This window comes from Nuphar pumila, chromosome 5 (genome assembly GCF_984573655.1).
Source record: "Nuphar pumila chromosome 5, dmNupPumi1.hap1.1, whole genome shotgun sequence".
NCBI lineage: Eukaryota > Viridiplantae > Streptophyta > Magnoliopsida > Nymphaeales > Nymphaeaceae > Nuphar > Nuphar pumila.
The window spans coordinates 25,954,641-26,026,729 of NC_143253.1; the positions used below are offsets into that span (position 1 = coordinate 25,954,641).

The 72,089-nt window shown below is 34.9% G+C and overlaps 1 protein-coding gene and 1 long non-coding RNA gene across 3 annotated transcripts; both read right to left on the minus strand.

The window, feature by feature from the left end:
- Window positions 1–10,732: 10,732 nt before the first annotated feature.
- Window positions 10,733–24,257, minus strand: LOC149837178 (uncharacterized). Its single transcript, XR_016432083.1, has 4 exons — window positions 24,121–24,257; window positions 23,895–23,999; window positions 22,975–23,063; window positions 10,733–11,281 (listed from the first exon to the last, which is right to left on the minus strand). It is a non-coding gene; the product is annotated as an uncharacterized LOC149837178 (long non-coding RNA).
- An 8,291-nt stretch (window positions 24,258–32,548) lies between these two features.
- On the minus strand, window positions 32,549–53,938 carry LOC149837179 (putative protein S-acyltransferase 17). 2 transcript variants are annotated; one of them, XM_090005871.1, is made up of 10 exons: window positions 53,495–53,938; window positions 52,201–52,294; window positions 50,521–50,615; window positions 50,246–50,413; window positions 50,089–50,161; window positions 49,953–50,005; window positions 34,758–34,849; window positions 34,618–34,670; window positions 33,356–33,481; window positions 32,549–33,270 (listed from the first exon to the last, which is right to left on the minus strand). In XM_090005871.1, exons 1-10 carry the CDS (start codon window positions 53,641–53,643, stop codon window positions 32,986–32,988), a joined length of 1,188 nt encoding a protein of 395 aa, XP_089861997.1. In that variant the 5' UTR covers window positions 53,644–53,938; the 3' UTR covers window positions 32,549–32,985. The 2 variants fall into 2 exon arrangements, with proteins under 2 accessions (XP_089861997.1, XP_089861998.1); XM_090005872.1 differs by having other exon boundaries at window positions 52,152–52,294; window positions 53,495–53,937.
- Between the last annotated feature and the right edge of the window lie 18,151 nt (window positions 53,939–72,089).

Consider the following 72,089-nt stretch of genomic DNA (forward strand, 5'->3'; position numbering starts at 1 on the left):
TGAACTATCAGAGGTAGAATATAAACACATAGAGACCATTAAGTGTGTCATGTCATTGGTGATTACCTCTTCTTTGACAAATTATTTTTTATGCCTTTGACTTCATCATGGTTTTTACCCAAATGGCATGCAAAGAACTTGATCACCAAATTGTGTGCATAAAAAAGAGGAAAGCGGGTGGGAAATGATACAGGATATGGAGAGACAATCGTTCTTGATACATCATTGTATAGATGGAGGAATTCCAAGAACTTCAAATTAGGAAAAAGAATTCAGAAGAAATGGTTGGCTTCCATGTTGAGAACATTAATAAGTTTTGGGCTATGTACAATTTCTGAAGGATGAGTTGGAGTAATCAGGCCCAACTTAGGTCGGGACACCACAGACTTATGGTCATAGCTTTTGTGATCCAGCCTTGTTTCTTGGTTGCTTGAAGTACTCGGTGACTCTTTGCTGCCCTCTTTTTTATCTTCTTAAGGTTTTCCTGTTCTGCTTCTTCCAACATAGAAAAGGCAGGAAGAAGCTTTCTGCACCATGTTGTTGATTACTAATGTATTGGTGCTGTAAACTTCTTTATCATTTGTTTTCTCATCTCTGGGTGTTTGATAGTACTGCATTCTGCCACTAGTTTTGGATCCTAATCATTAGCAATATTTAGATCAAATTGGAGAATTCACAACCCTTGGTATGAAAAAGGATCCCTTTTTCAAAAAAGAGACTATTATCAGAAGTGAAGATTGGGAGGTCACACACAATAACTAGAGTGAAGAGGTACTCATGCATATTGAGATTCTTAATGTTGGATCAGAACAAAGTATATTGTAGCTTAAGGTGTGCCACCTTCTGGACACTTCCATGCTTATGACATCTCTTTGCACAAAATTCAACACCCAAGAAGCAGAAGCAACACAGCAAGATAAAATATATGGGGTAACAAGAAAAGGTCTGATTACCATCGTTACCACTACAAATGACAATGTAACGCTGATCAACTAACTCCATTGGATGGCCATAATGAGGGCCAGGACCGGTCCTAAAACAACCACTCTGCGTGGAGATTATAAGAAACATGCAGCAACGCAATCAGATCAGACAACCCAAGAAACACAAAATAATTCGCCTGTGCCACTTCAACCTACAATGTGTCAAATCCAAACAGAGAGATCATCAGTATAAGGACCTAGATTAGAAGCAGACTTCCATCTTTTAGAAACAAAACAAACAAAATCATGCACTTCAAATTTCCTTTAAATGAGGGAGTTTAGTAATGAGGGAAGGGACAATGTTTAGCTCAGTTTAGCTCGTATAAGCTCGCTAATTAATACAAACGTTATCTTTGGTATATTTTATATAAAGAGTAGATAGTTAAAGTGTTTGACTTGCAATCAATTTAAGTTTAGAGTTCAATTCCTATTGCTTACAAGTTTAGAACTTTTTTTTTTTGGAAAATGACCATACTGTACCGATAATTTGACCCGGTTTCTTAAAAACCCTACAATTTTCAAGATTCTCTCGATGTCCAAAATCGCAACTATCCGACATCGTTATTACCCTTTGCAAATACGAATTGAGGCCTTATTGCGATAAAATTGTACCACCCATCGGCTAGGTCCAACTCCCACTTAAATCCAAAATCACAGGGTTTTTTATGCGGACCTCACGAACTCGCATAAATTTATTTGTGAATTTTCAGTGAAACTGAAACCACCAAAATTGCAAATGTCTTACACTTTTGCATATGTCAATATTTCACATAAATATATTTGCAAAACTCCACTTAAAGTGAAACCACTAAAATTGCATTTATCATACATTTTTGCATATAATTCATGATTTTACATAAATATTTTTGCGACAATCCTACTCGTTCGCAAAAATCCTTCTGTTTCACAAATGAATTGTGTATTTACGATTTTAGTTGTTTCAGTGATTATGCGAAACAATTAGATTTTTGCGAATCAGTAGGATTTTTATAAATATATTTATACGAAATTGTGAATTATATGCAAAAAAGTATGATATATACAATTTTAGTGGTTTCAGTTTAAGTGAACATATGTTTAAGCGAATTTATAAAGTATTTGCGATTTCAGTGGTTTCAGTTTTTTAAGTAGAGTTTCACATGTAACAACCCAAATAATAGTGAATGTAAGCAAATAAACATTCAAATCATTTAAACATTCAAATGATTTGAAAAAATATAAACATATAAACAATGACATTATATACAAATCATTCAATAGTGCTTTTAGTTTAAACATTTAATAGTGTTTTCAGTTTAAACATTCAAATAATTTAAACAGTGACACTATATACAAATTAATGACATTTAAATGACTTTATATAAAAAATCATTCATAGAAACATTCAAATGACTATATATAAATCAATGAGTTATAAGGTTAATCTTCGAATCTATACAAAAAAACAAAAAACAATCAAATGAATTTCTACTATTGAGGATGTTATGATTGTCACGATCGTAGCTCATCAATGACTTTATTTATATTCTGCAGAAGGCTAGCTTGAGTACGTATCATATTATCTTGAGTATATATCATATTCTTCAACATGCTGATTTCTTTAAGTGCAAGAGTCAACTCTCACTCTGATATACTTACAGTCTTTTTGTGCTTTTCTCCAACTTTCTCCTCTCCTGAAAGGCCCTCTTTGCCGATGAAGAACATGCAACCTTCTTGGTGACTGCAAAATCGTCATTGGTAGCATGTGCCATGGACGACAAGATGATGTCTTTGCCGCCCTCGCACCAGTCTTGAAATTTGAAGAGGAATACTGTGGGGTAATCCTTCATTCGATCCTTCATGGCATGTGATAGAAATTTGCTAACTATGCAAAGGTGACTGGTTGGTTGTTGCACAAACCCAAATTGTTGAACAACTCTGTTGGCCAATTGATGCTCAACTTCATTCATGTTGTGCAACCAAATATCCTTTCTCGCGATCACCTTTTGCCCCTAAAATCACATTGACATTCTCCTCTTCCTTCAACACGCCATCATAGGGGCACCCATTTATGTATATTTTCTTTATGGTTAGGCATATAGACATGCATTATTAAAAAAACTTATGAAATATCAACAACAATACTCATGTTTGCCCTAGTCATCCCACGAAGCGATGCAGCACATTCGGCACGTGACATGCGAGGACCCACCAATCTTTGATCATGTTTCTCTTTATTGCATGACCGACTCCACATTGCGACATATGAACATTCATGGGCAACGTCACATATCTGGAGTTTTTCAATGGATATGTGCTTTCATATCCAAACCTGCATAACAATGATTAACAAAGATCAATACACAATATGTATCAAAACACAATATAAGAATAACTATAAATCAAAAGTTTAGGTATAATAAAGGAATAAATACCTTTAACAACACCAACATCCCGACAATATTTTTTTTTTGCTCCTCGTGCTACTCAAACTTGCATATGGATGTGCAAGTGTAGCTCCTCTCCATTCGTATTGATCGATACAGTCTAGGTCTTCAAAAAATCTAATGTATGATGCATGAATCAACTTTCTATCAGTGTCGATGAATAAGCATGAGCAAAAGAAGTATAGCAAGAATGTTCTCACTGTCTTGTCCACCCTACTATCGCCATTTCCTCCAACACACGGTAGTTTTGCTTTCATCATCCTCACCTTACTGGTGTCATAGTAGCTTCTAAGCTATAAAAACTTGATCTTATCACCTTCAAACACATCATCATTTGCTTGCAAATAAATAACACACAAGTGCTTGAAATTTCTCTACCGATGTCCACTAACCGGCTCCCAATGACACTTCGGTCTAGTGATTTGTGTCATGTCCTCCAATGTGATGGTTATTTCAAGATCTTCAAACTAGAATGTGTTGGTTGTTGGATTTCAAAATTGCACAATGGACTCTAAGAGGGGGTGACTGATGTTTTATGGTGTGATATCCAAGAATTTGCGAAAATACATTCAATCTAACAACTCCTTCACTTTCTATATTAGTGTTAAAAACCATTGGTGTGCTTGATTCTAGTAGAATCAGTGCATATTGAATATTGGCTCTTCTGAATCCATTGACTGAGAATCCTGTAATCCAAATTAATTTTATTAAATCAGTAAATTTTAATGATTGAATGTATATATGTATAATAGCAATTTCAATTGCATTCATAGATAGTAGCAATATATATATATATATATATATATATATATATATATATATATATATATATATATATATATATATATATATATATATATCATAATTTAATCAGTGAAATCAATTAATTTTTACATGTTTTACACATACATGACAAACTAATCAATTGCATTCATTGATAGTAGCGACATTAAACTAATCAATTATTCTATATATATAGTAGTAATTTTAATTTCAAATTCAATTACATATATGGATAGTAGCAATATATGTATATATATATCCCAATTTAATCAATAAAATTAGTCAATTTCAATAAATTTCTACATGTTTCACACATACATGATAAACTAATGAATTGCATCCATAGATAATAGAAACATTAAAATAATCAATTATTAAAAGTATATATGTATAGTAGCAATTTCAATTTCAATTGCATTTATGGATAGTAGCAATACATGTTCACGAGCACCAAACCTTCTTCCCCACTGCAACCTCTTCGCCGGAGTTTGTTCTTTTTCCTTTGCATGGAGAGCAGCATCAGACTCATGAATGGTGTCGCAACAACCAGACACATGACCCTCACATCTACTTTTTGAGGAGGGTCCACATCAACCTATGCCCCTTGGTTAGGTTCCTCATCCTTACTCTCACTATTGCCACTACAGGTGGCTGCATCTCTAGCTTCATTTATCTGGGAATTGATGCTAGCAACAACCTTAGTATCAGCCAATGGGTCACCCTCCCCCCTCATTAGATGCTTCTGGCATGGGAGACAAGATTGTGCCTACAAACTGCTTAACTTTTTCTGCACATTATGCCTTATATACAAATCACTTTAAAATTTATGGTTGTTCACTGTATGACAATTCAAAATTTTCTTCCAGCTCATTGTTTGAGCGCAGTTGTATGTGATTATTGAGGGTGTATTTTCTGTGAAAAACATTAGACACCCACATTTTTGGCTTTGGATGTGGCTCCCTCTCTACCCACTATTGCACCCTAAGTCGTCCTTCCAAATTACCAGGATGACCCAGTTCATAGTTATTTATTGGCTTTTCTTGTTGTGCTACAACAATAGAAGATAATGTGGGTGTGGACCACTTCATTGTCTTTTTCTTATTGGCTATATTGTACTAATAAATTGATTCAATTTTTCTTACAATAACAAGACATGAAATATTAAACAAGCATTGCAAAAAACAAACAAACTATTTGCATTTCAAAAAGCATTTAAAAAAAATGGAACACTATGCTTACCGAAAATATTGAAAAAGCATTTCATTTAAAAAAAAAGGAACAATGTTTGATTCAGCCGTTAATACAGAAAAAGCACATCGATGGTTCGACAGTGATGAAGTATCTCCTATAAATAGTTGCCAAAAGAGAAGTAGGTTGGGGACAAAAGATAAAAAAATCCCTTGATTATGCAAAAATAATTAGGTTGGGGACCACAACAGGTTTATATATAATTCAAAAAAATATTTCACAAAAAATAAGAAATATAGCAAATTTGTTATAATTGAGAAAATATTTAAGTATAATATTTGTGATATAAGGTGATTCACAAATTACTTTATGTGAGATTGTGCAGTATATGTGAATAAGTAAGATATTTGCGATTTTAGTGGTAAGTGAAGCTTCGCAGATAAATTTATGCGACTTTGGAAAGTATATGCGAAATAGTAGGATATTTATGAATTTAGTGTAAGTCGAGTTTTGCACATAAATTTATACAATTTTATGAAAGATATGAGAAAGCATTGTATATTTGTGATTTTGGTGGTTTTAGTTTCACAGAAAATTTGTAAATAAATTTATACGAGTTCGTGAGGTCCATATAAAAAAACTTGTGATTCTGGATTTAAGTGGGAGTTGGACCTAACCGATGGACTGTACAATTTTATCACAATAAGGAATCAATTTGCAGTTACGAAGGATAAAAGGGTCCTAATGATGTTGAATTGTGATTTTGGACATCAAAAGAATATTAGAAATTATAGAAATTTTAGAAAATCTGGTCAGATTTTTTGTATAGTACAATCATTTTCCATTTTTTTTGTAAATGAGTCAGCTCAAGTTTTTCTCAATAGGTTTGATGTTCAAATTTATTTTTTCAACTATGAAAATTTTTATCATTTTCAAAATAAAATTGTTCATGCTCAACTTGTTTAGCTCGAGTTTTTCATGAGCTTAAGCACGTTCGGGTTGTCACAAGAAATGAGCCGAGTTTGAATACCCTTTGTTCGGTTTACTTGGCTTATTTACCAACCCTCTTATAAATTGTTATATATAGAGCCTATATATAAAATAGAAAATGATCGTACTGTATGACAAAAATGATGCATTTTTAAAAAATGCTTCACAATTTACCAAATTTGCAAATGGACAATTATGAAAGTTCTCACTTTTTTTATATGCTTTTACCCCTCGCAACTGCGAATTTCTTATTTTCATAGGTCACAGCACTAAAAGTGGATGGATCCACAAAATTCGTCAACAAAATCACATCAGTGGTTGCGATATTCCAAAACAAATTACAAAATTCAAAAACACTTGTGAAAATCGTGATGAGAAATTCTAAAAGAGTATCGCAAGGATATTGCGAAATTCCTTCTTCTTGCAAAATTTCATTTTATTTAAATGACACTTTGTTTCTCAACCCCTTATTTTCATTTAAATGCCTTATTTTTGCAACCCTAGGGTTCTTTTGGTCCCCAATCCTTCCAGCATCTTCCGACGATATTTTGGCGACATTCCAACGATATTCAAGCTTTGCGAAAATCCCTCATTAGTGGCGGTTCACTAGTAGTGGTAAACCCTGAACTTTATAAATGATGAGTTTTTTCGGTAAAAGCATGGGTGACACTTCATCAACAATGAGTTTTTTTTGTAAAATCATGAGCGACACTTCATTGACGTTGATTTTTTTTTTGGTAAAAGCATCAACAATGAGAAGATCGGCAACACTTCATCAACGATAAGTTTTTTCAATAAAAGCACGATGATGAAAAGATCGATGACACTTCATCGATGGTGAGTTTTTTTGATAAAAACATCGACGGTGAGATCTTATGGTATGGGTGGGATAGGAAACCACAAGTTGGCAAGTTATTGTGAGTGTTGCATTCTCATCACAGAGAACGTAAATGATGATGATATAAAAGGCATATGCTCTAACGAACTGTGATAGCCAAAAAGATGTGTTGGATGTTGATGATGTAGAGTCAACGTATCTCATGGTCATCATTGGTTTGATCACATGGTATGGGTGAGATAGGAAAAATTAGGAGAACAACATAGAATATAGAATAAATGATGGTATATTGTATTTTCTCTCTATCAAAGATACGGTGCAATTTGACATTCTTGAGGACAAAGAGATGAAAATACTTTTGCAGATACTTTATTTTTTTATCCATCAAAGAGGTAGTGAGAAACAACATTCTTGTGAAAAAATAAAATGAATGCAATATATGAGCGACTTCATTTTGTGAAAGAATTGAATGAATGCAAAATGTATGAGTGACTTTATTTTGTGAAAGAATTGAATGAATGCAAAATGTATGAGCAACTACATTTTGTAAAAGAATGAAATGAATGCAATGTATGAACGACTTCATTTTTGTAAAAGAATGGAATAAATATAATGTATGAGCGACTTCATTTTGTGAAATATGCAAATTTACTATATAAATTCACACATATATGCAAAAAAATTTCAAAAGATGTGAATTTCTTACTTATGCGATGTTTTTTTTTTAATTTCAATGTTACAGAACAGATCCACATGTTTAACAATACATAAAAACAGAACTAAAATTTATAATTAAAATTCATCCACAAACAACTACAAATTTTGTCAACCTTACATGCAAAATTACAACAAAGTTTTTAAATATAACCATGAATGAACTTTACATCCAAATGATATCTAATTTTTTATTCAATCTGTCAAAATTACATCCACATAAGGCATTCAAATGCAAATAAGGGGTTGAGGACCACAAAAACTCTAGGGTTGCAAAAAGAGGACATTCATATGCAAATAAGAGGTTGCAAAATGAAGCATCATTCATATAAAACAAAATTTCTTCGCAATTTCGCAATATTAGACTTTCGTAAGCTTTTTGTAATTTCACAATACCTCATGCAATACTCTTTTGAAATTTTGCAATGTACGAACTTCTGCAACACTTGAAGGATTTTCACAACGTGCCTTGCGATATTCGTCATGAGTTTCACAAGTGTTTTGAAAACTAGAAATATTTTTGGAATATAGCAACCTCATGCGATTTTGTTGACGAGTTTCGTGGTTTCATCCACTTTTAACGTCGTGACTCGAGAAAATTGAAAATTCGTAGTTGCGAAGGGTAAAAGCATCCAAAAAAAAGTAAAAATGTGCAAAACTGCCCATTTGGCGGATTTGGTAAATTAGGGGGCATTTTTTAAAATGCCTATTTTTTTTTGTACAGCACAGTCAATTTTTGTATATAAAACCCTACCTAACCCCTTAGGGGCATAGGGAAGCTGCAAGGGTATACTGAATAAGGTGGGCATGTGTGCCCTTGTGTCCTTTCTTGTACCTTAGTGGAAGTGACTGCCTTCATGTGTGTCAAGTCCCTGGTCCCTAAGTCCTTTGGTCCTTTTCACATTTGGCCTTGTGCACCCTAGGCAGCTCGTCCCTTGCCTTAGCCACTGCCTGGGAAGGTGTAGGCTGCTGAGCCTTTTTCTCCGGTGTAGAAGACTCAGGCTAACATATATTCAACAACGTTTTCTTTCTATTTATATACTAAGGCAGATCACCATCTTTTTGTTCAATGCAAGATTGCTGTTACTATTTGAATATATATATATATATATATATATATATATATATAGAGAGAGAGAGAGAGAGAGAGAGAGAGAGGAAACTTGTCTTATTGGTAATCTGCCGATCTGCTTAATACATGGTGGCATACTTTGATAACAAGCGTGTTTGCAAAGCCCGCTTATTTGCTTTTCAGATGGCTGTTGAGGTATATGGCAGTCGAGGAACAGACTTAATTTTAAGGCTAGTTATGCAAATAATTTTATGATGATTTAAAAGGCATTGATCATCAAATCGCCAAAAATTGATTTATGCTGGTCGATGGATTAAGTATCCATCTGCAGTTTGCTTCTTCATTTGTGGCACATTGGGTACCAATGCTCTAATGGATATTTCATTATTCCAGGGTGTTGGTCTGCTCACATGCATGCCACGGATCAAGAGCACACTTGGTGGCTTTAGATCATAAATGATGTATCTCCATTTCACCAAATTGTTGTTGAATCTTCCTGGCCTGATCAAGTTGACACAGTCAGAATACCTTACGAGCTAGAGGGCCACCGACGACCAGATTTTCCACACAAAATTAACTTTATTTCAGCACACCCAATGCATTTGCATTTCAAGTCTAGTAATTACACAGCTTACTGCTTACCAAAACTTAGTACCGTTGGAGCAGATCACATTTGGAAAGATGAGCCTTCTGACTGGTCTTCTTTTTACGTTTTTTTATGTTAAAGCAATCTTGTTTTGTTACTGGTAGGAGTCTAGCTAATCCCATCTTGCTGATCTAAAAAAAATCAGTTCTAAATGAGTTGTATGGACAGCCAAATCATTAAATTCCTACGATGTTAGCCGAGTAATATTATTGCAAATAAAAGCGAAGGCCGTGAATCTACTCACCTGTACAGAAGAAAAGGAAAAGTTTGAAATCAATAAAATAATTTGAACATTTCTCAGGTGCTCGTTTATTTAGCAGCCAAGCAGAGGGATAACCCTCCAGTGGGATTCGAACAAGACCAGCCGTTAAATAATCTTTATCTCTACTGGCTCAAAATTAAATGTTACAACTGTGATGAAACTAAAGGAAGTGACGTTCATTTTTCAAATAAATCACATCTCAACTCACATGTTCAAAACGACAGTTAAAATATCACTTTTGAGTATCTTCAAAATATGTCAATGCATCACACAAATGGCATACTTAGGTATAGCACAATTAGAATTAGGGTGAGAATTGAGTGTAGCAAAAAATATTACAGATTACAATCGTGGAATTCCTCTCGCAGCATCGTCAGATGGCATTCTCTTCTTGATTGGTTGGTGTGTAAACTCAACAAATCAAAGTGTAAGAATCTTCAGTGCAGCAAACAGGTACATACAAGCACACATGATACACATCGAATCTGCTTGAACCAATAGATTAGATAATCCTTTGCTAGTGCACGCCTTCTTTACGGTCAACAAGTGGAACTCAGTTTGTCCAGGTTCGTCGTCTGGGTTAATGGGTCAAAGAGAACATGGTGTAAGATGCTGGAACTATCATCAGGACATGGAATTGGGATTGGTGTAAGTTGCAACAACCCAAGGGATGAGCACTAGACATAAGCTGAGACTTGTACCAAATCAGTATGAATATACTCTATTACTTCTGCGTGCCCTAGTAGATCAAGAAGGCAGCCCCAAATTTGGCTATTTTACAGATTCTCATTTTTCTGATTAATAACTATAATCAAGGACAAGGATTCGAGTACATAGAATGAACTCTATCAATATCGGACATCATTTCTGTAGAAAGATCAACCTGACATGATTCGATAACTTCCTACAATTGCCATTGCTTGGTTGCCCCAAAAACAGTACTGGCAACAATAGGATGCTTCAAGAAAAATGCAGCAATCATGACTGAAAGCACTTTATCAAGAAACTACTTTTCATTCACCACAACTGAACTTCAATATGCAGCATACCAATTCCAAGTTCCAACTGAGATTAAGGCATGAATCACTCACACCAGAAACTGCACCATTTCAAAACAAATCTGGTAAAGAGAATTCTAAAGTACTGCACTAAAGCCATGTAAACATGCATTTTGTAGACAAAAAAACATTCCAACGGAAATTCAAGAGAGAGAGGTTGCTCAGTGACAATGGTTTCCTCTTGCATAGCTGCTGCATTTATACCGTAGCTTTCAGAATATCTGGCAGAGCTTCTGAGTGGATCCAGTCAGAACCCAGTCCCAACAGTCAAACTCTTAGTCAAGATCCCATTTTGACCTTAAAAACATAGTTTTTGGCCACCTACCAAAAAAAGGAAAAAATGAAGCCTGGAACATAAGCTTTACAATGAACCAAAAATCAAGAAAGTGTGCTACATGAACAGAAAATTATGAGGTCCTCCTTAAAGCATCCTAGCCCAGTCAAAGTCCCAAACAGGGTTTTTGGACAACAATCCAGGTATGCCATTCAAAATGGGCCATATATCTGAATGGAAAACCAACTGTATACACATTGAACAGCAAACTATGTTTGCCATTTGGACCACATAAGTCACCAGACAACAAATTGAGTTTGTTTTCTAGGTCCATAAGTCACTGGATAACAAACCAGATTTGCTGTCCAAACACCACGAGTCACCAGACAGTACACTGGGTTTGTCATCCAGTTGCATGTTAGCTTTAGAATGGAAAACTAGGTTTAGCGACTGACTCAAGGATGACACAAACCGTGTATGCCATCCAGTAACCAGAATGTTGAGATTTATCCCAACGTCATTATGATCCCTATCAGACCATATCAGGCATACTTCCTCTCTAGATTCATCCTAAAAAACCTATGCCTTTTTAATTAGAAAGAACCGGTCCCACATTAAGGTTTTTGGCTGCACATGCTATGTTCACATCCATAAGACTCTTAGAGACAAGTTTGCTCAAAGAGCCAGACCTTGTTGACTACGATGATGAGTATAAAGGCTATAGATGTTTTGATCATGATTCTCGTAAACTTATTGTTTCACGAGATGTTGTCTTTGATGAGAACATGATGGAAAATTGCAGCAACGATTCTAACTACACTCAGTCACATAGACTGTCTGCTTTTTGGCCTTTCTCTTATAATGCCTATGCCAGTGGAACCACCATTCCAGCACATCATTTTGACCAAATTCAGCTTACACTTGTGCCTACTGATAGACAAAGACAGCACATCAGCGATGTCCCAAACTGAACATATTCATACTTCCTCTACTTTGCCACTACATCATGTGTTTCCTCAGTTTCAGAAAGTATACAGCAGATGCAGTCAACCAATATTTGAAAGAGATGGCATGCATGATGAATCCTAGGGGTGGCAATCGGGTCGGGTTGGCGGGTCGGGTCGGCGGGTTGGCGGGTCAGCATACCTCAACACGAACCCGACCCGTTTATTAAACGGGTCGGCTGTGGCAAACACGAACCCGACCCATTTATTAAACGGGTAACCCGACACGACACGGTTAACCCGTTTAATAAACGGGTCGGGTCGGGTAAACGAGTTGGTGGTCGGGTTCGGGTAAACGGGTTGACCCACCCGCCTAAGCCGTTTATTAAACAGGTCAGCCGGGTTGGCGGGTTGGCATACCCCTAACACGAACCTGACCCGTTTAATAAACGGGTTAGACGGGTCGACCCATTTACGACACGAACCCGTTTAAGCCAAACCCGAACCCGCCTAAGAAGCGGGTTGGCAGGTCAGGTCAGATTTTGCCACCCCTAATGAATCCCCTTGAGAACCGAATTGCATACAGCCTAGTACAAATGAAAATCAGATCAACACTATTGTTGACCTTCCTATATAGATAAGGAAATCTTCGAGGGTGAAACATTCTGCAGATCGTTTTGTCACATATGAATCATTCTCCTTAGACTTCACTGTGTTTGCTGCAACACTTGAGAATGAAAAAAAAACTATCTCCTAAGGAGCAGTTAGTCAAAACCCTTGATGGGTGGAGGCCACGAATGAGGAAATCAAGGCATTACATGAATGCAACACATGGACAGTAGTTGACCGACCACTAAGAAAAAATATTGTAGGTTGTAGATGGGTATACAAAATTAAATATAAGTCTGATGGGAGCGTAGAGAGAATTAAGGCACACCTTGTTGCCAAAAGATACACCCAAGAACACGGGCTGGATTTTAATGAAACTTTAAGCCCTGTTGTTCGCATGAGTACAATAAGGGTGGTTCAGTCCCTCGAAGCCGCTCACAAATGGCCTTTATTTTAGCTAGACGTGAAGAACACCTTTCTTCAAGGGAATCTACATGAGGAAGTTTACATAGAGCATCCTCCGAGGTACCCAAAGGGCAACACCAAAGGCACGATTCTTATATTGAATAAAGTGATCTATGGGCTGAAGAAGGCAGCTAGAGCCTAGTTTAAGATCTTTATTGATGTGATTAGACATTTGTGTTTCACAAGTTACTCCGATTATTCGCTATTTGTTTATCATGATGACTATTTTGCTCATTTATGTGGATGATATAGTCATAACAGGAAGTGACATCTCTAGGATCAAAGAATTCAAAAGAGTATTACATGATCTATTTTACATGAAAGATCTAGGGTTGTTGACATATTTTCTGGGAGTTCAAGTGGACCAAAGAGATAATGCTTTTGTTGTTACTCAGTGCAAATATGTTCTTAATCTTTTTCAACGAAGTGAGATGCTGCAATGCAAACCAGCCAAAACTCCCATGGCTTAAAATGTAAAATTACAGGAAACTCAAGATGATGATTTGTGGCTTGAGCAGCCAGAAAAATTCAGAAGTATAGTGGGAGCCCTACAATACATGACTTTCACTAGACCTGATCTTGTTTATGCTATTAATCAAATTTCTCAACGCATGCATACACCTAGACAAAGCCACATGAAAGTTGTCAAGAGAATTTTACAATACATTAAAGGTACTTTGTCTGACGGTTTGGTTTACAATAGAGGAAATGAAGTCGTTTATTCATAGATCACTATTACAGCATTATCAATTGTTGATTGGGCAAGCGACCCAACCACCAGAAGGTCGGTGACTGGCTACGGGGTATACCTTAGGGCTCATCTTGTCTCTTGGTCCAGCAAAAGGCAAAGAATCGTCGCCAGATCTAGTATAGAAGTGGAGTATAGAGCTATAACAATAAAAGTTTTGTGGATTAGACATCTTTTGATAGCATTGCATCAGAGAATAGTGAAATTAGTGATCTATTGTAGCAACCGGAGTGCAGTTGTTATTTTCACTAATCATGTCCAACATGAAAAAATGAAACATGTGGAGTTAGATCAACATTTTGTTCGGAAAAAAGTTAAGGATAAAGAAATTCAACTTATGTTTGTAACCAGTGAGAGGCAAATTGTATATTTATTTACCAAACCTCTTTCAGTTAATAGGCATTGATTTTTTAAAGCAAAATTGTCCATGATTCATAACTATGCACAATTTGAGGGAGAGTGTTAAGAGTAGATGTGTACCTTAAATAGGGGTATTTTATTCTTCTAAGTTATATCAGAATATGTTTGTACATGTATATGTTCAAGGGTATTTTTGTACATCTAAAATACCTTAATATAAAAAGAGGAGAACCCTAATTATGTGGGACGTCCTCTCATTCTTGGTTGTCATTCTATTGCATCTTCTACTACAAGAAGCATGAGTTTGAAGGATTCTTCTCATATACCCCTAAAGTAGTCAATGCCAAAATGAAAATTGATGATGGAGAGCAGGTTGAGAATCCAACACCATAGAAACAGCTTATCGGAGCACTATCTTATCCCTCAATTACAAGACATGACATAGCACATGCAGTTCATCATACAGCCAGCCAATTCCAACATACTCCCACCTTTGTTCATATGGGAGTGATTTTACGTATTATTAGATATATTAAGACTTTCATTTATCGAGGCCTTTTTTTATCCTCTTCTTCATCTTTAGATTTGACTGCTTATATTGATGCTGATTGGCGAGGTGATCCTAATAGCCGACACTCAAACATGGGTTTTTGTGTTTTCTTAGGTAACTCATTGATCTCATGGCGATGTAAGAAGCAGTAGAAGGTCTCTATCCTTGACTGAAGTAGAATACCAAGCCATGACTACTACCACTATAGAGGTGGTTTGGCTAAAAAGAATGTTGATAGATATGGGCGTTCAGACTAAAGGAGCATCACGAATGTATTATGACAACAAAAGTTTTATCTACGTCGCTAGCAACCAGATCTTTCATGAACGAACCAAACATATTGAGATGAACTGTCACTTTGTACGAGAGGAGTATCTACATGGCAATATTGTTCATCTCTATGTTACTTCATAATACCAGTTGGCGAATTTCTTCACCAAGCCTCTCACTGCAAGATTTCACTTTTTCTTAGGCAAACTTTCGGTTATCCAACTGTAAGTTGGAGGGAGTGTTAAAAATGTAAATATATATAGTATAAATACATATGTATTTATATGTACATTTATGTGTAACTAGGTTAGGAAAATTAGTTTATATTTATGTGTAACTAGGTTAGGATAATTAGTTTAGTTTTTTAAACTTTTGGTCTTATTTGAACTAGTCAACAAGAGAGTCGTTGGGAGGCCCAACGGCTCTATTTAGAGTTGTGGGACCCTCCCAATGACTCTCTTGGAGCCTCTCATTCTTGTGTATAAATAGGGATTGAAACCCCTCTCAAAACCAATGCTTCTTGCATGGTTCATTATCAATAAAAATTATTATTTTTAATTCTCATGTTAGCCACTTTTGGTGGATTTTGTGTGAGCTTATTTGTGGCTTTTGGGTGTTCATTTTAGTGATTTGGTGAAACTCTTTTAAGTGTCCACTTTTGATGATTTGGTGAACATCTTTTGGAGGAACTCATTTCCTTACACTACCATCTCTAGTAATAATATTGCCTCAACCAAAATATGGAACCAATTTAGAGAACTTACCTACGTCACCAGTAACATGGCTTGCTGCACATGAATAATGTACCAGACGCCTTGCTCATTTTGCTTGAAGCTCAATCCTGCTAATGCTGCTAATAACAGTTCCTTGTCTAGCCCATTCTATAAACTACCGCTTTGACCTTTATTCTACCCTTGATTGTTGTTTTTCCTTTTGTTTTGAGCTTCCGAGTTGCATCTGGGATTATCCTTGAACCAATAGTTTGCTTGACATGCCTATGCTTCTAGCATATGTAATAGGAATGTTTTTGCCAGGATTATTGTTTGCAAGAGTTGGCACATTAGGAGTAAGCAACAAACCACAACCACCTTGAGCACCACCATGACAATGACCTATCCTCCATGGGCCGATCCTTGCCCACGACCTGACGAGGCTCTAGTGACCAGCACTTCACAGGAATCTTCCCCAACTTTCTCAGATTTCAACGACATGCCTTTAAGTGTCATCTCATAATGAAGTAACTTGGCTTTCAATTCATCAAATTTGGGAAGTTTTCCATATATTGTAATGTAGTGGACAACACATGGTACTCAGGGCCTAATCCAAACAAGGCTTGTTGAACCTTATCTTTATCTTGAACTTCATATCCAACTAAAGCCAATTGATCTGTAATGTTCTTGATCTTGTTTAAGTAGTCCATAATCAACATGGATGGGTCCTTAAGCAGTTGAAGTTTTTTCTTCAAGTGCATCAGCCTTGCTTTTGAAATCTACAAATAACTCTGAACTAATCTGTTCCACAACTCCATCGTGGTACAATTACTCTTGTGATAAAAGTAGAGGTAATATATGCTACCAACGCCTGATCACATTTCATCCAGCTGACAAACTCGAGATGTCTACCCATTTTTTTATGTGCAGAGAGATTTGCAATAGAATAGCAGCCAAGAGAATGAGAGGATGTCCCACAGAATAAAGGTTCTCCTCTTCTTATATCAAGTTATTTTGATGTACAAAAATACCCTTGCTCAAATACAACATATTCAGGTATATTCTGTTATAACTTGAAAAACTAAAATACCCCTACTTGTGAACATGTCTATTCTTAACACTCCCCCTCAAACTGTGCATGGTTATGAACCATGGACAGTTTGGTTTTCAGAAACCAATGCATATTGACCGAAAGAGATTGTAAATAAATCTACAATTTGTTGCCCGTTGGTTACAAACATAAGTTGAATCTCTTTATCCTCAACCTTCTCCTGAACAAAGTATTGATCTAATTCCACATGCTTCATTTTTTTATGTTGTACAGGATTAGTGAAAATAACTACACTATGGTTGTCACATTAGAGGATTGATTTCACGATTTCCTGATGCAATGATGTCAATACATGTCTAATCCACAAAACTTTTGCTATAACTGTGACCATGACTCTATATTTCGCTTTTGTACTAGATCTGGCGACAGTTCTTTGCGTTTTGTTGGACTAAGAGATAAGATGTGTGCCAAGGTAGATCTCATAGTCAGTCATCGACCTTCAAGTAGTTAGATCACCTGCCCAATCAGCATATGAGTATGCGAGAACAGTGATCTGTAAACCAAACCATCAGACAAAGTACCTTTAATGTACTATAAAATTCTCTTGATAGCTTCCACGTGGCTTTGTCTAGGCATATGCATGTATTGAGAAACTTGATTGACAAAATAAACAAGGTCAGGTCTGAAAGTCATATATTGCAAGGCTCTCACTATACTTCTGAATTTTTCTGGTTGCTCAAGAAAAAAATTACTATAGGAGTTTTGGCTGGTTTGTATTGTGACATCCCACTTCACTAAAGAAGATCAGAGGCATACTTGCATTGAGTAAGAACAAGAGCATCAACTCTTTGGTATACTTGAACTCTTAGAAAATATGTGAGCAACCTTAGATCTTTCATGTGAAATCAGTCATGTAATACTTTTTTCAGCTCTTTGATCGTGGAGATGTCACTTCCAGTTATAACTATATCATCCACATAAACGAGCAAAATAATCATATCTTTGTTGTCATGATGGACAAATAATGAATAATCGCATTAACTTCTTGTGAAACCAAGGTGTCTAATCACATCGCTAAAGGTCTCAAACGAATTCTTTACACTGTTTGGTCTCTTTCACCATCTTAATTAATTAAGAGTTCTTTACATAAGAACAGCAATAACAAATTCAGGCCCTTGCTCTATCAAATTCAACAGTATAATTAATTTAGAAAACCAATCTTTGACAAAAATAATTTTGCAATGCAAAAATCATAATTTAATATTTCGTAAGCAACATATACTCACGGCTCTCAACGGCCCCGTCAGTGGTTCAAGCATTACCACAATAAATTAGCATTGCAAGATTTTTCAGTGAACATGAAACACACATAAATAACCAAAATTTCATGTTCAAATGCAAACAACATATTTGCATAAAAACAAATATATTGTTATGAAGTTGTTAAAAAAAGAAAACATTTATATATATTTTATGTCGTGCATCCGTTCAAAAGCAGTCCACATATATATATATATATATATATATATATATATATATATATATATATATATAGTGATATTTTTATTCAGGACGCTTTCCTAGGCAACATTTAGATCTGGCTCTACCCAAACTTTTCTGGTTCACCCCAACATTACCCACTTGTTCAACTGTTGTTGAGCAATTTTTGGATATCAAACGAACCTCTCTCTATGGTAATCTTAATGTGGTCAATTTACCCTCTTTTGCAATCAGTTTCGCTATAGCACCTGCCGCTCTAGCTAATTGTCCACCCTTTCCAAGTGTTATATATATATATATATATATATATATATATATATATATATTATGTTGTGAATCTGCTCAAAAGCAAGCAACACAAATATATATATATATATATATGTTAGGTTGCGAATCTACTCAAGAACGCAGACAGCATACGCAAACAACATAAAGCACACAGTATAGCATAAACTGCGTAATGCAACCAGTATAATGTAGACAGCATATACGCATGTGCAAACAATATGTGCAAACAGCATGTGCAAACAATATGCACAAACAGCACATTCCGTGGACAGCATATGCACACATCATATGCGGACAGCATGTGCAAACAGCACAAGCATGGGCAGCTGGTGTAAACAGCATAAGACGGCATGCATACATATGTATATGCTGTTGTGAACCTATTTATGACGTAGACAGCATATATATATATATATATATGCTGCTGTGAACCTGTCTAGAACGCGAACAGCACACACACACACAGCAGCATATATATATATATATTTGTGTGTGTGTGTGTGTGTGTGTGTGTGTGTGTTGTTCGCATTCTAGACAGGTTCACAGCAGCATATATATATATATATATATATATATATATATATATATATATATATATATATATATATATATATATATATGCTGCAAACTTGTCCAGAATGTGGACAACACATATATATGTATATATATGCTGTTGTGAATCTCATCAAGATTGCAACCAACACGAGTGTACACTACATGTACTGTAAATCTAATCAAGAATGCAAAAATATATGGAATATACATGCAAGAATTTGCATACACGTTTAGGGATGCAAAAAATTGAATTTATTTAAGCATAAAAAACGATAAATATATATATGGTATGCATGTAAAAAATTTCAGACATGATTAGGGATGCAGAAACTTGGATTTAAGCATCAAGAACGATAAAAATATTCATGGTAAGCATGCAGAAATTTTCAGGCATAATTAAGGATGCAGAAACTTCGGTTTAAGCATCAAAAACACCAAAAATACATATTATATGTAAGAAAAAATTTGGGCAGAAAATCAATTTTTAAGCATCAAGAATACCAAAAATATATGGTATAAACATGCAGAAATTTACAGACATGTTCAGAGATGCAGAAAATCAATTTTAAGCATCAAGAACACCAAAAATACATAGTATATATATGTAGAAATTTGTAGACCTGTTCAGAGATGAAGAAAATCAATTTTAAGCATCACCTTTTAACATCCTTCATAGAGTAAAATGTGTTGTTGCCTTATCTAGAGATATTGTCTCAATGCCCATCTTTCTAATCTTTAGACCACATTACCTCTAAACACCATTCATTCTTCTTATTCTCAACCTACATCTCATTCGCGTAACAAAAGCATTCATATTATTCGCTATATAAAAGAGAGTGCCATCAATTCTACATCACACAGATCACAGATGTATTAATGCAAACATTGATCAAATATAAAGTAAAGCCTCACTCTCAGCCTGATGTTATAGTGGCATCACCACCTATATATGGAGGTATATTTGCTACAATCTACATAATGTATGATCTAGTTGGAAGTCATAATTGCAAGTTGTATCAACTCAATCTAACCTCATAGATGTGTTCAACATTGTTTGTTTTCTAGGAATGACACCCTGGATATGCTTTTCAACATAAAAAAATATGATTTTACTAGTCATGGAAATTTGAGGCAATGTGGGCTGTTGATTTTTAAGCCCATCAAAATCTTGTTTACACATTGCAAACACGACCCAAACCCATTTCCTACTAAATAAACCATGTAGCTCACATCTGTAGGGTTGGACCTAAAAAAAAATGGTTTATTGTACATGCAATCAACCGTATCATACACATATATATAAAGAGAGAGAAAGAGAGAGAGAGAACAGGTGGTAGCAGCCTATCACTTTTCTGGCCTACTGGGTTTTCAAAAGGTTTTTTCACATTTTCCTTAAATATGATTGTACATATGTGCTCTACATGCTTGAATTTATATGAATTGCCTCTTGGATCATCTGACTTCAACACGCAGATAGGTTTTTATAAGAATTAAAAATCAACGGTTTAAGATTTATCGAAATATTCAAGGCTTAAAAAATCATATATTTTTTTCGAAAAAACATGATCCAAGTGTTGTTTCCTAGCAAATTGATCATGCCTAACACATCTGCAGGGTCGGGTTTGAGTAAAACAACCTAAAAACACATGTTTGCTGGTGGTAGGCCAGAAAAGTGGTATGCAGCTACCACTTTTCCAATATATATATATATATATATATATATATATATATGAGAATGGGGATTTTTCTGCTCCCTTTTTTTCTTAGGTCATGTTAAGACCCTCCAAAAATCATAGTTTTAAGTGTTTTATACTAGATCTGAACCGTTAGATGTGTTTATCATTGTTTATTCAATAGAAAACATGTTTTTGATTAAGCATCTTTATGTTTAGATGTGTATTTTAAAGAGGTAAAAAAATCAATGGTTGATATTGTACTAAAATTTTATGATAAAATATTCACATTTTTACATAAAGTCAATTTGAAACAAAGTTTGCTTCTTAATAAATAAGCAATGATAAACATATCTATTGGTTCACATCTAGCATAAAACATATAAAACTATAATTTTTGGAGGGTCCTAACCTGACCTAACAAAAAAAGGGGCAACACAATCCCCTCTCTCTCACTATATATATATATATATATATATATATATATATATATATAATTTATTTATTTATTTATATGGGATCATATTTGATACAAACATTTGTAGGTACAAAGGCCTCTTTTTTTAATTTCTTTCATTTTTTTGGTTGTTTGCATGAAACTAACCTTGGATATGTGATCTGCGTATTTTCCTTAGTGAGAATCGGTTCTTAGATCATCCAATTATGACTGTTGGCAGGTATTTATAAGGCTTCAAAAATCAATGACCTACAATGTGATAAACTTTCTTGGGTCATAAAATCTAAGAAACACAATTCAAAAAATAGTTCTCACTATTTTGGACATGCTGAATCCATCTATGAGGTCAGATTGGATCAAAACAACCTGTCATGGAGATCCAGAGGCCTTTGCACCTACAATCTTTTGTAATAAATATTACCCTATGTATACATAAATACATACATACATTGACGCACATCTGGATGCTCTTGATACAATTCCTATTTTCAATTGCATGCCATAGAGCCATAATTTTGATTTTTGACAAGAAAATATCAACCACATCATCAAATGAGGTGAATATCATCTTATTACTCAAGTATTGTTAATGTTTCATTGGTGAAAATTGTTCAAATCATGTCATCGTCTAGATTTTCATTCCTAACTTTTGATCCTCAGCATTTTCTTTTTGAATTATTGTTTGGTTATGTGTATAACTTTTTAGATGATCATTTGATTATACAGACTGCTCAGTTTATGATTATCTCAAATTCTCAGTACTCAATCATCCAAAACTTATGCAATCAATTTCGCTCCAATATACCTTTCCTGCAATTGAGTTTTCTATTGAAGTATTTCTCTGTTTAAATTTTGAATAGTTTTGAAAGGCTTAGACCTCTTGATATTTGCCATGAAAAGCCTTGGAATGTGCAAGAACTGTGGACTGTGATCAGGTGAAAAACCAGCAAAAATCACTTGAACTAATACATAAAAAAGAAACATCACTCATATAAAACAACTAAAAACTTCAGAACATGGAAGGAAGATACACACAGGCTCAGTGGTATGTCATAAGAGCAGTCATGGGAAACATTGAACAACGGCATCTGAAAAATCTGTGATAGAGTGTAAATACACGTTCTCAAGGTTGTATGAACAGCAAAATCAAATGCAAGCATCTGCTCTCTAGTTTAAATGACATTGATAAGCACAAGAAATGGCTTAAGAAAACTATGTTGTAAAAGATATGGACTTGTTAATAGGAATGGTACACTGTGTACAAAACAATAAAGAAGATATGCCTGGTAGGAGCCAAAAGAAAAGATATTTTTCAGTTTACTAGAAGTCAGAACCACTATTTTCATGATGGATTGGTATAAAGCAGAATGTATGCATGTAACTTTTCATCTATTTCCTGATATGGGGTGCAGTCAAACAAATCCATGCATAATGGAAAAGCGGCAAAGGAGAAGCTAGCTCATACTCCTCAACAACTCTTAATGCATTCAGTTCCAGTAGTAGTTCCTCTAGCAGATGGAAATATTTGAAAGAAAAAAGCACTGTATATGCATGTCTAACCTTGCAGCTATGGCTTCATTGATATTTTTGGCATCTAAACACACAGGCCCACCACGAATCCAAACCATCTGTCCAGATGCACCAGCAACCTGCATGATTAGCCCAAATAAACATAAAAGAGAGAAGTATTTCGAACTTGAGAATCCTGATCTGGGTACTAGTCCAAGCAAGACGCACATACAAACCAAATATTTTTTAATCTCCATTTATCTTTTACTTTTCCAGCTACAGCCAAAACTAAGAAATCATTGTGTGCAGTTGCAGTAAACCTTCTCCAAGGAACATAATGTAAAAAATTTATATATATATATATATATATATATATATATATATATATATATATATATATATATATATATATATCAAAACAAACCTACTACTACTAAATTATGCATACAGGGCAATTTTGACAAATAAAACACTTCATGACACTTAACCATGGTATCACCATGCAACATCAGAATCGGCAAAACATTCAGAATTCTAATTTGTTTTTGTTTTCAACAATCTTCCATAATCAGCAACAGCACTATCAATTTGAAAACATTAAAACAGATGAAAACACGAGCTCACTTTCATCGCTAAGACGAGTTTATGGCGAGAAATCTTCCGATCTCTCATCCAACGACCCATATATTCTTCACACCTCCCCTGTGTTACAGGGCTTAGTGGCACTGGATACCTAGAAAGAGATAGACGCTTCAATCGAAAAAAAAAACAATTGCACAGACCACAAAGACGCATGCTAAAAGAGAAACCAGATGACAATTAAAACGGCACACTTCCATTCCTAACTTGTCGAGAAATTGAGCATCATGCTGTTGCCATCAGTTTTCTGTTCCTAACAACTCTTTTGAGGAAATTTACACCGTTTTCATGATGGATTAGAAAATTTACAAGAGAGAGAGAGAGAGAGGTACCACTCATTTCGGGCGAGTCGACGAAATTGATGCCCGCATGGAACGACACATCGACAAGCCGGAAGGATTCGCTTAACGAGTTCCGCTCTCCGAACGTCATGCTTCCTGTCGACGGCAGCACATTCCATGAACCATCAAATGGGAAAGACAGAGTAAGAGAGTGCAAGTGAAGCAAATGAAAAGAAGAAAAGAAACGATGGGAGGGAGAGTTGAAGGGAACCCCAACCTAAGCAGAGCCTGGAGACGTTCAAGCCGGGGGCAAGTGCGTAGGGAGGGACAGCCATTCGGAACGATGGCGGCCTACGTCTTTTCTCCGAGGCCGAGAACGGGAGCTATTTGAGGGAGCGAGCTTGAGAAACTTTGGTCGCTCATCCTTGTTGGGTTCTGTTATGGGAGGGAGCCAGAGCTTCTTTATACGGAGACGTTGCAAGGATTTATCCCTGGTAAAATGAACGAGCGTCATCTGCGTCGGTCACCCTTTTTCTCTCGAGAAAAGAGTAGTAGTTACTAGGACGACATGAAATGGATGAGCAAAGGTTCGCTAAGTAGGGCAGCGAAGTTTAGACGAGTACTAAAATATCAAATCAGTGTCCTTGCAAAATAAGTTTACTTAAATGCCAATTTGCAAGGTAATTGACAATGGTGCCAATGTTCCACGGATCCAAAATTAGACTGATGCCAATTTGTGTTCTATATGAAAAGTTTACTCTAAAATTAGACTGATGCCAATGTTCCACGGATCTGACCTTTGAATTTTTCTTAAGCCATAGCCATGTTTTGTTGTTTGGAGTTATACATCACACCAAATCTCCACATTATGGAGTTGTAACTTCGGGCTCTTTGGTCTCATTTTCTACAACCTCAAATTTTATTTTTTATTCAACCTCTTTCCTCAAAGTTTGTGAATCTAGTTACACTTGCTTATCTTCTGACTACCACCAGGTACGATGCTTCAACAAGAATGATAATATGAAAAGTAAAAAACTCTTACGACAGTTATTATATCCCTAATAAAGTCCATGCCACTTAGATTCTCTTAAAAATGACAATGGTGACATCTATATTGAACTTGGTGCATCTACTTCCACAACCAGCAAAATATCATTGTTTCGACTTTTCTCCTTGATAATGGAGTAGGGCCTCTTGATAGAGCAACTTCACCAACTAGCCTTCTGGCACATTTCACACCGGTGTTGTCAGTATCGTTGCAAAGCGGCCAATTCGTATCATACCGGCAAAGGATTGATGCAAAACGAGTGTGACATGGGGTTAAAAAATGGCTGATTCAGCTCGATTTGGTTCAGAACGCTGATTCCCTGGTTCGGGGTCCGATATGATTCTGAAAACATTGATTCACACCATGATCAGCAATAAATTTGAAGGAAATTTTGCAGAATTCCACCTAAAGTTATTTCCAGAGCCAGTTAGACTAAAGACCAGTGGTTGTGGCATGGTTAAGTACAATGAGCTTGCAGTTGCATAATGCTGTTTCTGATTATATACTTTTAGTCTCATTCCCTATCGTGTTACGTCCTCTTATATACTATTTTTTAATGAAAAATCACACATGAATGGCGTGTCCCGTGTTCTTGTTGTGACCTGCTAGGTATATCATCCACTGATGGTTGAAAATTCACCTTTCAAAATGCTAGGTGTCATCAGGAAATTGTTTCAAATTGAGCACTGTCAGAAAAAAATCACGTAAAAAATAGTATTTTAGTAACAAAAAGTTTTCAGTTTTCACATGTATAACTGCGAAAAAACTGATGCGGGCTTCTACAATTTTAAAGAGAGGAAGGTGGGTATCAGGAATTAGGCTAAATGGAGGTCCCTGTTAGTAAATTTTTTGAAAAGTTGAATATGAAGCCAAACAGATGGGCTGGGGAATGAGTTTTGCTTAAATGAACAGGAATGATGAGTTCTGAATTCTTTGATTTTTGAGGATTTCTTTCAGCAAAGACTCTTTTTTTGATTAGCTGCAAAACAATCTTGAGATACATTAATTTTTAAAAGAATTATGAAACCATTTGTTTGGCGTATTTAAAATTTTAAAATATTATCCATATCAACAACAGTGAAAATACATCAAAATCATGTCAGATCATAATAGAGCCTTGACGTATAAAAGGCTGATACACCAACCGGGGGCTCTGCTTGTCTGGTAAGAGCAGCTAGTGCACGTCACCTTGTGTTGGGACGTTGCCAGTTTCAATCCCAATGGTATTATTGTATAACTGGTAGGGGTCGAACTAACCCCAGCTTACCTTTAAAAAAAAAAATTTATTTGGGATAATTAGTAATATTGTTGACATTTGTGTGTGTGTGAGAGAGAAAGAGACTATCTCATTGAGTGCCACGTGAATCATCAGAATTTATGTTTTCTGTCTTTTTGTTGTTTTTTTTAGTGCACATATCTGGATATTTAGATTTGGATCAAACTCGATACCCCTGGCTCATTGACAGTCTTTAAGTGTAAATTTACAAAGGACTAGGAAAGATCATATATAGTCACATGAAACACATTAATGTTGATGAGATATGAGAAATCCTCCAAGAACCAGGACACATTAAAGGAGCTTTGCATTGGAGGTCATGAATGTCGTACTATATATATGTGAATGTCTCCACATATTTGGGATCTCCTTGAGGATCAGTCACTTAAAGGAGCTTTTTATGGGTGATCGCAAATATAGTACTATACATATGAGAATGTCGCCACATATTTGTGGATCACTTTGAAGATCAATTACTTAAAGAAACTTTGCATGATAGCTCTTGAATGTCTTATTATATATATATATATATATATGAATGTCATACGATATTTGTGAATCTCCTTCAAATGAAAACTATTTATATTCACAAATTTGTTTATGTAAAATTCATGAGGTTTGTACAATTATTGTGTGAATCTACTTTTTATTGAGAGTTTGTGATATCTGAACAACATACTGATATATCATGTGAACCTCAGGAGGTTCGCTAGTGCGAAAGGTAAAAAGTCCTAAAAAAGTCGGGCATCCACGATTTTGTACATGGGGCAGATTTTGCAAATGGTAGGGCATTTCAGGAAACGTGTCATTTTTCCATATAGTATGAAAAATTTTCATTAAAATATAGTATAAAATATAAAGTGGAATTGTTTTGGCAGCAATTGTGGAAGTGTATAAGAAAGAAAAAAAATATAAGGAAGAAGAGAGAGAGAGAGAGAGAGAGAGAGAGATATAAGGGAATATGAAAAGTGGTAACCGCCTACAGACGAAAGTGGACTCACGTGCAGTGGATGATGCATGTGTCTCACATGAAAAAAAAACTTTTAGGGCATTTTTGAAATGCTCCTAAAAACCCTTTTAACACTCAGTGTGCATCCACCACTGTCTAGCCAAGTGAGTGGTAGGTAGCTATTACTACTAACTATATATATATATATATATATGAAAGAAAAGTGGTAGTTGTCTATCATTTTTTGAGCCTACTACCAAGGAATAGGATTTTGAGGTTGTTTTTTATAAATCTGACCATGCAGATGTGTTTCAGCATGATCTATTTGCTAGGAAATGACACTTGGATCATGTTTTTGATAAAAAAATGATTTTTAAAGCATTGGATATTTTTAAAATTATAGACCATTGATTTTTAAATCTTATAAAACCCTAAGTGTGTTGAAATCGAACCATCCAAAAGTCGATTCCTATAAAATCAAGCATGTAGATCATATTTGTATGGTAAGATTTTAGAAAAAAAATCATTCCAAAGCCCGGTAGGTTGACAGTAGGCAACTACCATCTAATCTGTATTTATATATAGCTAACTGCCTAACTAACCAGGCTTTTAAAGTATTTTTTTTTATGTTTTACTTAAATCTGACCTTACAGATGCGTTCAACACAGTCGCTTTACTAGAAAACGATACTTGAATAATATTTTTTTGATAAAAAAGTGATTTTTTAAGCCTTGAATATTTAGAAATTAAAATCTTTTGTCATTGATTTTTTAAAACCTTATAAAAACATACGTGCCCATATGATTAAGAGTTGATTCCTATAAAATCAAGCATGTAGAATGCATCTGCACAGTCAGATTTAAGGAAAACACTGAAAAACCCTTCAGAAGCCCGATTAGTTGGGTGTTAAGCTAGAAAAATGGTTAGTAGCTCTCTCTCTCTCTCTCTCTCTCTATATATATATATATATATATATATATATATATATGAGTAATGTGTAAGTTTAAGACCATTTATAGCCCAGACCACCCCAAATCCCTCTAAAATATATATTTACATATAGTTTTTACTTGATCTAATACATATATGTAATCTCTATGCTTTATTTAGCAGAAAACATGTACTACTTTAAACATTTTTATGTTTAGACGTGTTTTTAGTTGAACAAAAAAAAATCGTCATATTACACCAAAAACTTGATTAACTAAAAAACAAAAAATTTTATTAAATTGATTTGATCCAAAGCATGGTTCTTAGTGAATAAGCAATGATAAATACATCTACAAGTTTGAATTAAGCATTAAAGACATGCAAATATGCTTTTTAAAGGGGTTTGGGAGATAAAAGGTCTAGAACTTACACATTAATCTATATTATATATATATATGAAAAACGTAAAATACAAGAGAAAATGGAGGAAAAATCAGTGGAAAGTGATCAGAAGGGAAAAAAAAACAAACATAAAGTGAAGGAAAAATGATTTGAAAAGTGCATGAGACACATTTTTATTATATAAGAAGTACGCCTCTCACAAGTAACAGCTAATTTCTCAAAACTTCCCATCTTGGTGCTTCCTACTTCGGAAGCATGCATGCTTCCCGCTCTAAAGCAACATTTCCTGTAACTTGAGCCTCTTCCTCACTCACTCCATGATAAAGCTCTCTCTCTCTCTCTCTCTCTCTCTCTCTCTCTCTCTCTCTCTCTCTCTCTCTCTCTCTGGTGTCCATGTTTCATAATTAAATGGATTAAATGGATAAAACTAGACCCAAAAGCTCTAACTGTGCGAGACCATGGTTAATATTCTTGTGTGCTCCTTTGAACCTTTTGGTATGCATTGCCCCCTTAAACCATAGATCAGATTCACCTGACAAGAAATTCCATTCCGCACTGCTGCTGAGTTGTCAGACTTTTACACCAAGGGATTCATGAAATTTCTATTTGTGGATTTCAAGGGAGGAAATCAACCTTAACATGGGCAGATAGAGAGACTCATTTTCCACTACTAAGGGAGAGCAAGGAAGGAAAAAAAAAATACCCCAGTTAGATCCAAACCTGGAATGTCTCAATTGAAGATCATACCTTTTAACGATCTCCGATCACACCAAAGCCACTAATGGTTTAACCTTACAAGCCCAAAATGCAAACTAGTTAACCCTTTCCTTCAAGTCACTAGAGAACATTCATACAGTTTTACTACTATTACCTACAGTTCGCATACGAGACATCAAAAATAACAGTTAAAATGCTTTCAGTAGTGTCACAATCATGGCCAAGATTTAGAAAATCTCTCAATAATTTTCAAAGAATTTCACGATCCATGGATCTCACTATTGTTGCAAAGTTTTCGAATTTTTTTTTATTCTCACATGTCTCAATATTGTCAGGACTTTATAGTTCTTAGTTTTTAATAGCATCTATAGTATCTTTATTATTTTTCTTGTAGTTTATAGCCATAGATGTATATATCCAGTTTTTTTTTTTCTGAGAAAGAAAGAAATTTTAAATTATCATGAGATCTACTGCTAAAGAAAATCTCTAGAACAAGATGCACGATAATGTTTATAAGCAAAATTCATAACTATTATCTCATGGCATTTGTGATATGAGAGAGAGAGTAATGCTTACTGTCCACTAAAGAACTCCCTTTAGTTTTTAAGCCGTAGAGATAGGATGAGAAAGAGAGAAGTCAAGGTTCTTCTAGCAAGAAAACATCTCTTCATTTATATAAAACTTATGAGTGTGCTTCTCAAGTCTTTCATCTACTCTTCAAGTTGTGATAGGTGCCATTTAACTCTAAAATTAGACTGATGCCAATGTTCCACGGATCTGACCTTTGAACTTTTCTTAAGCCATAGCCATGTTTTGTTGTTTGGAGTTATACATCACACCAAATCTCCACATTATGGAGTTGTAACTTCGGGCTCTTTGGTCTCATTTTCTACAACCTCAAATTTTATTTTTTATTCAACCTCTTTCCTCAAAGTTTGTGAATCTAGTTACACTTGCTTATCTTCTGACTACCAGGTACGATGCTTCAACAAGAATGATAATATGAAAAGTATAAAACTCTTACGACATTGTGATCTATATAATCTCCTTATATCCAACAATAACATATTGTTATGCTATTTTATCTAGTTCTGTTTGCTGTTAATTTGAATGAAAGATGCAATAAATACAGTCAAATACTCTAAAATAATTAATTGATGGTTTTCTTCCAATGAGTTTCTCATATGTTTTTTTTTTTTAATCTAAGTGTGTTAAATTCAAATTCCATGTAACTTCATATAAGCAATAAACTTGACAGATGTGTGGTTCGTATTATATGTGTGAATAATTAGGATATTTGTGATGTTATGGGTTTCAGTTTAACCTAATTTTTTTTAAATATATTTATGTAAATTCATGAAGTAGATGCGAATAATTAGGATATTTGTGATTTTAGTGGCTTCAGTCTAACCAGATGTGTATAAATTTTATGTGAGGTTCACATTATATATGCGAATAAGTAGGATATTTGCGATTTTAGTAGTTTCAGTTTAACGAATGTTCGTAACTAAATTTATGCGGGCTTGTGAGGTCCACATAAAAAAAATATGTGATTCTGGATTTAAGTGAGAGTTTGCACTAGCCGATCAATTCACAATTTTATCGCAATAACCCATCAATTCACAATTGCAAAGGGTAAAAAGGTCCTAATGAAGTTGGGTATTTATGATTTTGAATATTAAGAGAATATAAAAAATTGTAAGGTTTTTAGGAAAATGTGTCAAATTAGTCGTAGAGTACGGTCATTTTTTCGGATATATATTCACCTCTGTCATGGTTTGTGAACACTGAATTTTATAACTAAACCCTTCTACATGTGGAAGTTGTCGACCTTCTCTAATGCTTCAAATTGTTCTTTAATGATATGCCCATGTATGTATTGAAACAATAAATGTGATTATATGTCTCAGGCGTCCTGCTAATTAATGGATTTCATATTTTTTCTAAAGATATCTAAATAAATGAGTTCCAATGGTGTATTGGTTGAGTATTTTGATTCTTTGAAGTTGTTTATATGACTTACACATTGACAGCATGCACACACTTTGTTGGCACGAACATCAAACTTTGGCAAGTCAATCAAATGTCTTCACTTCAATATTTCTCAAAGTTCCTTGTATCCAACATGCGAGCTTCTTGTGCCAAAGATTTGGCATTTCGTGCCTTTTGTTTTATCATATATTTGCAGCTTTTGTTGATAGCACATATGCTATTTATTTATTTTTTTCCTTCAAGGATGAGAGTACCCTTGACATCTATATTTCAAAAGACCTTTAGGTCTTTTGGCCTAAACAAAACAAATTATTTATGGCACTAATCATAAATTTTTAGTCATACCTAAAACATGGCAAATGCCTCGTATGGTACAGTTTTATAAAAATTGACTATGATATCTGTTTCTCCAATAGGTGTAATTGGAAGCTTTTGCATTGTTATCAATAACAACTATTCAATTACCTTCATGCTTTTTTGTACACAAATTCATGTTGACTGCTAATTAACCTTTTTTCTCAAGTATGAATCTAAACTTACTAGACTGCATCATTCTCTCACATGGAGTATAGAAAGACATCTTCCTATTCAACATCATGAGCTTCCATCATACAGTGAGCTACTAGTGACTGCAATATTTCTTTCATCATTTTTCACTTCGCAATCTCGATCAAAGTGACCTTGTTTGTCACATTGAGAATATTTTTTCTCCTGCTACCACTATGATTACTTCTGTTTCTCTAGACTTTGGATCTGAGTTCGCTTTTCTCGTATATACTTATGTTGAGGCTTGAACATAAGCTTGATATTCCTTTTTGGTTTTGACCCCTTGTGAAAATATCTCATTTATTTTTAATTAAAAACCATGCCATCTGCTAGCGCATCTCTTGAATGACCAAAAGATTCTCTAACCCAAGTCACAAAGTTTGTTTTTTACAGCCATAAATAGCTGCCATATACCCAGTACATTCATGTCTTAACCCTCAAAAATTAGAATTCTTCACAGTACTTAACCGATCTTGCATTCTAAATCAGTCAAGAAGATTCCACATCTGCTGGTTCTTCAACATCAGTCGGTTCAGACCTCCACTTAATTTGGCCAAAACTGATATTCTTAGTTTTTTTTAAATATTGAAATATTGGCATACTATCATGTATTAATTAATATACTGATTCCATTTTCCAAACCTTATTACTTTCAACTCCAAAAAAAATTGCATTTTTAGTAAAAAAGTCAGTTCAAGCTCCCCTCGTTTTTAGCTCAGGCGTGTTATGAGCTCAAGCTCCACTCGGCTCATCATAAAAAACAAACCAAGCTTGAACACCTCAAGCTCAGCTCGTCTGACTCGTTATGGGCGATTGGGCCCCACCAATAGCTCATGAAACGTTGATGCTAAGAACCAAACTCAATGTAGTGTGTGTTCACATAATATCTCTTGGCACTGGTCTCATCCACATCTAACAGGAAAGCAGATTGGATGAGAATAGGATGATTAGCATCCTCCGTGACCCTCCAAATCTGTTGTGGCATAATTTTTTAACTTAGTGACATGAAACCTTAAAACGAAGAGTACCTCTCTCTCTCTCTCTATGAAAGCAAATAACAACAGAATGGACCTCGTCAAAGAGCTCAGATTACAGAAAAATAGGAATGTGCTCAGTAATTCTAAAACACCATTCGGCACCCGAACCTCACGTAGTCATTCCTTCGAATCCTTCCATTCGTGTTCAAGCCAGCTTCCAGATTGGCATTCATTGCATCCAAATAACCACCATATCGTGAAGCCAAACCGATCATCCAAGCCATCAATCAGCATGGCCACCAGTGTCATGCGAATTTCCTGCGTGAAAAGGAGGCTCGCTCTGATAGTGGACAGATTATCTCATACAAATTATACAGCACTCCTTTGTCATACATGTTCTCCTTATAAGCAGCAGCATCCTCATCCTTCCTTTGAAAGGCAGAGAAGGGCCACATGCACTTTCTTTCTTGGGAATTGCTTTTCCCATATGTTGAGTCACCTGTATGAATGCCTTCCTTCAGTGCAGTACTGCTAGCCTTGGCTTTGTTTACGCGCACCTTCCAACTTACATAGTCTGCCCATTTAAAAGTCTGCATATTCAAAATTTAACACTGTCATGAGGTAAATTGGCAAAAAAAGGCACATAAGCAGCGGCAGAATCAAATCTCAACCAACCTCATTCGTTGTTGTGTTTGTGAGACACAGATGTGCGTGGTATATGAAGAATCCAGCTAGTAGCAACGAAACAACAGCCAGGAATACTATTAGAAGTATGTGCGTGTTGTACATTTCCAATAACCACTGCAACACATTATACAACGAATGTGGAACTTCAGTATTGGATATTAGAAAGAAAAAATTGCAGACCAAAAGCAGGACAGAACTTAAATTGAATTCTAGTAAGCATTGATTAACAGAATGAGCTTTCAACTCACAAGCCACACAACCACCAATATCTTTACTTGTGACCCTGTGCAACATGTATGCATAAACATGCACGCTGCTTCTTGGAGTGAAACTTCCAGAAAATAATTCCAACTTATTGTTGTTTCATAGAAAGCAAGCTTGCATTATTTCTAAAGCGATTTTAATTTTCTTTCACTTCCTCACACTAAAACTGGCTATTTTGCTTTCCCTGAGATATTTTTATTTTTTCAACCTCTCCAGCAATTCTCCATATTTTAAATTCTCAAAACACAGTTAGAAGCAGATAGCCATTCAACAAGTACATGAGAAAAAACAGGAAATCTTTGCATAGCAGTAATGTCATGAACAATCTCTCTCAAGATGGATGTCCATGGTAGTGCCACCATAATTTTTTTTTCTAACTGTTTACCTTGTCCATCCATCTTGAGATAAGACAGGTATCCTACACTAACTATGCACTACCACATCCATCGACCTTCAGATAAGACTGTACGTTGAAAAGATACACTCGTCAGATACTGCATGATCGATCAATGTCCAATTGCAGGTTAATTTTTCAATGTTTCAAATAACAATTCATCATTGATATATGGTCTCCACAATTTCCAATGACTAATTGTTCTTCTAACTAACTCATATTTTCAATTAAATTTAATGTTGTCCCTTGGAGTTGCATGCACATTCTTATAGGCTAAGTGGCTGGCCTTGTAGGATAATTCACCTATGCTTGTAGAGAACAATGATCGATTTTTACCACAACAATAATAATAAAAGCAAAAGAAGAAACAAGGATAAACAACAGTATAGGTGCAGCAAGATGGAACATTTTCATGAAAGATAGGACATTGCAATTTATCAAAGATAAATTGATGCAGCTTTTACAATGAAGCAGCCAATCAGAGACAAGTTGGGTCAACAACATTTCAAGCGCAAAATAGCCTCAGATAATATACACTAGATTATAACCCAAAAGACTCATAGCATATATTACAGAAACATATTTTCCTTACCTGTACGATGTGAGGAGCTAGACTTGAAAATGAATTTTCAATTCCATAGTATACTGCAAGATGAGAAATATATAAACAAATAAGAAACATCCCAGGAATTACATAATCATTAAGATGGGAATGACACACAACTTGCACACCAGTTAGAATATAAATCACCCTGTGTTCTTTCAACTGACCAACAAGGATCATGGAGAGGACCGCAGTCCCATATAAGCATAGCAAGAAGTGCCTACCACAAAAGAACAGTGTCAAAAGAATAGACCATCCTCAAACATGTATGTGATAGCAATCACATATGATGCACATTTCAATCTATCAGTAACATATAACAAATTTAATCTAATGTGGTTTGAAAGGATCTAATGATTGCCCAACTGCAAAAAATGTAAATTAATTCCACAACCATTAGAACAGGTGAGGCCCACTTGTCCAGAGGCACATCTTAAGCCTTCAACACAACAAACTTAAAACTTCCCATAGGAAGGTAGCTTCATGTCCTTATTTGTTCTCTTTTTTCAGGTAAATTTGTTGTCTTATGTCAGAGGAGAAAAGTATTTGACTGGGTTGGCAAACTTGCACGGACACTTTGAGCCGTGAATGAACCCTTTGTTAAAGTGTGTGTGTATATATATATATATGATGTAATAAGTAAAACCCATTAGCGGTATTTTAGTCATTTCAGCTTAAGTAATTAGTTGTGTTCATTAGGGGCACTTTATGGTTTTCTTATTTTTGTATTTTATTCTTTCTATCAAGGGCATTATAGACCTTATAATGCCCTTGAAATAGAGATGTTGGGAGTTGTTGAGAGTACTCTCAAGGGCTATATTTTTAGCAGTTGGGAGCACTCCCAATGGCTCTAGTTGCTCCCTTTTGTGTATAAATAAGGGATGAATCTCCTCTCGTATGCTTTCTCAAGCATTTCTCTCTCAATAAAATCCTATATTTTATGTTTATTGTTTGGCCCTCAAGTGGCTTATGTGATTGTAATCTTGTATTGACCATAAGAGGTCTTTGTGCTATTTGTTATTGTGTTCTTGTAAGCTCATAAGAGGCAGTCTCTTGTGTTACTTTGCCTATTTCAGAGGTATATTTGAAGTGAAGGGGAATCCATTCAAGAGTACGTGGAGGAAAGAGAGATCGTGAACTTCATTGCCTCGGGAAGTGTGCCTTCATCTTCGTTGTCCCTTCATTTTCTCTTTTCTCTACATCTTATCTTCTATCTTTTCTTTGTGCGATGGCCGAAAAGGAAGTGGTTACGGTTGTTTCGTCAAATTTGATGGCCTATTTTCACTAAATCTATTTGTGGAGAAGATGGTGTTACAAAAGAACTCCTCAAGGAAAATGAAAGGGAGAAGAATCTCTTGGATTACAAAAAAGCCATTAAGGTTGTTAAATTATATGTCAATGCACACACACACACACACACACACACACACACACACATATATATATTCTTATTTTCTGTTCTATGTAAATTGAAATACCCATCAGGGGTATTTCAATCATTTCACCCAAGTATAGGTTTCAGCCTATTAGAGGCTTGTATTTTTTTTCTTTTCTTTCTTATTTTTGTGTACCATATGGCTGTTGGGGCAGCCCAAACACCGTCGGGGGCTAGCCCAATGTCCAGTTGGGCTGCCCCCTTCCCTCTCTCTTATATTATAAATAGGGGTTGAAACCCCTTTATCTTCAATGCTTTTCCAAGCATTTCATTAGTGAAATTATATAGTTTTTATATTGTGTTGTGTGTGCCCATAGTGGCTATTGTGTGCATGTCTTATGCTCCTGAGATTGTTCTCACTTTGTATTATTGCTTAGTGAATTAGTGTTTGTGCACACCTTTTGTATTTGTATTGATCCTTATTAAGATCTCTTTTGTATTTTCACTTGTATCAAAGCTTAAGGCTCTTGGGATTGTGTAAAGCTTCTACAAAAGTTCGTGATTGCAAAAGAAGGATCCTCCACAGAAATTGTCTCTCTCGATCCAAATAGGTGAAAAAGATTACATGACAGTGATTGCTTTTAAGCTAAATGACTCCAACTATTTAATGTGGGTTGCCGCTATGGAGCACCACATTAAGGTAAAGAAATTATGGGGGTATGTGAGTGGTACCAGAGTTATCGAAAGCGCCTAGGTATATGGGGAAGCGTATTTCCCGATACGCGCTTCGGAAGCACAAAACGTCGCGCTTCTGAAACGCGTGGGGAAGTGTCCCCTTTTTTGGGAAGCGTGCTTCCCTTTTATGAGAAGCGTGTTTCCCTTTTATGGGAAACACACTTCCATTTATGGGAAGCGCGCTTCCCCACGCTTCCCTATTTTTTTATTTTTTTCGCTTCCCCCTCGCTTCCGGTTCGCTTCCTAGGTCGCTTCCGAGACGGTTCATAATTTTCTTCTAAGTGGTCCCACGCTTCCCCGCTTCCTAAAATTTTAAAATTGCCTCGCTTCTCGCTCCCGCTTCCCGTATCGCTTCCCACTCCAGTTTCCTCGACTGGTAACTCTGAGTGGTACCACATGTGAACCACAACTCATACTCAATAAAAAGGATGGTGACCAAGTGAAGATTCTTAATGATGAAGAAAGAGAGATTGCACTCAAAGAACATTACATAAAGGTGGAGGATTGGAAAGTCGAAAATGCCCAAATTCTTTCTTGGTTCCTTAATAGCATGGAACTCAAGATTGTGGCAAGCATAGCCAAATTCAAAAAGGGAAGTGAGGCTTGGATTTTTCTCAAGCATATGTTAATGCAAAAAAATTTGACACGAAAATATTTTTTATAAGAAAAGATTTGAGGTATTAAACAAGGAGATAAGAGTGTGCGAGATTACTATGATACTTTCTCACCTCTTTGGGATGAATTAGCATTGCTTGAGCCTAATTAGGAAGGTCTCGTTATTGAAATAAGGCAAAAGCAACTTGCAGAGGAACATTTGTTTTTCTTCCTATTTGGTTTAAGACCCGAGTTTAAGCAAGTTAGGTCCAATATCTTGTATAGGACCGAAACTACCTCTCTTGATGATGCTCTTGGAGAGATATACCAAGCCAAGACAGGACTTGGCATGACTAAGGGAAGTGAGGAGGTTCGTGTTGTGCCAAGACCCGGTAACAATGTCAAAGTGTATAAACCTCCTCAATTTTGAAAAAATAATAATAAAGGAGAAACGTATAACTATGGAGGAGGACGAAAAAGAGTCATTTGTCACTATTGCCAAGAAGTGGGACACATTAGAACAGATTATCCCAAGCTCAAAAGAAATGTAGCAACCGTTGAAGAAACACCATCCAAAAAATGTGGTAGAGGTACCATGAAAGAAGAACTTAACGATTCTATTAAACATCTAACGAAAGTGTTTCAACTATTCCTTAAGAACTCCTCCACATCTACTTCCGATGTCGTTGTGTCTACTTTCTCTCCTCCAGGTATGCTTTTTTGGATTCTTGAATTTGATGCCTCTTTTCACATGACTCCTTTAGAATCCCTCTTATTCGAATGCACAAAATCTTCTTATAACCCTTGTGTTTCTACGACTGATGGAACTAATCTAGAAATCAAAAGTATTGGAACATTTTCAAACATTTCAAAAAAAATTCAAGTATCTAAAGTTAGAGTTCCAAAATTTAACTTAAATCTATTATTCTCCTCTCAAATTTCGGATTATGGGTATGAGGTCTCGTCAAAAAAATGTTGAGTGCAGGATTGTCGGTCATGGAAGCTGATTGGAGAAGGCAATAGGAGGGAAAACCTCTACTACATGGATTTTCTTTATCTTCCTAAAGAATCACTTTGTAATTTTGTCAAGAAAAAAGATAATTCTATATGGGATCAAAGATTAAGTCATCCTAATGCATCTAAATTATCTCTTTTTCCGTTTTTGAAAGACTCTTGTAATAAAGAGTTTATATGTAACAAATGTATCCATGAGAAAAATGAAAAAGATTCTTTTTGGTCCAAGAACTTTTATCTCTTCGAAACCTTTTTAACTTATGCATTCGTATGTACGAGAATCCGCACCAGTCATTGTAAGGAAACGGCTTTAAATATATTAAGTTCAATAATGAACCAATACACATGCACATGAAGTGCGAATATACCCACTAAAGGGGAAAACACAAGCACATAATGTGCTAACACATAAACCCACAAAGGGGCAAAAATGCCTATAAGGCATAAGTTGATATTATTGAAAAGAGGAAGGGTGTAACACCCATTACATGGAGCAAAGGCTCCTCCATAGGAATTAATAAATTACAAGGGGGAGACCCCTATTTATAACACGAGAGGAGCCACATAGGGGGCTCCCAAAGGAGTCGTTGGGAGCCCCCAACGGTCACATTTGTGACCGTTGGGGGCTCCCCAACGACTCTTTTGGAAGCCTCCCTAGGTGGCGCAAACCACAAAAATGAAAAAAGAAAAAAATAAAAATAAAAATAAAATTACAAACACATTCCAAATGGAATATGCGTAAAAAAAGGAGAAATGACTAAACTACCCCTATGCCTAATAATAGAGAAATATATATTTTATATATATAATTAGGAAGATACATATGCATATATACCATATATGTATATGTATCATCCTTTATATATATAAAATATATATAAGATTACAAAGATTGAATGATACATTTTGACACCCCCCTCAAACTTTGCGTGGGGGAACGAAAAGATTGAAGAATGCAAGAGGAAGAATCTCAAGGCTTCAAGAGCCTTCAGTCCGAATGCCATTGAAATTTGCAAATGTCTTGCTCCAAAGTCTTTAACGATGAGCACCTTTCATGATCTATCCAAGGTACTTCTTTTCCTCTCATCTTCAAGATCCTGTTGAACAAATTAAGAAGAGGTCCAAGTAAAAGATATCTTTGCACTTTACTCAAGTGAAATATTCCAAATAAGATGAATTAACCAAAAAAATCATATCATATAACTCATCCAAAAGTAATGGTGCAAAAAGATATTCTATGCATAATTCATCACAGAATTTGATGGAACAAGATAATTACTTATGTATGCAAAGTGATCTTAGAAAACCAATTTTTCATAATCATATACCATGTTGAAGAGGGAGCGGAAACAAATTACAAGAATGCATAATGCATTCATAAAGTTCAACATTGGACAAACATAACCTCATAACGAGGAATAACATAATGGTCCCCAAGGGACACCACAATAAGCCTACGAAGAGGCATAAGTTGCACATAATTTATTGAATGAGGGCCAAAAGGTCATAATGAGCATATGCATATAATATCATGAAATGAATCAACACCTAAAAGAGTCATTAATGATCATGCTCCAATCATACTTTAGTCAAGTAATATTATATGAGCCGATAAGATAGAAAGACAAGTGTTATTGATTTTAGCAAGTCCTTTAAAAGCGATTTCAAGAGGGAAATGCTCAAAAGAGTGTATAAAACACATGAGTTCAAAAAGTTTTAAGTCCACTTAAGAGGCAAAATAATGAGAGTTATTTGAGTAGAGAACCTTACACATTTAGGAACATCTCACTCAAATGATTGCAATTACAAAAACTCATTTTGCATATCAAACATAAAAGGTGACCAAAAAATCAATTTGATTTTAAAATTTGCATATTAATGATATGATTCACATGTATCTTTAAAAGACAAAATATGAATGAAATTTCACAAATTTCAACAATAATTCATCCCTTACAAACAACTACCTCATTAGTCCTCCAAAACCCGCAAATCAAGTGTATAAGCAACTAGATCAAGAACATAAATATAATGTCATTAAAGGCCAAGGACACACACAACGGTGTGTAAAAGAACCTCTTGTCTACATGTAATAATACTTGAAATGAGTGCATTAACGATAAGAACAAGAGAATACACGCCAACATGGACCAAAAGCATCTCTTGTCTACGTAAAAATACACTCAAAACCAAGTATGTTCAGCTACTAGAACAAGAGTATCAAGCCAACCATGGGCTAAAACACAATACATCTCTTGTCTACATATGATGACACTTAGATAAGAGGCATAAGAGGAGAATACTTTTAAGGCAATAAAACTTTGTAATGACAAACATATAAATAAAACCTTGGACAATATTTTGAAAATAAATACATGCACATACGCACAACAAGAACACTTGGAACACTTGTGCACAAAATCATGTAAAAGTATCTTTAACAAGATACTATAATCGATGAAACGATATAAATGTAAGAACATACATATACCAAGAACACTTGGAACACTTGTGCACAAAAGCACAAAACACGAAATCACAAATGTGCAAATGCACTCATAAGATTCATAAGTAATAAAAGGTTGGGCAATAATCTCCAACACCCTTGAATTAAATATACCTTAAAACATTTAAGGTTCCACGACACCATATATCCATCACATTTATATATAAATAAGAGCATCCATAAGATCAATGGCCAAAAGAAAATCAGTGAGACACTCATAATTAGATATCATATAACAAATCATTCTAGAGTCCCAAGGTGCCCATAACTCACCTCAACAACCATCTTTAATATGGTAATTGGACAATCTAAAATGACATAACACAAGGTGCCCTTAGCTCACCTCAACAATTATCTTTAATATAACAATAAGGCCATACAAAAAAGATTGATGCATCATATAACTTGTGATGGATAAAAATAAATGTCATAAAAAGGCAATAAACACTTAGGAAAATCATTTTCCAAATATGTGATTTTACAAAGAGGGTCGATTCAAAGGTCCAACATAATTAATCACAGCAATATGCCTTATAATAATTTTGCATAAATACGAAATTATGTTCAATCATGATCATTATCAAAAGACTCAATAAACACAACATGAAATATTTAAGCAATGTCATGTTGTGAGGACGGATTTGGCATAATCCAAGAATCAAATCAAGCCTCTATAAATTGCAATTATATGCATACCAAGATGTAGAATGACAATAATCTTAAATGAGCAAATTTAGGACAACATGTAACAAGAAATTACGGAAGTACTTATAATGATAAAAGGAACAATCTCACAAGTCCACTAAGGGACAAAACAAGCCCTAAGGAAGGCAATATATCATCTCTTTATTGAAAAGAGAGTACCATGTGAAAATGTCTATGAATAGACAATACGCATACAAGCATAAATACTTTATAAAAGAAGTGTACGAAGACACTCTCACAACACTTGAACAAAATACGCAAAAAGCGTAATAATAGCAAACATGCAATAATGCATGTATTTCATAAAAGATGCAAATGCTTGAGACTTTCAAGCTTTCATAAAGATGGTAATATTAAAAAAATCTTATAAAAAACCAATATTAAAAAGAAACTTATAACAATCATGAAATCTTCTCAAAGAGTATATACTCATAAGAAGATTCACAAGGATAAAAAGGCCTCTCAAAGAGAGATCCAACAAACAAAATTCTCAAATGAGGATACATACGAAAGGAAGAGGGAAAACTTTATTAAAGTGGAGAAAATCCCCAAAGAGAATACTAGGATTGCGTTATGGCATAAATCTATAAACAAAAATTCATAATATTATATGACTTAATAGATTATAACCAATGGCATGAATATGTTTTAAATAAACACAACATGAAATATTTAAAACATATGTAATAAGTATGCAACATTAATGAAGACCATAAATCTTATAATAAAACATATTATTGAAATTGAATTGAAGAATGAAAAGAGGATAACCATATTTTATGAGATCATTTTTAAAACTTAATTCAACCGATATTATAAAAATGCCTTCTTAATCAAACATTGCTCGTATGAAAAAGAACTCATTAGGTAGGAAAATAAAACATCATTTTTCAAAGACACGTGTTATTATGAAAAAACCTCATATAGGACATTTTAGAAGATAAAACATACCTTTAATATGAAATAATTATGATGAGAGTATGTGAGCAATGCTACATCTCTCACAAACATTTTACTTCTAACATAACTTTCTTTAAAAAACTTATTTTTCAAGAAAAGACATACGAAAGAGAATAATATAAAAAGTTCAATGGAATTGTTAAGAATTCAAACTCATAATGACATGGAGAATACAAATGCAAAAGCATATCTAATTCTTTATAATGCTCAATACTTAAAGAAATATAATGCATACCAAACATTTTTAAGAAGCAAAAGAGAGAAACACATATGAAAAAACATATAATTCTTCATAATGCATAATACTTAAAGAAATATAATGCATATCAAATAATTTTAAGAAGTAAAAGAGAGAAACGAGAACATCACCATTCTTCTTTAAAATTTCTTGAATAGCACGCTTCCCAATGCAACAAAGAGCAACTCGATCCCAACCTCGCTCTGATACCATGTAAGGAAACGGCTTTAAATATATTAAGTTCAATAATGAACCAATACACATGAACATGAAGTGCGAATATACCCACTAAAGGGGAAAACACAAGCACATAATGTGCTAACACATAAACCCACAAAGGGGCAAAAATGTCTATAAGGCATAAGTTGATATTATTGAAAAGAGGAAGGGTGTAACACCCATTACATGGAGCAAAGGCTCCTCCATAGGAGTTAATAAATTACAAGGGGGAGACCCCTATTTATAACACAAGAGAGGAGCCACATAGGGGGCTCCCAAAGGAGTCGTTGGGAGCCCCCAACGGTGGGGGCTCCCCAACGACTCTTTTGGGAGCCTCCCTAGGTGGCGCAAACCACAAAAATGAAAAAATAAAAAAATAAAAATAAAAATAAAATTACAAACACATTCCAAATGGAATATGCGTAAAAAAGGGGAAATGACTAAACTACCCCTATGCCTAATAATAGAGAAATATATATTTTATATATATAATTAAGAAGATACATATGCATATATACCATATATGTATATGTATCATCCTTTATATATATATAATATATATAAGATTAAAAAGATTGAATGATACATTTTAACAGTCATGTCAAAAGGAGGACTTTCTTACTATGTTATATTCATTGATGATTATAATAAGTATACTTGGATCTATTTTCTTAGGCAAAAAACTAATGTATTCTCATGCTTCAAAGAATTTAACAAAATTGTGCAAAACCAATTTCAAACCAATATTGTCATTTTTCAATCAGATTCAGGGGGAGAATATTTGTCTAATGATTTTAAAAATTATTTAAAAGAAAATAGGATTTTACACTAAAGATCTTGTCCAAATACCCCTCGACAAAATGGCTTAGTGAGAGAAAGCATCAACATATCATTGAAACTAAGAGAATTTTGCTTATCTCAAAAAATGTTCCAAATTTTTTTTAGGCTAAAGGTGGCTTAAATGTGGTATATCTTATCAACTGAATGCCTTCATCCCCTTTGCAAAACATATCCCCAATTGAAAATTTATATCAAACTTTCTCAGCTTTAAGAATCTTAAGAATCTTTGGATGTAAATGTTTTGTACTTGTTAATAAAAAGATAAATTATCTCCCAAAGCTATTGAATGTGTGTTTCTTGATTATGCTAATAATCTTTGGATATAGATGATATAATAAGAAAAATGACAAATTATATATTTCAAGAAATGTTAACTTAACTTTCTCGAAAATGAAAATGGTTTTGACTTTGATAAGCCTAAGGATAATTTTGAATATTCCTTTTTGTTTGATTTATTGCCAAAGAAGACCTTTGATGAAATTATGCATGATAATGATGATATGCATATTGATGACTTTGGTGTTCCCATGAAGGATACCCAAAATTGTGACATTCAAACTTATTTCAGAAGAACTCTTGCTCACCCTCCATGTGTACTTGATAGATATTCATAAAACCAAAATCTAGGAGAATCTAGTATTAAGAAATCTAGTAGATCCTCTAGACATCATGAAAGATTTGTGTCTTATGAGACTTTTCCCTTATATATAGAGCCTATCTTTTGTCTATTTACTCTTTTTATGAACCCTCGACCTACAATGAGGCTAAGGAAAATCCTGAATGGATTGATGCCATGATCTTAGAACTAGGTGTCCTCGAGAAAGCCAAGATCTGGGAAATTCAACCATTACCCATAGAAAAAAAAGACCATAGGATGTAGGTGGGTCTATAAGGTCAAAACAAAAGGAGATGGATCCTTAGAAAGATATGTTAGTAGCCAAAGGTTATTCTCAAGAGTATGAAATAGACTATGAAGAGACATTTGCTCTTGTAGCTCGTATGACTAATGTTAGGTGCTACCCAACTGCCTTCTCTTCTTTTGTAGGATGATTTTCTATTGAGCAATTAAGTGGTGCAATGAGTGCATATTTTGAATTAAGACCTTTCATTGGCCTCAAGAGTGATTGTATCCCACATGGCCAATGAGAGGCCATGCTAGTTTTGATTTCTCTATAAAAGTATGCTAGAAAAAATGCAAAAGGATTTTTTTTACCTCTTTCTAAAAAGTTTTATGGACTTGAAAAAGTTGTTGGAACATCCTCCACGGAGAAAACGTGAAGGTTGCACCTTGATGGTGAGCCGGTGGTGCGTGGACCTTGTGGTGAGTTGCTGGACGTGAAAGCTTGAGGAAGCTTCTTGGGTGACCGTTGTAGATTTGTGAACTCATGAGGAGTTCAACCCTTGAAAGGACCGTTTGTGTGGTGTTCGAAGAGCCTTTGGGCATGAAGACCAGTTGGGTGCTTGAATGATTGTGGAGACCAGCGTTGGGTTGACACTCTGTTGGTTGTTGCCTTCTCCATTGTGGAAGAAAGGAGTGAGTTGAGAAGAATCGTGGTGCTTGAATCGGCCAACCCTCATCATTGTCAGTTTGGTTAGAAAAACTTGTTTATTTTGTTGAACTTGTGCTATGAAGGTGGTTGAGTCTTGGATTTAATATTTCATTGAGATAGTTCTTGTTTGAGTTATGATTTATGTTTGTAATATATGAAATTTGATTGCATGTTTTGAAATAATTCGGTTTTGTGCAAGTTATAGAATGTTAGATGATTTCCTTGCTCGTATTGTGAGTGAATCGTGTCTAACCGGAATTGGGTATTTGGTGGATGGGATTGTAAACATTGTAGAATTTATCTTTAGAAGTATTTTTTATTGCAGATTGAACTTTAATCACCCAAAGGAATTAAAATTCAGAAATATATTCTTGTGTGGTTGTGTGTTTCTGCATTCAATTCCGGCTGACCTAGTCCCAATAATCTTACTGTATCTTTCTAGATATAAGTCTGATTTGGGCGTACTTAGATTCATCGAAAAGATGACAAAATTTCCAACTTTCGTGTCTTGGCCGTTGGCAGATTTTGTTCTTACAGTCTCTGAAAACGGACCCAAACAGAGAGCCCATCATTCATGAGACTGTGCTTCAGTTTATTGATCTGTCTCAATGTTTTTGTGATATCTCGACCCCCCGATGTCAGATTTTCATGTTCTTTGATTCATCGAAAAGCTGACGAATTTCTCTATAATCTTTGTGTTCAGGCTGTTTGCAGATTTTGTCCATAGAGACTCTGAAAACGAGCGTGAACAGTGAACACTGTCTGTCACAAGACTGTGTTCGTATGTACCAGCCTGTACTGGTGTTTAGGCGATATATTTGCATCCCAGTGTCGGTTTTCAGTGTTCTTGGAGTCGTTGGAAAGGTATCAAAAATACCTCTGACTTTCGTGTTCTGTTCGTTGGAAGATTCTATTAATACAGTCTCTGAAAACAGACGTGTAAAGAGTGTTTTTCCGTTGTGTGACAGTGCTCCGAGTGTATCAGTCTGTCCTGTTCATCGGATTATATCTCCACACCCCGATATCAAAAAACTCTGATCTTTGATGCATTGAAAAGATAATTATATTGGCTATGTTTTCTTAGTTTATCACTTTCAAATTCTGTGATCTACTGGGACAAATTCCAGTATTATAAGACACTGCCCTATTTCTGAATTTTCACTCAAGTGCTTCCGCAATAGAACTAGCAGGGTTGGTGTCTTGGCTGCAAACCGATTCGTTGTCGGTCTGCACCAGTTGGACACTCATGAAGCAATAAATACAAAAATGAAGATAGATGATGACACACCCCTTGATGATTCTACTCCTTACCACCAAATGATTGGAGCCCTTACATACTTACCATTACCAGACCTGATATCTTACATGCAGATCATACAGCCAGTCAATTTCAGCATTCCCCTACCACGGTGCACATGAGTGCCATTATGTGTGTCATTAGATATTTACAAAATTTTGTATCTAAGGGAATTGTTTGTCTTCCTCCTCCCCACTCGAATTAATTGCTTATGACTCTGGCTAGGGAGAAGATCCTATTGATAGGCACTCAACTACAGGTTTCTATGTGTTTTGTAGGTGACTCATTGGTATTCTGAAAATGCAAGAAACGGTAGAAGGTGTCGTTGTCGTCAACCGAAGTTGAGTATCATGGCCATCACAACATATGAAATTGTGTCATTGAGAAGATTATTAGAAGACATGGAGGTGCATATGCAATCACCTTCAAAGTTATGTTGTGACAATAAAAGCATCATCTACATAACTGGCAATCACACGTTTCATGAGCGTACTAAACATAATAAAATTGATTGCCAAGAGTACCTGAAGAAGATCATCATCCTGCCTTATGTAGTATCAGAATTTTAGTTGGCCGACTTCTTTGCGAAAGCTCTTCTTTCTCCCCAGTTTCATTTTTTGCTCAAACTTTTGGTGATTACACCGCAAGTTTGAGAGGGAGTATTAAAGTATATATATACTTATAGTTTTGTATATGTACATATATATGTATATATATATATTTCTTGATGTAATAAGTAAAACCCATTATGGGTATTTTAGTCATTTCATTTTATGTAATTAGTTGCGTTTATTAGGGAAACTTTAGGATTTTCTTATTTTTTTATTTTATTCTTTTTATCAAGGACATTATAGACCTTATAATGCCCTTGAAATAGAGCTGTTGGGAGTGCTCCCAACAGCTATGTTTCTGAATTGTATCGGACCTGACCATTTCTCATATCAATTTATTACAATGTACACCTAAACAGACCTGACATGGACCAACTTTACACTTGAATAGGATTTACATTCAAAATGCCAAGAAGCGCAGTCCTATCTAACCAGTCTGCACATCAACCTGATTAAGATCTGAACCTTTATACAACTGAACAGTTCATACAGAGGCCTGCTGACCCATTTGGGTCTACTATAACTGTAGTATCCGGTCCCCAACATGATTCAAACCAGTCGGAGCTTGGGGCCAAAGTTCAGACCTGTTTCAGGTTCTGGTCTAACAAAAGACAAACCAAACCATCACCCAACACACTGAAATCAGCCAAGTAATCTCAGTTCCTTCACTTTGGATTAATATCTTGTTTACTAACCTGTATGATCATTTGATTGAATACATTTTCTTAATCTCACAGGTCTGACCGGGTGTCTAACATCTTATTTATCAAGACAAGGTATCTAACCTCTTATTTAACAAAGTCCATTTCAACCCCAAGCAGACAATTAGACAAATCATTAGAATCAATAGTGCAATGTGTTCGATATTGGCAAGCTAAAAACATGAGGTCTCATTAGGTGTCTAACATCTTACTTATCAAAGTCCATTGAAACGGCAAACAGACAATTAGACAAATCACTAGAATCAATAGTGCAATGGTTCGGTCTTGGTTTGACATTGGTAAGCTAATAATAGAAGTGGTAAAAAATGAGGCAGAAAACTGGATTTAATGATAAAAATCGATTAAGCTTTGGTCGTACAAACTTGGATCCTACTAAAAAATATTTATCCAGGGAAATCTAACAATGTACAACAGGTAACTAAATAGACCTGACTTTTGGTCCATACACAATGCTCCTAATCCATACTAAAAGTAGGATTCTTTCTTCATACATCCAAACTCAGATAGCTTCAATAAAAATGTTGTTATATCCACCTAATAACAATAAAATGAAATGGGAAATAGAAATGAAATGCATCTTTGTAAAGATCATGGCAATCTGAAAGTAGATACATTGTCCTAAACTTTCCTGTTAACTTCTGGACCTTCGTGTTGTGGTATTCAAACCTGAAAACCTGACTTCCCATATAAGTTAAATCCATTATAACCAAGAAGACAATATCTTACAGTTCTTTTCTTCTTTGATCGCCAAAGACAAAGTTACAGAAGGCAACAGCTAAGTAAATTCAAAGTTCAAAGCCCACACTACATGACTTTGTAATGAAGTATGCGGAAATACAACCCAAGAATGCAAAAGCATTAACAAAGTCCAATAATGGACAAGCACGATGGCACAAGAAGAATATAAGTAAGAAGCCCACAATGGGACAATACAAAAGCCTTTAAAAGGCAACATAAACAAGTAAAGTATACGATCTTTATTGAAAAGAGCTTGAGAACACTAAAGAAATACAAAGGGGGAGAACCCTTATTTATACACATCAAAGGAGAGAGTGAGAGACCATTGGGGGCTCCCACATGGAGTCGTTGGTGGCGCCAACGACTCTATGGTGGACCCCCAATGTATTTCAAAAAAGAGAAAATAAAAAAACAAAAAAATACATTTTATTAAAAAAAATCTAACCTAGTAAAATAGTTGTTTCTAGAAAACAACTATGTGAAATGACAAAATTACCCTTATATATACATATATTTTAACAGACTTAAAACACATACATCACAAGCACCTAACTTTTATTTAAGAATCTGAATTTAGCACATAGAAATGTGTGCATTGTTAAAATATGTAATCTCATATGTAATCTTTTTTTTCTTTCCTTTAGTCTAGTTATGTATTTTAGTTAGGATAGAATTAATCTAATTAGGATTAGGACTTTTTTAGACTTTTTAGCCACTTGGATTTTTGACCAAAAGTCAAAAAGCAACTTTATGATTAGGACTTTTTTAGACTTTTTAGCCACTTTGCTTTTTGACCAAAAGTCAAAAAGCAACTTTATGAGAGCCGTTGGACTCCCAACGGCTCTAAATAGAGCCGTTGGAAGCCCAACGACTCCCTCAATGGTCTTTCTTTATCATCTATAAATATGGGGGCTTTCCCCCTTGTAATATCATCTTTGGAGTTGGGATTTCTCCCACTTAATGAAATACATTTTTTCTCCTCTTCATTGTGCATACCCTTTTTTGGGATATTTTGTATGAACCCTAGTGGTTCTTGTGATTGAGCACTATTTGTGAACCTTTATGGTTCTTGTGAGAGACATTTTTGTGAGTATTTTGAGACTTTTTGCTTGTGGACTTCATCTTCTTACATGCATATGTTACTAGGAAGACAACCACAGTAAAATCAATAACATCATCTAAAAAGCAAAATATGTGATATCAGTTAAGAAAGCATTACCAGAGAAGAAAAGCCATGAAATATCGAGTATTCTTCTCTCCAATGCAATTATTCTGCATTAATAATTAGTATAATTAAATGCAAGTTGATATTAAGATAAAAATGGTAGTCATCATGATCAAGGAAATATACCAACCATCCATCCACAGTGGTGGTCAAATCTTGCAACACATCGATTGCATATGCTGCAGTGCTTTGACCTTGCAGGTCTAAACTGGATAACAAGCACCATAAAAAAATTGAACAAATAAGGATATCAAAAGGCGAAGAAAATAAGCAACGGAAGAAGAAACCTTGGAATCTTGCATGTTGAACATTTCTTTTCCATGTATATGATGTTGTCATAAGGATAAGAAGAGAGATACTTTAAAACATTTTCAGCTTTCACAGTGCCTGGATCAGAAAAGCTTGTCAAAAGAAAGAGCAGAACACCCACGAGAACCGCTAGCAAGCTGGTATACCTGCAAAAACATTTAAGAGAAAAAGACAAAGGGCATCTCAGCAACTTCTCGAAGTAAGATTGCTGTCAACATCATTTTTAATATTCAGCTACAAGATTAGGAACGACCTGTGAAACCCTGGCACATAATATCCAGGAATATAGGCAAAAGAGGACCGTACAATGAGAAAATAAGTCACTGCAACAATTCCCAGGTACATTATCTGTAAGAATAAGAGATAGCATAATTCAAAAAGCAACCATTAGCTAGGTCTATAATGAGCATGACATGTCTCAAAAAGTACAATTTCATTAGAAATAATATAATCAATAAGAAGAATTGGTCTAAATACAAGTTACTGTGCACTTTTCTTGTAATCCTCAAAACCAAAATGATTAATAAACTTTTTTTTTCATGAAGTGTTTCTTGAGTAGCATGCAATGTTGATTATTTACAGAAATAGTTTCTCCAAAGCACAAGTAACAATTTCATTAGAAATAATATATTTTTTATGTTCTTGTGTTCCTCTTTTAAATTCTTTGTTGTCTTGAATGCACTTAGTGCTTGTGTAGTGTCTTTGTGCTCTTGTATTGAACCTTAGTTGGGCTTGTATATGTGCATGTGCACTTTGTGTTTATGATCTTGTAAGCCCTTAGAGGCCCTTGTTTTGTATTTCCGCATATTTCATTACAGCCTACAAGCCTTGGACAAAAGAAAGTGCAAGCTTTAAAATCTTATACAATCATCATTAGCATAACATTGAGCTATCAAAGTGATGATATAAGTTTTCTAATTTGGAGTGATGGCCAGAGTGGAACTCTAGTTATCCACCAACTAAATGAAGTCCCATTTACTCATCTCAGAATCTTCAAATACACAGGATGACCTGTTTCAATGCAGCTAATACCCATTATTGCAACCTTCAGTTCCAATATTCACTTGAATTCCAGCCACCCATGTTGTACAACAGTCATTGTCAATCCACCATTCACTTTAAGGAGCATTTAAATGATTGGTCATTCATATTCCATTCTAAAATGCAACCCATGTGGTCAGCAGGGTCCTGTATCAAGTTGAAGACCTAGGATTGAATCTCGTTGGCGTTGTTTCTTTATCATGGTTGGGGCATGTAAGGCTGGGTGGTCATGTCCTCAACCCAGAGTTTTACCTCACAGGGACGGCCCATTAAGTGACCTGGTTCTTGGTGAGGGTTTTTCTTTGTCTTAAAAAAACAACAACAACAACCCAACTTGTCAATTCAACATGCTATCCTCCATTCAACAAAAGCATGGACTTGACAATTTGTTCTCATTGTGATCTTTGTGTGTGTGTGTGTGTGTCTGAGAGAGAGAGAGAGAGAGAGAGAGAGAGAGAGAGAGATGCCTATGTGCATGTCATGGTTACTACAACTAATATGACATGAAACATTGTGACCATTACAAAATAATTAAGAATCAATTAGATTCCTACTGGAAATGTGAAAAAGGTTTGAAGGAATAAAGAGTAAAGCGTGCATGCAGGGGGGTGGGGGTGTAGGGGGGAGCACAAGGAATGAAAGTCCACATACATGTCCAATAGTCATCATCGCACACTAGAGCTTCAGAGAACAGATATTAGCAACTGCTTAACGATGCACATTCCAAAGCTACTCAAATAAAACCTTTTAATCCTGACATTTTGTTCAAAATTAATAAAACTTGTTTCCTAGATCCAAAAACAACAGAGAACACATCCTATGAAACAAAGGATGACCAAATACCAGGAAGAAAACAAATGACGGACTGCAATTCTCTGTGAAGATACAACACCTGCATGATTGGATTTGGCCGTTCACAGCAATAATGCTCAATAGAAAGGAAGGCATTTCTTCCCCTTGAGCCGAAAACAACAACAACAAACCGCCTGCAACAATGAGAAGCAAGGAGACTCAAACTTAATAGCAGTAAACAAACAAGTAATTTAGCCATAGATTCTGTAAAGATCTGCTCATTTATTAAAAAAATCAGAGCTGTTTTTATTTCAACCACATAGGATTTTATCGCAAGACAAACAAAGAGCAAGCCAAAGCAATACCAAAAACCAAGAAAGCGTTTAAAAACCAAGCAAAAAACAAAAGATAAAGAAAGGAACAAAAAGAAAAGCATAGTGGAATTAAGAAACTAGATAAGCCACTGCTCCATGTGAAATTTTTATACGAGAAGCCGCACAAATGAACTATGCGGCCATGCAAAAGTTGATTACAGGTAAGCAATAAAACACGTACAGCACTTGATCCACAAAAAAGAGATAAAAGAAAAGGTCCAATTCTCTCGTATAATGAACTCGATCCTCTGATGCATAAAGTATTGAAGGTGTAGAGTGAATGTCTGCACTCTGAATAGACAAGCAGTCTACCGAAGAATGCACAGAAAGGCAATCAAGCCTTTCTGAGGAAGAAGGAAACTGCGGACCTCTCTGGAACAACCATCCATCGAAAACAGGAGACGTCTAATATATTACCGAGCAGGGAGGTGGGAATTCGAAAGCGAAGTGATCCTACCAGATTCACCTAATTCTGATTGCACAACACGGTTAAGTCGCCATGGACACCACCCAAAGAGCACGTTTGTTTGAGCTGCAAGCGAGCACATGGAGGCCTTCCAACAAAGAAGAGAAGAGATGGGAATGCTTTTTTCACTCAAATCGGAGAAAGGCCTTGCGATGCTCTGAATAACCAGCCAAGCAAGAAACCCAATTCTTCCATAACATAACGGGGCGGGGTTGCGAGCGAGCGAGCACGGGAAAAAAGATTAAAAGCCCAAAAGTGCAGTCTCCCCTAAAATGTTGCTGTAACGAGTCCACTCATCTTTACCCAAATTCCAGTACCGCTTCTCTCTTTTCTTTTCGTTAGTAAGGAACAAGCAGAAAAATGAAAAAGAGGGAGCAGACAGGAGATGCCCAAAATTGCGATTTCCTTTTAACCAACCCAACAACGACATCTACCTTTGCAAAACCGAAAGAATATTAATAATAAATAAAACTCCGTAACTTTTCATGAGGATCTTCATCACAATTCACAAAGGGTGGGAACAAGCGGATTAGATCATGGAAGTAAAGGCTTACAGGAAGTAATCGTAAGCACCCACGGTGATGAAGTAATGGATCTTCTGGATGAAGGTCCCATGGAAGATGGGCCATTGACCGCACAAGAAAGAAACAACCACCAAGAGAGTCACCAACCCGTGGCACACCAACACCCACTGCGGCGCCATTATTCTTCTTCTGTCCAACCCCTTCTGTATTAACAACAACGAAGCATCAAACTCACCGATGAACAATCCTTCCTCCACCCTCCTCCCACACCACCATCGGCGACAATGATCCAACCCCCGAATTACCGTTGACGAAAGGATACCTCGCACGAGTCAAACGAATTACCGTCGACGTCGTGGGCAAAAAATTAGTTCCCGCAGCCAGGATTTACACGAGAGGGCGTTGTGTGTTCTCCAAGAAACATGTTCCGGTGTGTACGGAGGAATATCTTGGGTTGGGACTCAAGATAATTCATATGCCAATGTCGTCCACGATAACTTTATAATAAAATAACATATGAAAAAAAAGTGTTTTTAACATAAATATATCTCTTAACATAGATATGGATTGAAAGTAAATAGATTTGCACGTTCAGCCTTTGTTTTTAGCTTATGTTACAACACATTTCCGCCTTCTGTTTCCTTAGAAATCTTTTATTGGGTTCGTTTATATCTAGCGAAGATAACTATAAATCGAACCACTCATTCCATCATTGGTAGGCATCATAGGAGGATTTGTCGGCCTTCCCTTTTTACAATCTTCTTTTCTTTCTCATTTTCGTTAGACAGTATGAAAAAAAGCAACGACGCACAAACATTTCAACAAGTGTCATTAAAGCGTGGTGAGTATATTTTCATATCATTATGTTATTGTTAAAGAACGTATGTCATCGTGAGTATCATTAAGGCATTATTTTGTTATTGCAGGTAGATTTTATCGTTTCAATGATCGAAAACTTGAAGATATTTATAAGGCAGTGGGATCTGTTGGCAAGAATGCTTGGTTACAGATGTGAGCAAGGGCCTTTACCCCATCCGGTATCGTCCATTCACTCAGTATATGCAATGTAACGCAAATCACGATTATAACATGTATGTCGATTTGCGAGATATTGTTTTGTTTGTTAATATCGATTTGTAATATATTATGTTGAATTGTTGTATATCGATTTGTAAGATATTATGTGTTTTCTAGTGTCGATTTGTGAGATATTATTTTGTTTATTAATATTGATTTATAATATATTATGTTAAATTATCGTATATCGATTTGTAAGATATTATGTGTTTTATAGTGTCGAATTATAAGATTGTTTTGTTTGTTAATATCGATTTGTAATATATTATGTGCTTTCTAGTATCGATTTGTGAGATATTATTTTGTTTGTTAATATCGATTTGTAATCTATTATGTTGAATTGGCGTATATCGATTTGTAAGATATTATGTTGAATTATCGTATACCGGTTTGTAATATATTATGTTGAATTAGCATATATCGATTTGTAAGATATTATGTGTTTTCTACTATCGATTTGTGAGATATTGTTTTGGTTGTTAATATCGATTTGTAATATATTATGCTGAATTGCCATATATCGATTTGTAAGATATTATGTTGAATTATCGTATATTGATTTGTAAGATATTATGTGTTTTCTAGTGTCGATTTGTGAGATATTGTTTTGTTTGTTATTATCGATTTGTAATATATTATGTTGGATTGTCGTATATTAATTTATAAAATATTATGTGTTTTCTAGTGTCAATTTGTGAGATAGTGTTTTGTTTGTTAAAATCGATTTATAATATATTATGTTGAATTGTTGTGTATCGATTTGTAATATATTATTCTATTTTTGTGGCTACCGCAACAACCATATATCTTTGTTTGTCTTTGTGAACGAAATCGATACTAGAAAACACATAATATCTTACAAATCGATATACATATTGCATAATATATTACAAATTGATACGGAAATTCAGCATAATAGCTTACAAATCGACTCTACAAAACACATAAAATCTTACAAATCGATGTGCATATGGCAAAATATATTATAAATCGATACAAAAATTTAGCATAATAGCTTACAAATCGATATTAATAAACAAAACAATATCTCACACATTGGTAGAATGTTACTACAACAACGATTTGTGATACATTGCATATACTGAGTGAATGACGATACCGATTGTAGCATATTTGTCATAAAGTATATCAAAGATTAGGTAGATATTTTTTCAACTACGAAGTATGGTTTTTAAGCAACGATTCAACTACAGCTTATGTATAGCGATTTGTATGTGTGAAGGCTAGATGAGACAACGATTTTCACTAATTGCATTAGCACTGAGCAATGGCAATTTACCTACGGTATTAAAATTGTACCTTTGTAGGCTAGATGAGACAACGATTTATACATGTGAATGATACATATTATAATGATTTATACATGTGAATGATACATTATTAAACAGAGTTCGCATGCGTTTTCTTTGTTCCATAGCTTTTTGGATGAAGCCATTTTCATAAACGGTGATCCACAAAAATATTAACAATTCTAATTTTGTGGCTCACGAATCGATACACGGCAATTCTAATTACACATCGATATACGGCAATTCAGCATAATATATTACAAATCGATATTAACAAGCAAAACAATATCTCAAAACACTTGTGCCATATTATATCAATTTTTAAGATGTGTTGATTTGCAAGATATTTGTATTATGATTTTGAAACGTGTGCCTATAGAATTTATATTGTTACGATTTGCGCACTTGAGGTGGTGATTTGCATTTTCAAAACACGTGTACCAGGTGCATAATTTTGGTTTACAATTTAGGTTTAGGGTTTAAGGATTAGGGCTTAGTAATATATTAAGGGTTTAGTAAGATATTAAGGGTTTAGGGTTTAGCGTTAGGGTTTAGTAAGATATTAAGGGTTTAGGGTTAGGGATTCAGGGTTTAGGGTTAGGGTTAGGGTTTATGATTTAGGTTTGGGGTTTAGGGTTTAGGTTTTATGTTTTAGGCTTTAGGCTTTAGGGTTTAGGGTTTAGGGTTTATGGGTTTAGGGTTTAGGATTAGGGTTTAGGGTTTAGGGTTAGGGTTTAGTAATGTATTATGGGTTTAGGGTTTAACGTTAGGGTTTAGGGAAAGGTATAGTAATATATTGTGCGATATGTGTACCGATTTGTAAAATATTAAGTGCTTTCTAGTGTCGATTTGTTAGATATTTGTAGTATGTAATTGAAACCAGTGCGTGATGAATTTATAATGTAGCGACATAAGGTGGCCATTTGCGTGTTCAAATCATTACTCATTTAGCATTTTCTATTGAAATCGCTTCAACGCGTCGTACCTGTAATTAAATAGTTGTCACTTGAATCGCTATCATCAACAAGTATAAATCACTATTGCATCAAACGTTAAAATCATTCTGATTTAAACGTAAATAATAAATCATAATCTCAATGTTCATTATATTTTGGTACTTTACATAACCATCATATATATCGGATTAGCGGATGATTGGCGACGGGTGAGGTGGGAGAAAGAGAAACTTTGGCGTGAGATGAGAGGAGGGAGGCACAATATCGACAAGAAGGGATGGTGGTGGTTGGAGGCTGAGGAGTTGGGAGGCACAGGAAGCGCCCTTGCTTCTCAGAGTTGTCGCAGGCGACTTGTGCGGTGGCGTTGTGGTTGTCCTCTCCATTTCAGACATCATTATCGTCGGAGAGAGAGAGAGAGGGCAGTTAGGGAGTGATAAGAGGAAATGTGTCTAAAAAAGTCAGTGCGATATAGCCGTTACAAACAGAAAATAAAATATTATGGCTTTTCTCCCCTGCCAGTTTAAAATTTTAAATCGATGTCATGTTCTCAACGGACAACACATAAATTTAACTGCATCATTATATGTTACAACCGCCTCCCCAAGTATATATTATTACAAATTATTACATTCGTTATATAATCACCAACATTACAAGTCATCGCAATATTTGGCTTCATAAGTTAACATTGTAGTACGATTTAGCAAAATTAAGTACAAATCGAGGTAACTTCATAATTACACATCGCTACTGCATCAAACATATAAATCGTTGCTGCTTCAAACGTACAAATCCTTCATAAGTACATATCGTTGTAACATTTTGGCTTCATAACTAAACATCATAGTACGATTTAGCAAACTTAAGTACAAATCGTGGTAACTTCATAAATCATAAATACACATGACTACTGCTTCAAACGTATAAATCGTTGTTGCATTGAGCGTACAAATCACTGCTTCAAATGTACACATCGTTGTATAAATCGAACCCTTCATAAGTACATATCGTTGTAAATCATAAATCGCTATTGCATTAAATGTATAAATCGTTGTTGCTTTAAATATATAAATCATGAATCGTAAATCGCTATTGCTTCAAATGTATAAATCGTTGTTGCATAGAATAAATCACTACTGCATTAAATGTATAAATCATTGTTAAATTCAAACTTACAAATCATTGTAGAAATTTAGCCTTCATAAGCACATATCGTTGTAATATTTGGCCTTAATAAGAACAAATCGTGCTAACTGCTTTTCGATGCCTAGAAGGTGGATAGGTACAAATTGATTTGTTTTAATATGAAAATAGGTGTTATTTAGCATGAATAGTACAACCAGTTGTAAGATTTAACATCCAGATTTACAAATCGATTTGTTTACATAAAACTCATCGAAAGGACACAAGTTTTGCTAATCTGATAGTGGAGGAGAAATACCTAGAAGGTAGATACAGCCGATGGTGGCAACGATGCTCCAAAACTGCTCTGACGACAGCAGACGACAAAAAAAGGTGCTCCAACAGTAGCAAACGACGACAAAGGGGTGCTCCGGTGGCAGCAAACAACGACAAAGGGTGCTCCCACAACAGCAGATGACGTCAAAGGCTGTGTCGTCAAAGGGAGCTTCTGTTACTGCAGATGGTGCATCGTCAAAGGGTGGTCCAGAACTATAAGGGATAACCCTTTCCGGTAGGAGGATATTTCTATCCTTTACTCAAAACATCATTTTATAGCGCTAATAGCGGGAAAGGGTACTTAGGTCTTTGCAAACGCAATGGACTCTGATGCTAAGTGATGTCGACACATACGGAGAAACGAGCCCCACGTGCTTACATACATGGTGCTCATTCAGACCCGAGAACACGCACCTGCGTGTTCCAGAGGGGAACATATAACCTGCTTCAGATTTACATGCACGCTTCCAAAGCTTTACCAGGAACTTGCAAAAGCAACCGCAGACTTTCAGTAATTCTTTATATATTATTTTAAGTTTTACTACATAGGCCTATAATGGAAAGTCGCAATAAAGTACACCTAAATTGACCTTTCTTGCAAAGAACCCCTATGTATGGGACCATTTGATTATGCATACAGCTTGGACAAATGTGTTGTTGTCTGGACACCGAAGCAGGTTATATGTTCCCCCGGAACACACAGGTGCATGTTCTTGGGTCTAAATGAGCGCCACATATGTAAGCATGTAAGGCTCATTTTCTCGTGTGTGTCGGCATCACTTAGCATCAGAGTCTTGTGTGTTTGTCAATACTTAAGTACCCTTTCCTGCCATTAGCATCATAAAATGATGTTTCGAGTAAAGGACAAAAATGTCCTCTCGCCAGAAAGGGTTAAAATCATCACCGTTTTAGCCCTAAGGAGTAGACTTCTCTGCTTTAATAGGAGCTCCTAGCAATATGTCGCCCTAAACGTTCTTGATCACCCTTTGATGACACATCATCTGCTATAAAAGGAGCTCCCTTTGACGATGCAACCTTTGACGTTGTCTGCTGTTGTGGGAGCACCCCTCGTCGTCGTCTCTTGCAGTCGGAGCACCCCTTTTTGTTATCTACTACCGTCAGAGCATAGTCAGAGCACTATTACCACCATCGACTGCATCTATCTTCTAGATGTTTCTCCTCCACTGTCGGATTAGCAAAACTTGTGTTTTTTTGATGAGTTTTGTGTAAGGATTCATTATGTAAACAAATTTATTTGTAAAATTGAATGTTAAATCTTATAACTAGTTATACTATTCATGCTAAATAACACCTATTTTCATACTGAAACAAATCAATTTATACCTATCCACCTTCTGGGCGTCGAAAAAACAGTTAGCGCGATTTGTTCTTATGAAGGCCAAACATTAAAACGATATGTACTTATGAAGGCTAAATTTCTACGATGATTTGTAAGTTTGAATTTAACAATGATTTATATATTTAATGCAGCAATGATTTGTTCGATGCAACAACGATTTATACGTTTAAAGCAGTAGTGATTTATGATTCATGATTTATATATTTATGATTTACAACAATATGTACTTATGAAATGTGCGATTTGTACAACGATTTGTACGTTTGAAGCAGCAACGATTTATATGTTTAATGCAGTAGTGATGTGTAATTATGAAGTTACCTCAATTTGTACTTAATTTTGCTAAATCGTACTACAGTGTTTACTTATGAAGCCAAATATTGTGATGAATTGTAATGTTGATGATTGTGTAACGAATGTGATAATTTATAATAATATATACTTGGGAAGGCAGTTATAATATATAATGATGCGGTTAAATTTATGTGTTGTGCAGGTTAGCAATGACTATAATTCGTAAGACGAGAAAGTCTTCGCCGTTGGAGGGGATGACACTTGGAGAAATCATCCTCCAATTTGATATATATGAGGGTTATGTAAAGTACCAAAATATAATGAACATTGAGAATGAAAAAGACAGGAACAAATTATTAGATATTTATTATGCGGAGCCTGATCCATCAGATATTGAAGATGAAAAGCAAACGAAGAAAGATGAGGAAGAACTAAAGATAAAGAAGAAGAATGATGACAAAGAGAAGCAAAAGCAAAGGAAGGAGGAGGAGAATGAAAACTACACGCACTTATGAGGCAAAAGGATTTCTTCTTGTCGATCATGCAAAATTAAATCTACATGCACATCATTCTCTATGTTATCTGTCATGATTGTCAGTTGCATCGCACTATAATATGTATGGAGTTGTTATTTATCGTGCCAATAAAAGAAACAACTTAACGTATATATGTGTTGACGATAGTGATTCACGTGACAATGATTTAATGGCAGCTACGATGCTATGAAGCAATTTCAATTTTAATCGTTAAATGAAAAGCGATTTGAATACGCAAATCGCCATCGCAATCGTGCAATAATGTAAATGCCGCACGCACATGTTTCAATATCATAATACAAATATATTATAAATTGACACTAGCAAACACATAATATGCTACAAATTGATATACATATTGCATAATATATTACAAATCGATACAAAAATTCAGCATAATAACTTACAAATCGATATTAACAAACAAAGCAATATCTCGCAAAATGATAGTCTATTACTACAATCGTGATTTGTGTTATACTATTCCAATATTTTCTATGCAAAAACAAATCATTGTGGCCAACATAGACGTCATTGAGTAAATTGCATAAATCCTCAACCGAAATCCATGTCTCACAAGGCATATCAATTTATTATAACGAGCGGGATATGAAATGACATTTCTTTTATAAATGAATGACATATATTTTTGTAATAAAGGCAAATCGTTGAGGCGATTTATGATTTATACATTTAAAGCAACAACGATTTATACATTTAATGCAATAGTGATTTATGATTTATAAAGTTACCAAGATTTGTACTCAAGTTTGATAAATTGTACAACGATCTTTACTGTTGAAGCTCAAGCGTTACAACGATATGTACTTATGAAGGGTGTGATTTCTACATCGATTTGTATGTTTGAAGCAACGATTTGTACGTTTAAAGCAGGAACAATTTATATGTTTGATGCAATAGTGATTTATACTTGATGACGATAGTGATTCACGTGACAACTATTTAATTACATGTACGACGCTTTGAAGCGATTTCCATAGAAATCGCTAAATGAGCAACTGTTTGAATACGCAAATGGCCACCTCATGTTGCTACAATATAAATTCCTCACGCACAGGTTTCAATTATATTCTACAAATATCTAACAAATTGACACTAGAAAGCACTTCATATTTTATAAATTGGTACAAATATCGCATAATATATTATTATACCTAACTCTATACCCTAAACTCTAAACCCTTAATATCTTACTAAACCCTAACCATAAACCCTAAACCTAAATCCTAAACCCTAAACCCTAAGACCTAAAACCTAAACCTAAACCCTAAACCCTAACTCTAAACCCTAACCCTAAAACCTAAACCCTAAACCTAAACCCTAAACTCTAAACCCTAAACTAAACCCTAAACCCTAAACTCTAAACCCTAAACTAAACCCTAAACCCTAAACCTAAACCCTAACCCTAACCCTAACCCTAACCCTGAACCCCAAACCCTAAAACCCTAAGCCCTAAATCCTAAACCCTTAACCTGAACTGTAAACTCTAAACCCTAAACCTAAACCCTAAACCCTAAACCCTCGACTTGTATGTTGATTGTGTATATCGATTTATAAGCTATCAACAACAATTTCATATCGATTTGTATGATATTTGATCATGGATTTGCATTATACTATGACAATATTTTCGTAACAAAGGCAAATTGTTGTGGCAGACAAAGACGTCATTGCGTAAACCGCCTAAAACGTAAACGACTTAAAGGTATATGTTATTTTGTTATAAAATCTTTGGCAGGTCCCATAAGCATTAAACTTCTCTTCTATAAAAGGAGTTCCACGCAATATTTCCCCCTAAATGTTCCATAAAAAATCTTTGTCGTCGTCTACTTTCGTCGGAGCACCCTTTGTTGTCTCGGTGAGTTTCGTGTAACCATGTGTTTTTATAATTTATAAAGTTACCATGATTTGTACTTAGGTTTGTTAAATCTTACAATGATGCTTTTGTGTTGTGCAGGTTACCAATGGCTTACATTTATAAGAGAAGAAACACTTCGGTGTTAGAGGGGATGACTCTTGATGAAATCGTCGAACAATATGCTTTGTATGAGCAATTAGAAGCGTACTACAGAATAATGGCACTTGAGAATGATAAAGAAAGGGAGCAATTGCTCATAAAGTATAGAGTGAAGCTTAATCTGTCATATATTAAAGATGATAATCCAATGAAGAATGATGAGGAAGAAGTAAAGATGAAAAAGAGGAAGGATGACGAAGACAAGCAAAAGCAAAGGAAGGAGGAGAATACTGAAAAAAAGCAAAGGAAATCAAAGCAAAAGGAGGAGGATAGGAAAAAGCAAAGGAAGAATAAGGAAAAGGAAGAGAAGGAAAGGCAAAAGGAGGAGAGGGAAAAACAAAGGAAGAATAAGGAGAAAGAGGCAGAGAAGTGAAGGCAAAAGAAGAAGGAGGTGGAGAGAAAAAAGCAAAGGAAGAATAAGGAGGAGGAAGAGAAGCGAAGGCAAAAGAAGGAGGAGGATGAGGAGAGGGAAAAGCAAAGGAAGAATAAGGAGAATGAGGAAGTGAAGCGAAGGCAATTGAAGAAGGAGGAGGAAGAGAAGCAAAGACAATTGAAGAAGAAGGAAGAAGCAAATTCAGGATAAGGAAGAGAAGGAAGACGAGGAAGAGAAGGAAAGACAAAGAAAGGAGAAGGAGGACGAAGAAGAGAAGGAAAGATATGGAAAGGAGGAGGAGGACGAGGAAGAGAAGGAAAGGCAAAGGAAGGATAAGAGAGACGAGGAAGAAAATGAAAGACAAAGGAAGGAGGAGCACGCAGAAGAGAAGGAAAAAGAAAGGAAGAAGCAGGAGGAGGAAGAGAAGGAAAGGGAAAGGAAAAAGCAGAGGATGGACGCGAAGGAGCAAAGGAAGGAATAAGTACAAAAGCAGAGGAAGGGAGGGGATGAAAAGGAAAAAAGTGTGACCAAGGTACGTTAATCGCTACTGTATGTCACGATGTAATGTTGTAGGTATTATTATGTATAGTGATTACTATATATAATGATTACTATGAATAACGATTATTTTGTATAACGATTACTGTGATAGTGATTACTATGTATAGCGATTACTCTGTATAGCGATTAATGCGATAGCGATTACTGTGATAGTGATTACTATGTATAGCGATTATGAGGTTACCATGATTTGTACTTAAGTTTGCTAAATTGTATAGTGATGATACGAGCAAATGAAATGATGTTTGTTAAAAGTGATTTGATGCACAAATCGCTTCAGTCGGCCATGATTTACTGTGATAGGTATTATTATGTATAGTGATTACTATGTATAATAGGACTCATTGTGAGTTGATATTTTATGTTACAGGCAGGTCATAAGAGAAGCAGAGTAGCATGTGAAAAGCTGAAAGGTCGATGTTAGTGGCCTGTAGTTCTGTCGTGGTACAGAAAGCTGAGTGAATATCAGAAGGACCGATTACGAAAGATGCACTTCGACAACCTTCTGCCTGTATAAACTGGTGGAGCTTCACCCAACTAGAAATTGAAATAGATTATGCTCTCAACTAGTATTATACATTATTTGAAATTAATTTATTAATATCCTTAAATTCAAAAAAATTAACTAGAAAAAGTCACACAATCAATTATTTACTAAATTCAAGCTATCTGAGAAATCTATTTGATGAGATCATGCAATATTGTAGCATGCATTCAAAGTGCTTTCATTTTATAAAGAAATTTTTAGAAATATATTTATTTGTACTTCAATCAGAAAATGTTTCAAAAAAAAGTCCGATAAAGTTAATATGCCAAAACCATTAAATCGTCATTCTCATTATCACAAAGTACTTTCCCAAGATGTAAAGATAAATTAAATATTACAAAGTGTTTTTTTCTTTTTTAATTTATCATGATTTTCTCAATATTTTCTTAAAGACAAATGTTTAATCCTTATATATATTAATTTGTTTATCTACTTTCTTATTTGTGCTTTGTATGTAATTTTAATTTATTATCTGTTTCTACAACTCTTTGAGTTTTTATAGTCTTTTCTATATAAACTTTTCATGATGATATCGAAGACATGGATATTGATGATGGCACACAAGAAGAGCCTTGGACATAATTCATATCATAGGACTATCGGCATTTACATATCCTTTTAGTCCTTCATTTGTATTTGTGGATGTTGTAATACTCTCATTTTGGAGAGTTTTAGACAAAACATTAACTTTTGGTTGTTAATGCTAATATACATTATATGATGATGACATGACGTTGAGAAATTTGATTGTTAATGATTTTGTTATTTAATTTTTCATGAATGCTCATATTTTATTTGTTAGATGCTTACATCGATCAAGTTGTTGCATTAATGTAACTTTTATGTGTTATTCTCATATTTTTGGTATTTATTTAAGATTTTTTTATTTTTAATTGGTTATTGCTTCATTAATAAAGAAATTTATTTATTTATTTATATTTTTAGTTATTTCTATTTTTTTAAATTAAAATTTTATTTTTAAGGCTTACACCTCGCTTCATATGTTGATGGAATTCTTCTTTACACCTCAATGCTTTTCACAACAATGTTTTCAACAAACCATATATTGAAAATAGATCCCATTCAACATTCATTTACATCAAAAAAAGCCAAAACATTCATAAACACACCAAACACTAATTATAAGCCCTAAAACCCTATTTATTTTCAACAAAACATGCATACACATAAATCCCCAAATTCTATGTCATAACTCTAGATCAAACAGGGTTGGCCAATTGAAAATCAATCAACTTGGTTCGTTTTTTTCATGCATTTATAAGGAGCTTTATCAGTGACATTTGTCGTTGCTATTAGTAAAAATGTTGTTGTTATTGAGTAAAAAATAGCACAAATATGGCTACATATACATGGCTTTTGTTGCTCTTCAGCAATCAAAAAATTGGGTTGTTGTTTTTGGTAGCACTATTATCAGCCACTTTACACCTTGAGTCGTACATCTCACTTCATATGTTAATGGAACTCTTCTTTACGCCTCAATGCTTTTCACAATATCTTTTTCAGCAAACCATATATTGAAAATAGATCACATTCAATAAGCATTTACATTAAAAAAAAAAAAGCCAAAACATTGATAAACACACAAAACACTAATTATAAGCCCTATTTTCAACAAAACATGCATACACACAAATCCCCAAATTCGACTCTTGCAACTGAGTTGTCCAATTGTTCGTGCCTTGCAATTGGAGGTTCCAAACTTCTGAATTTTTAGGCAAACTTCAACCTTTCGAATTATAAAGATGGTCAATTGGACTATTTTCTAGAACACCTACAGGCAATCGATGATTTTCTCTATTGTGTTGAGGGTTCACTGTTGGATTCTTCAAAGGATCTACATACAAACCCTCAACATGCTCAAACTATCTTTGTCATTTTGTTGTGTCAATTCATTGTTGTACCAAAGAATCAAGTCTTCTTGAATAAAAGGAAAATGTGTATCAATCCTACAATCAAGGTATAAATCATAAATGTCATATTGCATACATAAATTCAAAGCTCGGTCACATGGCTGAACTTTAGGAGATGATGTGGAACTCAATTTGCTTGACTGGTCTTTCTTGTGCTCTCTTAGAGGATTATCCATGCCCAATGGCTATTTGTGTAACAGGTATGGGTGTAGTTGAACATCACTCTTTTCTTTCTTCTTAGAGAAAGAGAGAGGTTGAAAAATATGAGTGAAATATTGTAAATTTATAGATATAAACCCACTGTTCATATTCTTAGTACAATTTTTGAAAAGGCTCAACGGCAAAAAGCTTTTAATAGCAGCGACATAAAATGTATCTACTATGAGGTAAATAGCAGCAACATTACATTGTAGCTGCTAAAAAATGTTAATAGCAGCCACTTAAAAGTCACTGCTATTTTCTATCCAATAGCATTCACTTGTGTTGCTGAAATAGATCATCACCCTTATTTTCTATGTATTAGCAACAACCACAAATGTCGCCTCTATTTTCTATCCAATAGTCACCACTTTTGTGGCTGCAATAGATTATTAGTGACCAATTTAAAAAAACCTATTAATACCTTTGTATTAGCAACCACTAAAAATAGCCCTTATTAATTGCCCAACAACCGGCACTAATGTGGTAATAGTAGATTATTAGTGGCCTATTTAAAAAATCCCTACTAATATTTGTGTATTAGAAGCCACTAAAAGTTGGACCCTTATTACTTACCAAATAGCTGCCACTAATGTGGTTATAGTAGATTATCAAAGGCCACTTGAGAAAGTAGCTATCAATACCTATGTATGAGCCGCTACCATTAATGTTGCCCCTATTGCCCACCCAACAACAATCACTATTTTGAGTCGCTGCTAAAATGTCACTGCTATGGCTATGTATTCTTGTAGTGATAAAGTATGAAAACCTATGTAAAATGGCATGTCCTTGGTGACATGAGCGAATACGTGCACATAGACACTGACACATACATATCATATTTTAATATTATTTTTAACATTTTATGGTTTTATTTCAATAAAAGATGCATTTTACAATAAAATATCAAAAAATAGTTTTTTATTAATAAAAAATTACATATCCTTGTTCAAAAAAAAGTCAAACTTTCAAGTCAAATCGATGCCACATGTCTTTGTGTTCATGTGTCTTTGTGACATAGATGAAAACGTTCATTTACATACCAAATCTATAAAAAAAAAACTTTGGATAAAAAAAGTTGGCTCAAGTGGAAATCATGTGGTTTTTCTTGCATTAACACAATGAAAAAAACTATGAAAGAGCGACGGGCAGAGAGAGGGTTATCGATAGTGCTCGCTTTAGAGAGAGAGACCACTTGTATAGGGCTTATTGGAGAAATACATTGCAGTTCGAGGGTGGGGGTGGGGAGGAAGTGAAGGGAAGAGAAGAGAGAATGAGGGTAGTTAGGGGTATACCCTTTCCCCTAACCCATCTTGTTTGACTTTTTTTCTGGCTTTCCATGGGGTTGGAATGTCACATGTTGTGGGGATACATAAGTGTCCCATGTTTGCAGACGTGCATGAGCCCGTCTAGTTGCACAAATGTTGTTGTTGTCTACACAATCAAATACCTCCTATAGGTCTCGAAGAACTGTGGTAGTCTCATGTCAAGTGAATTTCCTTTAATAAAGAAGGTGAAGCCTTTGTGACCTGGCAATGCTTCTTATTATGTGACGGAATTTATACTTTATTTTTTAATATTTTTTTAACAAAATCTCTCTATATATATAGGGAGAAGGAGGTATAGTCCAACCAAAGGAAGGTTTAAAATCTACAACCAATGACAATTAGACGGCTCCTCTTATCAAATGCTTGAGCATCTTATCGATTGAACCTTGTTATTTATTTTTTATAATTTATTTTTTATAATTTATTTAGTAAAAAATATGCTTTACACGAAGACTTTATGATATATAGACATGTTTTTCGAAATGTAAAAAATTGATGACTCACAATGCATTTAAAACTTTACAATATATAGTATTGTAAGCCGTTGATTTTTAGCGCTTTCAAAAGTGCATCTAAACATCAAAAATTCATAATAAAAAATATGTCGCTCACTAAATGAATGATAAAAATGCAATATGTAAAGTCTGATAAATGAAAAACTCTATGGCTAGCTAAAGAAGGAACACTATCGATTATCATTGGTTATAGATTTTGGTGTTGGATTCTTGATTAGAGAAATCATATTTCTTGATCCCTAAATTTGTTCATGCTAAATCATTGAAAAGATCAGAAATAAACAAATAAAATATAATGTGAAAGTGTACCCAAATTCATTGTTGCACCGGTAGATCTTTCAAAATCTCTATATGTGGCCTTTCCTTCTTTTCTAAACCTAATGAAAGAGGGGCAATTTTCTTTCTTGATGGGAAAGCAAAATAAAACAACTACTATATATGGTTTTGGGGACCATAACCTAATTGTAACCACCCTATAGTCTTCTTTCCAATTCAGCCCATCATAAAATCAAAAATTAACATATGAGGGCACATAAGGTATCTACATATTATTATAATCATACTTTATAAGATGTCATATAACTCAACCATATAAGATCACTTTATATGGGCCTTCACCTTAGACAGTTTATAGTGTGTGATCAATTATATATGTAGGCCCATATGAAATATCTAACAATCTCCCACTTGGGCCACCTATGTTATCATACAATCACACATTATACAATATCCTTATGAGCTAAAAAACATTGTCTTACTAGATGACATCTCCAACAATCTGGTCCATCGATCATGTCAACATAGAACCAAAACGATCTTCATTACAATCATCGTAATTAGACCCATCAATGATCATGTATATTGACATAACCAATGGCATAGATCAAGTATGGATGTGAAGCATAAAAATTACATGTAATATGATCCAAACATGTCTATTTCCAATCGGTCATGCCTTATTCTTTAGTGAGATCACAATAAATAAGTACATAATGAAAATAGAGCCTAAGCCTTATACTGAAGTAATAAAATGAAACTTTATTTTATCTCAAAACATCCGAATACAAACTCTCACTAAACCAGCATATCATTAAATGATATAATACCCATTCGAGTAGTATGCCCGTGAAAGACCTTGGGTGGTAAACCTTTGGTAAGTTAATCTGCAATCATAATGTTTGTGCCAATATGTTCAATAAAAATCTGACCATTCTGCACTCTTTCTTTAACAACAAGGAACTTAATGTTTATATGTTTTGACTTTGATGAACTCCTCTTGTTATTGGAATATAGTACTGCGAATTATTATCACAAAAACAACTTTAATGGTCTTTCAATGTTATCTAAAATTTGCAACCCAATAATAAAATTGTGTAACCATATTCCATGATTGGATGTCTCATAACAGGCTACGAACTCTGCCGCCATAGTGGAAGATGCAATGAGCGTCTGCTTAGCACTCCTCCAAGAAATAACTCATTCGACCAACAGATAGACATAACCTGACATGTATCTACGACTGTCTTGGCATTCGGCAAAGTCAGAATCAGAATACCCAATGGTCTCTAACTGATTCGACTTCTTGTATGTGAGCATGAAATCTTTTATGCTTTGTAAGTACTGCATAACCCGTTTGGCTGCTTTTCAATGATCTATACCTGGGTTATTGAGATATCTACCTAATATCTCAATAATGTATGTTATATCCGGGCGTGTACACACTTGAGCATATATAAGACTCCCTACAACAGATGCATAAGGAATCTTTTTCATATCCTTAACTTCAAACTGGTGTTTGGGGGCACTGAGCAAGATTAAACTTGCCTCTCTTAACAACAGAGGTGTCACCCGGTTTGCAATCCTTCATGCCAAATCTGTTAAGTATCCTTTCGATATAGATTTTTTGTGATAATCCAAGAATACCTCGAGAACAATCTCAATGTATTTAAATTCTTAATACAAAAGAGGTGTCACCAAGATCTTTCATTTCAAATTTCTTCGTCAAAAATTTTTGGTTTAATGCAACACACCCATATCATTACTAGCAAGTAGTATGTCATCGACATACAAAACCAGGAAAATGTATTTACCTCCACTGAATTTATAGTATATGTATTCATCAACCGCATTCATCTAAAAACCAAATGAGAGGACAACTTGATGAAATTTATGATACCGTTGACGGAAAGCCTGCTTAAGTTCATAGATGGATTTCTTTCATTTGTAAACTATTTTCTTTACATCGCCTGAGATAAAATATTCTGGTTACGCCATATATATTGTCTCATCAATGTCACCATTAAGGAATGCAGTCTTTATATTCATCTGATGTAGCTCCAAATCAAAATGAGCCATAAGTGCCATCATTATTCTGAAAGAGTCTTTTGTAGAAACTGAAGAGAAAGTCTTTGTATAGTTAATGTCTACCCTTTGAGTAAACCCTTTTGCAACAAGACGCGGCTTATATCTTTCTATATCTTCCTTTGAATCTCTCTTGGTTTTAATTGTCCATTTGCAACCAATGGGTTTCACACCTTCAGGTAATGGGATAAGATCTCATATGCCATTGTCTTTCATGGATTTAAACTCTTCATGCATGACATATGTCCACTTTTGAGAGTTAGAACTCTGTATAGCTTGTTGGAAGTTGATTGGATCATCTTCCTTTACGCTTATATCACTCTCATGTTCTTAAAGAAAAATAATATAATTATTTAGAATTTTTATTCTCCTCTGTCTAGTGGATTTTCTTAATGGCACTTGTTCTTGAGTTACTTGAGGTTATTGAGTTTGTACTCCAAGAGTAAAAAGTAGATTTTGGATAGGGAGATTTTGAACATTGCCTTGTTCTAGATTTGTTTGAGCAATGTCAAAAATTGAAATCTGATCATTCTCAACAATAATTGTAGGAAGAGAAACATATTCTTCTTCAAAAGCAATGTCTTTTACCATATCACCTCTCCCAAACTCAACATCATCAGAGAAACAAGCATTTCTCATCTCAAAAAATGACTTATTCATAGGATCAAAAAAATTTATAACCCCTAGATCTTTCATAATATCCAACAAAATAGTAGTTAATCGTTCTTGAGTCCATTTTTTTTCATATGGCCTTGCCTCAGCTGGACATCTCCAAATATAAAAATGATTCATACTAGGCTTTTTATCTGTCCATATTTTATATGGGGTTTTGGTTACTGCTTTAGTTGGTACTCTATTTAGTACATAAGTTACAGTCTTTAATATCTCTTCTCAAAAAGATTCTGGTAAAGTAGAATGATAAATAATACTCCTTACCATATCCTTTAAGATCATGTTTCGTCTCTCAGCAACATCATTCATGCTAGAAGTGCCTGATATGGTGTATTGTGAGACAATACTGCATTCATCTAGGAATTTAGCAAATGGCCTTGGACGTTGTTCACCTAATCCATCATATCTACCATAGTATTCACCATCACGGTCAGATCTGACAGCTTTAATCCTTTTGTCAAGTTAAGTTTTTACTTCAGCTTTAAATGATTTGAACACATCAAGTGACTGAGACTTTTTATGAATCAAATATAGGTACACATAATGTGAATAGTCGTCTATGAACGTAATAAAATATTGTTGACCATTCTAAGAAATTATAGGGAATGACCCACAAATATCCGTATGAATAAGTTCTAAGACGTTTGTTCTTCTGTCGGCACTTCTTTTTCTTATGTTTGTTTGTTTATCATTTATGCACTCAACACAAACCTGAAAGTCAGCGAAATCGAGAGAATCAAGAATTTTGCTCGTTACAAGCCTTTCAATTCTTAGTTTAGAAATGTGACCTAAGCGCTTGTGCCATAATAAAGCAAAATTCTCATTAGCTAATTTTTGCTTTGTACCACGTGAACTTGAATGCAAGGTTTCATAATATGAGGCAACAATATTAAATAAATATAGGTTATCGTCCATAAATAAAGAACGAGTTTCAATAATATTTGAATTAAGAAACAACTTAAACAGATTATTTTTAAATAAATAAGAATAATTAAAATTGTTTATTATGAAAATAGAAACCAAATTCCATTTAAATGATGGTACAGTGTATGTTTCTTTCAAATCTAAATAATAATCAGTCTTTAATAATAACCTAAAAGTCTTTATTGC

Coding starts and splice junctions, on each gene's coding strand:
- LOC149837179 (XM_090005871.1), bottom strand. CDS start 53,643: ATGGCGCCGCAGTGGGTGTTGGTGTGCCACGGGTTGGTGACTCTCTTG. Junction 34,850..49,952: donor TTCATGGCTTTTCTTCTCTG/GTAATGCTTTCT, acceptor CTTTTGTGGTAG/GCACTTCTTGCTATGCTTAT. Junction 33,271..33,355: donor CAAACACAACAACGAATGAG/GTTGGTTGAGAT, acceptor TTGAATATGCAG/ACTTTTAAATGGGCAGACTA.